The sequence below is a fragment of the Aquarana catesbeiana genome, linkage group LG01, assembly GCF_042186555.1.
Source record: "Aquarana catesbeiana isolate 2022-GZ linkage group LG01, ASM4218655v1, whole genome shotgun sequence".
Lineage (NCBI taxonomy): Eukaryota > Metazoa > Chordata > Amphibia > Anura > Ranidae > Aquarana > Aquarana catesbeiana.
In genome coordinates this window covers 547355878-547427966 of record NC_133324.1, presented here as the reverse complement: position 1 = coordinate 547427966, position 72089 = coordinate 547355878, and the positions used below count along the sequence as shown (strand labels likewise).

At 45.9% G+C, this 72089-nt stretch overlaps 1 protein-coding gene across 1 annotated transcript; it reads left to right on the top strand.

Annotated features, from left to right (window-relative positions):
• The first annotated feature begins 16854 nt into the window (after positions 1-16854).
• On the top strand, positions 16855-43236 carry LOC141105535 (RNA-binding protein MEX3B-like). Its single transcript, XM_073595424.1, has 2 exons — positions 16855-18481; positions 37280-43236. Exons 1-2 carry the CDS (start codon positions 17605-17607, stop codon positions 38545-38547), a joined length of 2145 nt encoding a protein of 714 aa, XP_073451525.1. The 5' UTR covers positions 16855-17604; the 3' UTR covers positions 38548-43236.
• Positions 43237-72089: the final 28853 nt, after the last annotated feature.

Sequence of the window (72089 nt, the reverse complement as noted above, 5' to 3'; positions counted from 1 at the left end):
TCTGACACAGATGCCCATTGAAGTGCTGAGATTGCAGCTTCATAAGTCAGTCAATCAACTTCTGTGTGTGTGTGGAGATCATCGGCGGAGAACATGTTCTCTCCTGATCATTTTTGATTCATAAACCGTTAATGGACTGAGATCAGCGGCGATCCATGATGTTCACAGTTTCATAAACGGAAACCTATATGAGCATTACTTGGGCTCCCGCTGGTGAGCTTCTTTTACACAGCGTCTGATCCTATTGGAGCCCTCCACATAGTCAATACACCGGAGTATGACACCAGTATACTGCATAACAACAGTTCAAAGCTTGTTACTACTTACAATCTGGTAAGTGTTTAGATTGATGGAGGTGTATCACTGTGGAAGAGCATCCTTTAGCACCGTGGTCGCCAACCCATCGACCGCGATCTACCCGTCAATCGTGGCCAGGTGACGGGTAGATCGCATCACATTGCCGACTCCGGGCTAAACTGCTCCTCTCCAGTGGCGTACTGGGCAGACCAGGGTGAGAAGTCCAGGTTTTAGAAGGGGAGACCCGGGCAGGCAGAGCAGTGAAGGAGAGAGCCGGGCGGGCAGAGCGGTGGAGGAAAGAGCCAGGCGGGCGGAGCGGTAAAGGAGAGAGTCGGGTGGGCGGAGCAGTGAAGGAGAGAGCCGGGTGGGCGGTGGAGGAGAGAGCCAGGTGGGCGGAGCAGTAGAAGAGACTTGCTCAGGCACTGAGCTACTAAAGCAGCAGATGTGGACTCACAGGAAGAAGAGAACCAGGCAGGTGAGGAGAGAGGCAGACGGGCGCAGCAGTGGAGGAGACTTGCTCTGGCACTGAGCTACCTCCCTCACTGAAGCAGCACAGCAGGTGTGGGCTCAGTGGGGCTGCTGAAGTTTCTTTAGCACTGTGTAACACAAAGAAAAAACTGTGAGGTGGCCGCAGCAGCCCCACTGAGCCCACACCAGCTGTGCTGCTTAAGTGAGAGAGGTAGCTCATTGCCAGAGCAAGTCTCCAACAAGCCATCCAGTGATGAAGTTATCCCCGGAACCTAGAGTACCAACCCAAGAGGTTCTTGGGCGATCGGAGTAAGTTCAGATCGTTTCGCAACGCATGTCAGCTCTACTTCACTCTTCAGCCACAAACTTTTTCACTGGAGATCACCAAAATGGGATTCATCATTTCCCTTCTTCAAGGAGAGCCACAATCCTGGGCTCACCGGTTACTGGAGGAGAATAACGCACAACTAAATACTATGCAATCATCCTTCGATGCCATGTCGCAACTATATGATGACCCGCAATGAACCACCACCGCTGAGGCAGCGTTACATGCACTCCGGCAAGGCCACAGAGCGCTGCCGAGGACTATGTCAATGATTTCAGACACTGGAGTGCAGACAACAGCTGAAATGATACAGCCCCACGTCACCAGTTTCGTTTGGGTCTTTCAGAGGGCTTGAAAGATGAACTTGCTTGAGTTGGCGTGCCAAGCTCTCTGGAAGCTTTAAACACGCTGCCTATCCAGATTGACCACCTCCTACGTGAACGCAGATCTGAAAGACCCCCACAACAGTTCCGTTTGGTATGGATGTTACCCAAGATTCCTGTTCCTTCTAATCCAGCTCCCGGGTATACTGCTCCTTCTGCTTCAGAGGCACCTGAACCCATGCAATTGGGCCTGATCCGTCCCTCACTGACTCTAGAGGAATGTCAATGCCGACACCTGAACAACCTCTGCCTGTACTGTGGAGAAGCTGGTCACTTCGTACGCAGCTGCCCAGCTAAGTTGCTTAAGTGTCTTTCCCTTTCTTCATTTAACCAGTCACCCTTGTCCGCCATTTCAGCTAACAAAGCTCTGCCTGTTTCCTTTCAGCTGCCAGGAAGAACTGTGTCAGTGACTGCAATTATTGATTCGGGAGCTTGTAGCTGTTTCATTGACCTGTTCTTCGCAGCTCAGCAACATATCCCACTACAAACCAAAAGACAAGGACTCACTATATGCCTGAATGATGGGTCTCGCATTAAGTCAGGACTTGTAACCAAAGAGAACCCACCAATCCTGACCATCACCTCCACCAATCATCAGGAGCTGCCGTGCTTAGACGCAATTTCTTTACCATTATTTCCCGTCATCTTGGGCCTACCATGGCTCCAGGCTCATAACCCACAGATTGACTGGAATTCCGGAAATATTAAGTTCCTGTCACTCTATGCCAGAAGCACTGTATTGTGGCTCCACCCCCGTCTTCCGCTGCCCTGCTGTGTACGGACTAAGACACCGAATTATGCCAAGTGGTTCCTAAGCCGTACCATGAGTACCTGGACGTGTTCAGCAAACGGGGAGCGGATACCCTTCCTCCACACAGATCTTATGATTGTCCCATCAAGCTTCTCCCATTCCCTTTGGACGCATCTTTCCTTTATCTGAACGGGATTTAGGGACCTTAAAGGACTAAATTGACGAAAATCTACAGAAAGGAATCATTCATCCTTCTACCCCTCCGGCCGGCGCAGGTATATTTTTTGTGGAGAAGAGGGATCATTCTATGAGACCATGTGTGGACTATCGTGATTTAAACAAGATCACAGTAAAGAACCGCCCGCTTTCCCCTTCCTTTGGTCCCTGAACTGTTTCAAATACTAAACTCAGCAAATGTCTTTACCAAGCTAGACTTAAGAGGGGCCTACAATTTGGTCTGTATTCGGGAAGGGGATGAATGGAAGACGGCGTTCCGTACCCGATTTGGACACTTTGAGTACCTAGTCATGCCCTTTTGGCCTATGCAACGCACCAGCCACCTTCCAACACCTCATCAATGACATTTTCAGAGACTTCCTAGATATCTTCGTTGTTGTCTACCTGAACAACACACTGATATTTTCTGTATCACTGGAGGTGCACCGAGGGTATGTTAAAAACGTACTCTGTCGGCTCTGCCAGCATGGACTTTATGCCAAACGGAGCATCCAGTTTTTGGAATAAATTATTTCCACTGATGGAACCAAGATGGGCCCACAGAAGGTCTCAGCAATCCTGGATCGGCCAGCTCCCACAGATAGGAAAGGGATTCAACGATTTGTTGGCTTCCTCAATTTCTACCGCAAATTCATCAGGAACTTCTCCGCTATCATCAACCCTGTCACGCAACTCACCAACCAAGGTACCCGTTTCTGCTGGTCTGCTGAAGCCCAAACCGCTTTTGAAACATTAAAGAAACGGTTTACTGTTGCCCCTGTTCTGAGTCACCCAGACTCTGACCTTACATTGTTGAAGTTAATGCATCGGAAAGCGCAGTCGGGGCTGTCCTGTCACAACATTAGGGCCTCAAAGATGTGATCCATCCGGTGGCATTCTTTTCACTTACGCCAGCAAAGAGGAACTATGATGTGGGAGATCGAGAACTCCTGGCAATTAAAGCCACTTTGGAAGAATGGAGGTATTTGCTGGAAGGAGTTACCCACCCGATACTAATCTACACCGACCATAAGAACCTTGAATATCTACGATCTGCAAAACCCCTCAAACCACAACAAGCTCACTGGGTCCTCTTTTTCTCACGATTTACCATATCACCTACAGACCAGGGTCAAAGAACACCAAGCCTGATGCCTTATCACGCATGTTTGAGGACCCTAAGGACATATCAGTACCGTATACCATCTTGGCAGCCAGGAACTTTCTACTATTACAGACTGATCTTCTGTCTCAGTTACAGCAAGCTTTGGCAGGAACGCTTAGTGCCCCAGGGGTCACATTACAGGTAAAGAATGAACTGTTATGGAGAGGTGAGAAGATTTTCGTACCAGAAAATCCCTAGGGCAATTGTCCAAGGGATTTGTCAATATCACCCTCTGGCAGGTCATTTTGGAATCCACAAGACTATTGAGCTGGTACAATGCACATTCTGGTGGCCCGGGCTGGAGAAAGATTGCAAAGCTTATGTAAACGCATGTACCACTTGCATCCGGAGTAAGAGCACCCGTAATAAGGCCTGGGGGCTGCTCAGACCATTGCCTATACCTGACAGACCTTGGAAGATCATTTCTATGGACTTTATAGTCGAACTTCCACAATCTGAAGGTTGCTCCGCTATTTTTGTGGTAGTGGATCACCTATCAAAGATGGCTCATTTCCCACTCCTGAAAAATACGTCATCTGCTGCGAAGACCACTTGGGTCTTTGTTAAAGAAATTGTTAGGCTCCATGGAGTTCCTGCATAGTATCAAACCGAGGTGTCCTGTCAGGAAAGACATCTGCGGAGTACAGCTGCTGTTTCCAGGCGCATACCTGTGTGCAGGCGCCAACCAAGAATGACCAGAACAACCACAGACGCTTCTGTAGACGTGCATGCGCATACGCGTCCGCGCGCGCACCTGTCACCAAAACTGGCACCAGTCGGCTTATTTAAACGGAGCTTCAACGCTGACTGGTTGCTGCTTGGTCTACAGCGTTTACCTGAATCCTGATTCCGGTGTGTGTTGACTTCTGCTACCGATCCGGCTTGTTCCTGACTACGATTCTGCCTGCTGTTTATGCCTGATCCGACCGTCTGTTTCCAAAAACCTGCCCGTGACCTGACTACACTTCTGCTTGCTGTTTATGCCTGATCTGCCCGTCTGTTGCCAGAAACATGCCTGTGACCTGACTACGCTTCTGCCTGCTGCTTATGCCTGATCTGCCTGTCTGTTGTCAACCCGGCTTGTCTGACCCTGCTTCTAGCCATCCAGCCTGCTACAGTTCCTGCTTCCTGTGGTGCACCTCTGCTTGCCTATTGCCAAGTCTGCCAGCCTATCTACCATCTTGCTTGCCTGCTACCTGCTGTTCGTGGGTTCCTGGCTACTACTTGCACAGACTTCTGGACTGATTATAGGCACTCTTATCTCGCCGTGCTCCTGAGTCCACTGTCCCACTATCTGCGGCTCACGAGCCGGAGCTGTGCGAGGGGCCTTCCTCTACACGTCAGGCTCACCACCAGGTACGTGACATGTCCAGTTTATGTCAAGATTTTGGAAAGCATTGTGCGGGACTTTGAAGTTCGAGCTCTCCTTATCATCAGCCTACCATTTGCAAACTAATGGGCAGACAGAGCGGACTAACCAAACCTTGGAGCAATACATCCAATGTTTCACTTCCTTTATCCAGGACGACTGGGTTACACTATTGCCACTAGCAGAGTTCGCCTACAATAATGCCTGTCATTCCGCCACCAAGCAGTCTCCATTCTAATTATGGATTTCACCCTACCTTCCTACCTGATCTTGTATCGGAATCTTCTGTTCCAGCTGTCAAGAGTACTCTGGATTTTTTCTCTCACAATAACATGTTGTTACAGGAAACCATCACAAAGGCTCAAGAGGACAACAAGAGGGTGTTTGACAGGAAGAGAAGGGGGGAGTTGGTCTTGCAGCCAGTGGACAAAGTATGGCTTTCTACAATAAATGTGAAGCTGGCACCGAAGCTTGTAGGACCATTTCCAGGTAAGGAAAAAGATTATTGATGTTTCTTATGAGTTAACCTTGCCAGAGTCCTTTAGAATCCACCCATTGTTTCACGTATCCCTTCTAAAGCCTGCAGTGCCAGATCTGTTTCCCGATCATAGATCGGGCCTTCCCCCACCTGTAGTTATCAGTGGGGATGAGGAATTTGAGATTGAGGCTATCTTAGACTGCAAGAGAATAAGGGGTCAGATACAGTATTTGATCAAGTGAAAAGGGTATGGTCCAGAAGAAAATTCCTGGGAACCTGCACATAATGTGCATGCCACAGACTTAATTTATGCCTTCTTTCTCAGAAACCCACAAAGAGGGAACCAGTTGGGCATCGGGAAGTTGCTGGTAAGGAGGAGGCAGTGTCAGGGAAGGCAGGTCCTTAGTGCAAACAGAGGTTCATAGCATACGCGAATGCACATGAGCCTATCAATGCGCACGCTCGCTACTATGCTGCCGATTATCCAGGCAGGTTATTTAAACAGGGCTTCTGCATAAACTCTTTGCTGTTTGGTCTGCAGCTTCTGTGTGACTTCCTGATTTCATGAGACCTCTGATTCAGCTTACCTCTAACCTGTGCTTGTCTGCTTCATACCCTGATCCTGGCTTGTCTTTTGGATTCCACTTCTGCCTCCTCATTCTGCCTGATTGATCTTGTGGTTCCGACCTGGCACGTGACCTGACTATCCTGTTGTTTACCGTCTGTGTCTGACCTGCCCGACTGTTACCAACCTGGCTTGCCTGACCCTGCATCTTGCTCATCCAGCCTACTACCAGCTCTCAGTCCAGCAAGTCCTCATCTGGCTTCCTGCTTTCAGCTGTCTAGTTCAGCCTACCAAGCTCCATGCCAGCTCTGTTACCATCAGCCTGCCTGCTGTGTCATCCACCTGCCCACTGCGGAAACACCGATTACTGGAGTGATTACAGGCACTCATACATCACCGTGCTCCTGTGACTGCTGTCTCACTATCAGTAGTCCTCGAGCCGGAGCTGTACGAGAGGTCTACCTCTGCATGTCAGGCTCACTAACCAGGTACGTGACAGTAGTGTTACAAAAGGCTTGGGAAGCAAGTGGTTAATCCTTATGATACAATCCTTAGTAAATAGACAGGAACAAGTATATCATATTTGCTTCTTTTAAACTTTTTTATTGATGCCAACATGGCAGTATAAATGTGATATAGCTCCGCCCCCCCAGGACCTGTTTATCCACTTACCGCAAACCGCCATATCTGTACGTCGGTACTTTGATGTAGAATACCGGGGTTATGACAGCAGATAGCTGCCATAACCCCAGTATTTTCTGCAACGGCAGGCGGTCCTCTTTAGGATAAAAGTGGTCTCGGATTCGCGGTGAGATCACTTTTATCGGCAGCAGGAGAGGTGCCCCTCCCGCCACGCTCCGGTCGTCTCTGCCGCTTACTGGAGCCGCCGGTAGCAGCGGAGACGTTCTGATACTGTCCCCTCAGTAGCATGGAGCCGAATGAGGGAAAGATGGCCTCCACTCTGCTCCATAACATTGGATGACGGAAGCAACGTCAAACATCACTTCCGTCCAATGGTTTCTATTGCATTTAAGTGTAATTGTGAGATCTGCGGTCTTTTTGACCCCAGATCTCACATTAAAGAGGTCCTGTCATGCTTTTTTTCTTTTACAAGGGATGTTTACATTCCTTGTAATAGGAATAAAAGTGACCCAAGTTTTTTTTTTTAAAGGACACTGTAAAAATAAAAAGTCAAATAAATAAGAAAAAATTAAATAAAAAAATTTAAAGCGCCCCATCCCATCGAACTTGCGCGCAGAAGCGAACGCATACAAAAGTCGCGCCCGCATATGAAAACGATGTTCAAACCACACATGTGAGGTATCGCCGCGATTGTTAGAGCAAGCAAAAGTTTTAGCACTAAACCTCCTCTGTAACTCAAAACTGGTAACCTGTAGAAATTTTTAAACATCAATGGAGATTTTTAAGTGCCAAAGTTTGTCACCATTGCACGAGCGGGCGCAATTTTGAAGCATGACATTATAGAATATAGAATATTCACAATATAGAAAAAAATTGGGCTAACTTTACTGTTGTCTTATTTTTTCATTCAAAAAAGTGTATTTTTTCCTAAAAAATTTCGCTTGTAAGACCGCTGCACAAATACGGTGTGACAAAGTATTGCAACAACCGCCATTTTATTCTCTGGGGTGTCTGAAAAAAATATATCATGTTTGGGGGGTTCTAAGTCATTTTCTAGCAAAAAAAATGATTTTCACTTGTAAACAAGTCTCAAAAAGAGGCTCTGTAATTAAGTGGTTAAAGGAGTTGTAAAGGCAGAAGGTTTTTTAACTTAATGCATTCTATGCATTAAGTTAAAAAACCTTTTGTGTGCAGCAGTCTCCCCAGCACCCCCTAATTACTTAGCAATGTCAACGAATAACTAAGCCGTCTGGGACACTCCTGATTGGCAGAGACACAACAGCGGCGCCATTGGCTCCCACACCTGTCAATCAAAGTCAGTCAGCCAATCAGTTAGAGAGAGGGGGTGGGGTCGGGTCTCCGTGTCTGAATGGACACACGGAGCTGTGACTCGGCTCCAGTGCCCCCATAGGAAGCTGCTAACTGTGGGGGCACTCGATAGGAGGGAGGGGCCAGGAGTAGCAAAGTGGGACCCGGGAAGAGGAGGATCCGGCCTGCTTTGTGCAAAACCAACTGCATAGAGGAGGTACAGTGCCTTGAAAAATTATTTATACCCCTTGAAATTTTCCACATTTTGTCATGTTGCAACCAAAAACGTAAATGTATTTTATTGGAATGTATGTGATAGACCAAAACAAAGTGGCACATAATTGTGAAGTGGAAGGAAAATGATAAATGGTTTTCCAAATTATTTACAAATGAATATGTGCAAAGTGTGGCGTGCATTTGTATTCAGCCCCCTGAGTCAATACTTTGTAGAACCATCTTTCCTCTGGTGATGGGTATGTCAGGGGACCCTCACCCAGATAGCAAGGATAACTTGCCACAAATTTGTGGCAGTGTTCAATTGTAAGTCTGTTAACTTGCTGCACATTGTCATTGGCAAATTGTACACTTGCAGAGCACCTGAAGCACAAGTTCTAGTTGACACTTTTCCAAATTGTAGCAAATTTGCGTGGCAAGTCTCTAGCAAGAGCAATGTTGCAGTGGTGAGTCTACAGCATGAAAATTCAGCCACAGTGACCCCTGTGGTGGGATGACTATTGCACAACATAACTGAACCAGAACTTGCAGCAGACTTGTAGAATGTTTGTAAAGACAGTTGATCTGGAGTCATGCAATGCGGACTTGCTGCCATCGTTCAACAAACTTGTAAAGCATGGCAAGTCTAGCAATAGCTTGGCAAGTTATTTTCAAACTTTCTTGCTATCTGGGCACTCGACCCTATCCAATAAGTTAATTATCCTGGACCATTGTCACCACTGATGCCCTTGCTACATAACTGATCACCACCTGCAGTCATCTCAGAATGCAAGACAGGTGCAGTTTCTTGTCAGACATTGTAGTCTTCAATGTGCAGAAAATCCAAGGAGTTGGGATAACACTATGTGCATTGCCACCTCACATTCGAGCCTGACTGGTTATTCTGCACGAGGTCAATACTGCAGCTGTGTCATTTGTTCAGAAAACAAGGGAGAAATGATGGCAGGTTCCAATAGAAGTGGAACTATCATGTCCCTGACCAAATGTACTCTTCAGGGGCTACAGGTGGTGTACCTTCTGGGTGCCCAGGATGCTGAAAGGGCCTGTTGCACCAGGTGTTTTTGGTTCCCAATGAATGGGTCTTTAATTGGAAGATCTTGCCCTTATCACTCAAGTATGGGGCCTCCCTCAGCTGAACCTGTTTACATCACCATCAATTTACAAGGTGCCTCTCTTGCTATCCTCACCCATTGGGGGAGGAAGTGGACACTCTCCATCACCCAGGAAATAGTCACCTAGCAGATGCCTCTCCTCTACTGCCTTTGGTCATGAAGTTCCAGGTGAGACTGTTGTCTGAGGGTCTCACAGGCCTTTGGTTTACCCTAGCAATGGAACTTAGTTTGGACCAAACACTTTAGCTACCAGTGTTTCCACACTTGTCCCAGGATGGACTGGAAATTGAGAGGGAAAGATTGGTAGACTTGAGCTATCCTCTGTAAGTGCTTAAATCCTGGCAAGGTTCCAGAAAGGACATCAACAAACACTATTTATTCTGAAGTCTGGAACAGGTTCACAGTCTTCTCAGCTAAGCAGAATTTTGATCCTTGCAACCCGGAGATTGCCCTGCCCGGTTGCTATCATTTCTTCACGTGGATCTGGGGCTCAGACTAGTTCTGTAAGGGTTAACATTTCAGCCATTTCAGCTTTCAAATGGAAAGTCGTCAGGAGAACTCTTCAGGAGGTCGGTCCTGAGACTTTGCCCAGGGAAGGAATAACGTTCCCCAGCGGGTTTTTATTCTGGTCCTGGATTTCCTTGCCAGGACTCTGCTTATATCATCAGAAAACAGTAATCAGTGGGACATCACTCGAGAGGCAGTGTCCCTCGATAACTTCAAGCGATAACTTTAAGGGGCAGAGTACAGAGTCCTACATCTTATTCCTTAAGGAAAAGTTGGTGCCTATGCCCCTTGAGCACCTTTGTTCCCAAAGTGGCTTCTGTTTTCATCTTGCAAAATACATCCTTTCCGGCAGAGACAGTATCTAACCTACAAAAGCTGGATGCACCAAGTGTCTAAAATGCCTACCTTCAAGCTGCTTCCTAGTTATAATCCTCCAGGAGGCTGTTTGTGTTTTCATGAGGCAAGTTTGGAGGAGGAAACTACAGCAAAGCATTTTCATCTTGGAATGTCAAGGTCATCCAGAAAACTTACAGTGCAGTCAGACAAGAACCTCCACAAATGGTAGAGGCATATCCAGCTTGGTCCATTTCTTTTAGTTCAGGGCAGCACATGCAAAATGTCTATGGAGAAATCTGCAAAGCAGCAGGCTGGTTGGGACAGTGCACCTGCCTCAGGCGCTACAGGGAAGATCTAGGGGCTCGTACGTCAATGGACTTTGACGGAATGATGGTCCAGGCTTTCATGTCCATTGTAATAAAGTTTGATTATACATTTTAGCCCTCCCTGTTTAGCTTGTTATTTATTACATGCACAGTATGCTACCATGTTGGTGCCAGGAAAATGGAAAGTTGTATCAAATACCTACTGTAGTTTTCCTTTGCTGCCAATCCATGGCAGCATACAAACCCTCCCTTTTTTGATCCTGTTATTTTTTATGGAGAATGGGGGATGTTGCCCTAGCTTTCCTTTTTATAGATTTAAACAGGTCCTGTGGGTGGATATAGGGGCAGAGCTATATCACATGTATGCTGCCATGAATTGGTGTCAGGAAAGGAAAATTACAGTATTTGATACAATTTTCTGTTTTTTTTGTTACCATTTTTTCAGTTACTTCCTAGTTTCTGGCCTAGGTCAAAATGATGATGGGGGGGGGGTCAGAGGGAAGGAAGTAAATGCATGAATCATCTGCCCTTTACTCAAGATGGTCATGGCCAGAAATGCTGAGGGGTGTTGAGGGTGAGAAACAGAAAGTGGCTATGTTCCTACATACAGTGTGACCATGGAGAATGAACGTAACCATCCTCTAACAGGAAGTCAGAACACAGCAGGAAAAATAGGAGGATATGGAGGAGGCTGAGAGCAATGGAAGGTACTTTTGGGTTAAGAAACAAATACTTGAATACAGTGGTGGCAGGTGATTTTTTTTTCGGGGGGAGGTGGGTCACGAATGGTACCCACCCCCCCCCCAAGTCGGTCGAGTCACGGGTGGCACCCCCCCTCAGGGTCAGTATCAAATACCTACTGTAGTTTTCCTTTGCTGCCAATCCATGGCAGCATACAAACCCTCCCTTTTTTGATCCTGTTATTTTTTATGGAGAATGGGGGATGTTGCCCTAGCTTTCCTTTTTATAGATTTAAACAGGTCCTGTGGGTGGATATAGGGGCAGAGCTATATCACATGTATGCTGCCATGAATTGGTGTCAGGAAAGGAAAATTACAGTATTTGATACAATTTTCTGTTTTTTTTTGTTACCATTTTTTCAGTTACTTCCTAGTTTCTGGCCTAGGTCAAAATGATGATGGGGGGGGGGTCAGAGGGAAGGAAGTAAATGCATGAATCATCTGCCCTTTACTCAAGATGGTCATGGCCAGAAATGCTGAGGGGTGTTGAGGGTGAGAAACAGAAAGTGGCTATGTTCCTACATACAGTGTGACCATGGAGAATGAACGTAACCATCCTCTAACAGGAAGTCAGAACACAGCAGGAAAAATAGGAGGATATGGAGGAGGCTGAGAGCAATGGAAGGTACTTTTGGGTTAAGAAACAAATACTTGAATACAGTGGTGGCAGGTGATTTTTTTTTCGGGGGGAGGTGGGTCACGAATGGTACCCACCCCCCCCCCCAAGTCGGTCGAGTCACGGGTGGCACCCCCCCTCAGGGTCAGTCAATCAGTAGTCGGGCTCCCGCACTTACCCCATCTCACGAGCAGCGCTCCAGTCAGCGAGTAGCGTCTCTCTGGGCTGTTCTCTCAGGCTGCTTCCCCTGCATCCCCCCCTCCTCCTCCTGGGGGCCAATCTGATCTCCTTTCAACCAATCGGGTGATGGGTCTCACGACCCGCTTCCTGATTGGCCGGGAGGAGAATCAGTGTTACAATAGCGAATATTCATTCACTTTTGTCACACAACTGGTTGGGCTTCGAGTGCAGTGCTCTGCGTCCTGAGCCCACACCTTTTTGAAGCCTATTAGAGCCGCTGACTCTAATCACGTTCTTCAACCACTTACTCACTGGGCACTTAAACCCCCTTCCTAACCAGACCAATTTTCAGCTTTTGGTACTCTCACATTTTGAATGACAATTACTCAGTCATGCAACACTGTACCTATATGAAATTTTTGTCCTTTTTTTCACACAAATAGAGCTTTCTTTTGGTGGTATTTAATCACCGCTGGGTTTTTTTTTTTTTTTTGTGCTATAAAAGAAAAAAGACCGAAAATTCTGTAAAAAAAAATTCATTTTTCTTCGTTTCTGTTATAAAATTTTGCAAATTAGTAATTTTTCTTCATATATTTTGGCCAAAATTTATACTGCTACATATCTTTGGTAAAAAAAAACCCAAATCGGTGTATATTATTTGGTCTTTGTGAAAGTTATAGAGTCCACAAGCTATGGTGCCAATCTCTGAAAATTGATCACACCTGATGCACTGACGGCCTTTCTTGAGACCCTAACAAGCCAGGAAAGTACAAATACCCCCAAAATGACCCCTTGTTGGAAAGTAGACATTGCAAGGTATTTAGTTAGAGGCATGGTGAGTTTTTTGAAGTTGTAATTTTTTCCCACAATTACTTGCAAAATAAAGATTTTTTTTCTTTTTTTTCCCACAAAATTGTTATAATTAGCAGGTTATTTCTCACACACAGCAAATGCATAGCACAAATTACACCCCAAAACACATTCTACTACTCCTCCTTAGTATGTGTGACCACATGTGTGAGACTTTTACACAGTGTGGCCACATACAGAGGCCCAACATGCAGGGAGCACCATCAGGCGTTCTTGGAGCATAAATTACACATATAATTTCTTGACTACCTCTTGCACTTTTGAAGGCCCTGGAGAACCAAGACAATGGAAACGCCCCAAAAATGACCCAATTTTGGAAAGAAAACACCCCAATGTATAATCTATGAGGCATAATGAGTCTTTTGAACATTTTTTTCTACAAGTTTTTGGAAAATGTGTAAAGAAAATGAAAACGCATTTTTTTACACAATGTTGTCCATTTACACAATGTTTACACATAGCATGTACACACCAAAAATTACACCCAAAAATAGATTCTCCTACTCCTCCTGAGTACGGCGATACCACATGTGTGAGACTTTTCCACAGCCTGGCCACATAGAGAGGCCCAACATGCAGGGAGCACCGTCAGGTGTTTTAGGGGCATCAGTTTCAAATCTAATTTGACTACCTATTACACTTTTGTGAGGCACTGTAGTGGCATGAATGAGAACTGATGTGGCATGGATGAGCATGAATGGGGATGGATGAGCCCTGGATGGGGATGGCTGAGTATGGATGGGATGACTGAGCATGAATGAGTATGGCCGGGTACGGCTGAGTACGGATGAGTATGGCTGAGTATGGCTGAGTATAGATGGGATGGCTGGGTACGGCTGAGAATGGCTGGGTATGGCTGAGTACGGCTGGGTATGGATGGGATGACTGGGTACGGCTGAGTAGGGCTGGGTACGACTGAGTATGGCTGGGTATGAGTGAGTATGGCTGGGTACTACTGAGTATGGCTGGGTATAGATGGGATGGCTGGGTATGACTGAGTATGGCTGGGTACAGTTGAGTATGGCTGGGTACGGCTGAGTATGGCTGAGTACGGCTGAGTATTGCTGGGTATGGCTGAGGATGTATGGGTATGGCTAATTATGGATGGGGGTGGATGGGATGGCTGAGCATGGATTTATTGGTCATGTACCACTGCTCACCTGTTACTCTTGGGTGAACAATTAATGTGACATACGATTTTATATATCGTCCTAGACTCACTTTGGCAGCCACCCTTGATATACCATCCAGTCTCATCACATTCACCAACTACTTGTTTGCCAAGTTCTGGGGAGGTCTTTCCACTCTGCACCTTGTTAGTGCGCTGCCTACTTGTACCTCAGCTCCCGGCAGAGACCATGTGGCCCTGGCTCCACACTCATCACATCTCAGCACAAATGACCTGTTGTAAGTATTCAGGGCAGGCTCATTTTGTCCTTCTCTGTCATGTTTTATTACATTCCCATTAATTATATCTCGTTACCCCTTGTAGATGTCCCAAAGCTTCCGCCCCTGATGAGTGTGTCATCACACGAAACGCGTCGGGCACTTTTGGGGATGCTGACACATGCCCCCATCAAACCACCTATCCTGGGTCTTTGGGAATTGTCATACACCCTGCTCTTACCATTTACTTCGAATACTATCCTTCAACTTATTATGATTTTATTGTTCTTTGTGACATGTATCCCGGTTAGTAGTGTTTTATGTTACATGTACATATATGAATTTACTTGGAATATGTGTTCACTTATCTAATCAGATCTCCTCGGGGCACGTGGCTACTATATATTATGTACCCTAGATGCTTGTATTGCACATGCACATACACATGTGAGTGTAAATATTGATGAATTGTTATTTATTACAATGCTTTTCATTTACGTGGTTCCTGGTATTGATCATGTTTGTACGCAATTGCATGAATAAAGTATATGTTTTTCCATTTTTACCTACCTCCACACTGTCTATGGCCTCACTCAAAGTCCCAAATTCTCCATTGGTATTTTTCGTATTAGGGATGGAGGCACACTATATATACATATGGGTGCCTCATTTAAAGTCCCAAACCCCTTCCTTTCTCGAGCATGGATGGATGAGTATTGCTGAGGATGGATAGACGGCTGAGCATGGATGGATGGATGAGTATGGCCGGGTACGGCTGAGTAAGGATGAGTATGTCTGAGTATGGCTGAGTATAGATGGGATGGCTGGGTACGGCTGAGAATGGCTGGGTATGGCTGAGTATTGCTGAGGATGGATAGATGACTGAGCATGAATGAGTATGGCTGAGTATGGCCGGGTACGGCTGAGTACGGATGAGTATAGATGGCTGAGCATGGATGGATGGATGAGTATGCTGAGTATGGATGGCTGAGCATGGATGGATGGATGCGTATGCTGAGTATGGATGGGTATGCTGAGTATGGATGGATGAGTATGCTGAGTATGGATGGGCTGAGCATGGATGGATGAGTATGCTGAATATGGATGGGTATTCTGAGTATGGATGGCTGAGTATGCTGAGTATGGATGGTTGAGCATGGATGGATGGATGAGTATGCTGAGTATGGATGGGTGAGCATGGATGGATGGATGAGTATGCTGAGTATGGATGGGTATGCTGAGCATGGATGGCTGAGTATAGATGGATGGATGGCTGGAATGGGCACATATCAGCGCTGTGGGCACTACACATCCAGCCCACAGCGCTGCTGCCACCGATCTCTCCCATCGCACTGTACCGATCGGTACAGAGAGGGGAGAGAGGAACTGGACGTGACGCCGGTTTGTTTACAAATGATCGCTCCATCATTTGACGGAGCGATCACATGGTAAACAGCCGCTATCAGCGGTTGTTTACCGTGATGCACCAGACCCGGCGGTCACTGATATTCCCGGGTGCTTGCCCCAGGGGCCGCGCGAGAGCGGCATTCTGGGAGGATGTCAATGTATGCCCTCCCAAAGTTATCGAGACGGGCTGTAGCCATAATTCGGCTATATCGCGGTCGGCAAGCGGTTAAAAAAAAACAAAAAAAAAACAGATTAGAATCCTTGCATCCAGTACCCTGCATGTAGATTAGGGGGCCCGGGCGAATGTATAGGGGGGGCGGCCCTAAGGGACGAGCCGCCACTGTTTGAATAGAATTTTTTTTTTAAACCAGTTTACTGTCACTTTAGAGTATAACTAAAGGCAAAACTTTTTTTTTTTTAGGTTTAGACAGAGTGGAGATGGATTACAACACCTGTCCGTTTTTATTGCTGTCTGTGCCCCTGTTAGGGAGATTCACCCTCTCTATTTGTCCTGTTTTACCATTATCACTGAAAGTAAAAGAAAATGCTGGTTTGCCACCAGAATAGGAACAGAGGGGAAATCTTCAAATTGAGACAATACTTCTGGTGACATCCCAGGAGGGATTTCCTCTCACTTCTTGTTTTGACTATGAGACAGGAAGTGAAGGAAAATCTTCCTAATCGGACACTGATGAAAAAAAAAATGACGGGGGTTGTAATCCTGATGAAAAAAAATGACAAGGGTTGTAATCTTTCTTTACTCTACATTATACCTTTAGTAATACTTTAACTCACCACAGATGAGTGAACCCAGAATAGTATGGTACATAATTTGCTAAGTGACAGTAACATGACTTTTTTTAGGTTTAAGTGCCAGTTCACACTGGTGCTCTGTGTGATATCGCAGTGCAAATTAAATGCAATGTCTGTGCAATGTGGTTTCAGCCATACAGATTGTACAGCTGAATATGCATCGCATTGGGACCAAAGTCGTGCAGGACCCTTTTTTTGGTCCGCAGCAGAATCGGATTGTATGGATGTTCACACACCCTGCAATATGCAAACCGATCTGGGGGTGTCATTAACTTTGTATTGACACTCCCAGCGGTTCACATATGGCAGAGTGAACCATTTGTGCGATTCAGGTGTGATGCGGGAACCGCACTTTATTTGCAGGGTTTACATCACATACAGTCTAGTGCGTTTTTTCTGCATCAAAAAGGCATGTTGAAAGTAGGTTATATGGTTTCCAATGGCAAAGTTCACATCAGCGCGTTCCAGTTCCAGCAAAAAAAAAAAATAGAACATGCTGCATTTTTCCTGCACTGGAACGCTGTAAAACGCATCAAAAGCACACCGGACTCCAGTACAGTGAAAAAATAAAAACGGAAAAAAAAAAAGCCTCTAGAACGTGACAAAAACGCACATGCAGAAAAGCATCCCGAACTGATCTGGAGTGTGTTTTTGTGGTGTGAACCAGCCCTAAAACCATTGATTTAGCATAGGGGACAACAACTATAGTATATTTATGTGCTTTTACTGAACGCTCCGTTTAAGAAGCTCCTCACTTGCCCTGTTGGCAAAACCCATCTATCCCTTGTTCTCTCCACTAATGTTGGCTGAGGTGACGTCACTTGCCGGCCGGCTTTGCTGGGCGCGGCTTTCCTCCCATCCTCGCCCGGCTCCCTCGTCTCACGTGATCGAAGAAAGGCGCGGCCTGGCGCAGAGTGGGCGGGGTGGATTTCCCACCCCTCCAACTAATTCCCGGTTAGAAAGTCAATTTGACTGACAGGGCCTTGCCAGCCCCCTTTATCCAATAGCCTCGCGGAGAGAAAGACTCTTTCCCGCCCACCCAACTAGCGGTCGCTTGGGAGTGGGAGGAGTTTGCGCGCGCGTTTGTTGTGGGCGTCACCTTACGGCATGAGCGCACACGGCATGCAGCAAACAAAAGGGGTGCCGGGCGGGAGCGCGCACGACTCGGGAACGAGCAGAGGTGGCAGTGGAAGCATGCAGGAGCTCCGGGGGGAGGAGGAGCCGGGAGGAGAGGGCCCCCGGGGGCCACATGAGGGAGACATCAAAGGAGAGTCGGGCCCCCGGGGGCCATACAGAGATCACTTGAATCACGAGACGCTGACGTCAACTGGACTTGATTTGTCCCAATTTCAACCTGACTCCGGCGATGTCCAGGAGTCTCCGCGGAGCCTGGGCCCTGTGGCTTTCCAGCATCCAGAGCAGTGTCCGATGGGCCCCCGGGATCCCCTGACGTGTGTCAGGCCGGTAGAGGTGGATCGAGTAGACGCCGAGCACAGGGATGCTGTAGAGGAGGAGGACAACGAGCATCAACAAGCAGAGCCTGGGGATCTGACCACCACATACACCTTCAAACCGAGGTTCCCAACGGATCCTCTTCTCAGACCTCTGCTCAGCGTCCAGGCCAGCCTCTACCCAGCACAGGCTCAGCCCTATGACCACAGTGCGCGGGAAGCCGCCTTTCTACCTCCAGGGATGACCCCCTCCTGTGTCCACCTCTTCCCCCCAGAGCCTGCAGATGATGAGTTCCCTCTCATGCTGGACCCCATCTCTTCCCTGGGACTCCATGACGACCAGGATGGAGAGGAGGCTGCCATGGAGCTGCCTGGCTCAGGCTCTCTTAGCCCAGAACCTGGGGGGGACCTCTTTGGAGGGATGGCAGCCGATCACTTGCTGGCCCATGAAGTCCGCAGAAGAGGCGTCAACATGACCGAGGGGGTCCCGGTACCCAGCTCCGAACATGTGGCTGAGATTGTGGGCAGGCAGGGTCAGTATGTGTACTTTACACTTTGTTATCTTTGTGCTCTTGTTTGTCAACTAGTGTGGTGGACTTCTAACCATGCCCATTGATTGGTAGGTTTGGGAAATGGGGTCCTCTCTGATATCATGTTCACAACTGTACTCATGTATGGGTTTAAAGCATCGTTACGTCGGTCCACCTTAGACCAATGCAAGTATGTCGTAGTTGTGGAAGTTGGAAATCTCTGTAGTAGTTGCCATTACTACAGTGATCACTGCCCTCCTCCAGGTACCATGCTAAGTTGCTGCCTAGTGGAACACAGGGGATCCCTTAAAGTGGAGTTTCACTCAAAAATGGAACCTCCGCTTATCTGTCCGCCCCTCCCCCCATTTGGCACCTCTTGGGGGAGGGGGGGAATGGCACGGTCTCCCGCAAGTTCAGCCCCCTCCACCGGACCAATTAGTGCAGAGTGCTTCGCGCATGCGCCAAAAGGCCTCACTGCCGGGTCCCCTTACAAGGAATAGCGGTGGCTACTCCCAACAGCCTTTCTGAAGATCGGCTGGGGTGCCGTCATCGTGGGCTCCCAGGACAGATAAGTGTCCATATATTAAAAGTCAGCATCTTCAGTATTTTGTAGCTGCTGACTTCATTTTTCATGGGGGGCTGGACCTCCTATTATTATTATTATTATTATTATTATTATTATACTACAGGATTTATATAGCACCGACAGTTTAGGCAGAGCTTTACAACGTTAGGGCAGATAGTACAATACAATTCAATACAGGAGGAATCAGAGGGCCCTGATTGTTAGAGCTTACAATCTAGGAGGGAGGGTCAAGTTATACAAAAGTGTAATATCTGTGGGGGATGAGCTAATGGAGAAAATAGTGCAGTTGTTAGATGGAGGCAGGATAGGCTTCTCTGAAGAGGAAAGTTTTCAGGGAACGCCTAAAAGTGGATACATTTGAAGACAGTCTGACGGATTGGGGTAGGGAATTCCAGAGGATGGGCGAGGCTCGGGAGAAGTCCTGGAGGCGGATATGGAAGGAAGTGATGAGGGAGCTAAAGAGCAGGGGGTCTTGGGAGGAACGGAGATGGCGATTAGGTATTTTGAGACTAGACTAGTGATGTAGCTGGGGGCAGAGTACTTATTGTTAGTATTTTTAATTTAATTTGTTGGGTGAGTGGCAGCCAATGGAGGGATTGGCAGAGAGGGGTAGCAGACACTGAGCGGTTTGTAAGGTGGATGAGTCTGGCAGCAGCATTCATGATGGACTGAAGGGGGGATAGTCTATTTAAAGGTAAGCCAATGAGGAGGGAGTTGCAAGGCGAGAGATAACCAGGGAGTGAATCAGGAGCTTTGTGGTTTAATTGGTTAGAAAGGGACGTAGTTTAGGGATGTTGCGGAGATTGAGGCGGCAAGCTTTGGAAAGTGATTGGATGTGGGGCTGAAAGGAGAGTTCAGAATCCAGGATAACACCTAGCACCCTGACATGTGGGGACGGGTGGATGGTTTAAAGGCTAAATTCACCTTTGGGAACGTGTTACACGGTCCACTCGTTTTTTGGGTGAAACATGTAACATGTTCTTGCTCTGCTGCCTCTAGCGATAGCAAGCTGGGGTTGTTCTCTCACTTACGGTCACTATATAAAATAAAAACCCGATCTTCACCCACCCGCTCATGTCATTCAGAGTACTGTGAATGGGGGAAACTACAAGTACCGACAGCCTTTGCGGCTGTCCGCTTGGAGTTCTCAAGGAACTATCGTGGTTAAGGTAAAAAAATCTTAATGATGTCTTTTCCTCCCCCAGCCCCCCTTCTACTTGAGGCTGATCTTGAACCAGTGATGTGCACACAAACACGCCCGGTGTCTCTCTCTCCTCATTGGCTCAGACACAGTAGCAGGATCCATTGGCTCATGCTGCTGTCCATTACAGCCAGTGAGGAAGGAGCATGGTTGAGCCCCCTTCTGTGTGTCAATGGTCACAGAGTGGGGCTTGCAGCAAGCACGCACAGTTGCCCCCATAGTAAGCCACTTGCTATTGAGGCACTTGGGGATCCAAGGAGGATTGGGGCAAAACCATTGCACAGCGCAGGTAAGTATGACATGTTTATTTTTATTTAAAAATGGAGCATTTACAGTCACTTTAAAGCAAAACTAAAGTTCTGTTTATTGCTGAAGACATGGCTTGTCTCTTCTGCAAGAAAATGTACCTACTTGCCTGCTCTGTGATTTCCCCCCCCCCCCCCCCCCCCCATCCCTGTGTGCTGAAATGTCCTCATGCGCAGCAGTGTCGTCATCCCACACTGGCCAATAAAGATGGGCGCAAATGGGCACGCAGAAGAATATGGCTGCATCGGTAGTTGGAGGAACGCTGCCTACTTGCTGTCTTCCGTTCTGCTTTAGGTTGGCTATGGATTGAAATGATGCTAGTTGAGCAGGGACCAACCAAATTTCAAACCAACTCTGGCCATTCCAGTTCAAGAGGTGTTGACCTGGTCCTCAACTCTTCTCAGACATGACTTTTGGAAAATTTGTGTGCGATCAGCAAGTGCAGCCAATTGGCTGCAGAACTGATCAGTGTATTCTAGCAGCCGAAGGGTCCCACTGTCAGAATACAATTAATATCTCATGTTCATTTTTCTTTCTTTTTTTTTTTTTTTTGATCAGCTGGCTGATTGTTCAAAAGAAAAATGGCAATCCATCTATGGACAGCCTGTCATGGCACAGGTGACATTTACTGAATGCCTTGAGTTTTTTCTGAATGAATAGATAGACCTCGTGACCCTTGTCTCTCCACGTCATTCGATTGAAAGAGCACCTCGTATTAACTGAGAGGAATATAAGGTGTTTGGCACCTGTGTCAAGCAAGCACCCCCCCCCCCCTGTGGTTACTATAGAGCAGAATAGCCACTTGGCATGGGATCTGAAAGAGCAGTAATGTCAATTTGGCTTTTTATAGGTATGGTATATGCATGCACGCATTGGTCCATGCTGAACCATTGTACCTATGCAGTAAAAGCTTACCTGGAATTCAGCTTTAAAGCGGAACTAAATGTTAATAAGACATTGAGAGCAGACAGGTTTTTTTTTTTAATGCAGAAGAGATGTGCAATGTCTCTTCTGGAACGAAGTACATTTTCCTGCCTGTTTGTGGTCGTCTCTGTAATTTATACTGAGCTGCGCATGCATAGCTCAGTTTACATTATGGCACACTGCCAGCATGCCGGGATGATTGCACTCCCATGCATGCACAGTAGTGACATCCTGCAGCAGCCAATCCAAATACTGGAACCCAGAGAGATGTCGGCGAGGACCTTGCAGGCATCAGACTGTTGGAACTGAGAAGTGTTTGTCTTTAGTTCTGCTTTTAAACCCAATTCTGTGTAATATCTATTTTGTTCCTTTCCACCCATGTTTTAAAGCAGAACTAAACGTATCATTTTTAAAGTGGTGTTCCAGCCGAAATCATACTTTTTTAAATAAAAATACCCCTGTAATACACAAGCTTAATGTATTCTAGTAAAGTTAGTCTGTAAACTAAGGTCTGTTTTGCTAGTTTATAGCAGTAGTTTGTTATTTTATAAACTTACAGCAGGCTGTGGCCATCTTAAGTGTTGGCATCTGAAGCCAGACTGTATTTCTTCCTGGATCTCATCCTTGCAAATCTCGCACATGCTCAGTGCAGCACAAGCAGTGTAATAGGTTTCAGGTCAGGTTTCCATAGCAACAGCAGTGTCAGAGGAAGTTGCCACCCCTTCCCAGAAGGCATTGCAAACAGGAAATGATGCGCTGGGCCACGGCAGGGAGGAGGAAGTGAAAAATGAATACAGCAGATATACAGTAGGTGCTGAGAAAAAAAAATAAAAAATCCAATTTGTTTACAGTGCACAGTTTAGTGAGGGATGCTGAAGAGTTGTAAAAGTGGGTGGAACTCCACTTTAAGTTTCCCAAAACAGTGGCATGCAATAAATGATAAATGTCAGTTGCCAGCATTCCTGTGTTAGCCCTCAACTGTTAAGCCATCCAATGGCAGGAGTCATAGCTGATCACATGTGCAGCACCATGGCATATGCAGCTCAAACAGTGGCCAAGATGGCAGTCTCCTTGCTGTAATGGATAGAGAGTTTTTAGTTAAGTTTTTTTCAGCACCTGATGAAGTAGTCCCCCTATTAAGGATGCCATTTCTGTCAGTGTTGACAGTCCAGTGCTGCACATTATCCCTCACCAGCTGCTCCCATTCACTCCTGTCAGCCCAAGACCAGTACTTTTCTGGATTCTGAGCTTACCCCACTGGCCAATAGAGCTGCACAACTAATCATTAGACAAAATTGCGATGTCGATTCAGCCACAGAAGATTTTACCCCCTCCCAGACCAGAGCACTTTTTACAATTTGGCACTGTTGCTTTAACTGACAATTGTGCGGTTGTGCGACGCTGTACCCAAACAAAATTTGGGTTTTTTTTTTTTTTTTTTTTTCCACCCACAAATAGAGCTTTTTTTTGTTGGTGTTTGATCACCTCTGCGGTTTTTATTTTTTTTGAGATATAAACAAAAAAAAATTCGACAATTTTGGAAAAAAAACTTTTTTTTTTTTTTTTTTTTTACTTTCTGCTATAATATCCCCAGAATATATAAAAAAAACAAATTTCTTCCTCAGTTTAGGCCGATATGTATTCTACATATTTTTGGTTAAAAAACAATCGCAATAAGGTGTATATTGATTAGTTTGTGCAAAAGTTATAGTGTCTACGAAGTAGGGGATAGATTTATGGCATTTTTATTATACTTTTTTTTTTTTTTTTTTTTTTCAGGACTGGGACATTGCGGCAGACCGGACACTTTTGACACTATTTTGGAACCATTGACATTTATACAGCAACTAGAGCTAAAAATATCCACTGATTACTGTACAAATGTCATTGGCAGGGAAGGGTTTAAACACTAGGGGACGATTAAGGGGTTAATTGTTCCCTCAGTGTATTCTAACTGTGGGGGGGATGGGCTGCCACTGACATGACAGATCGATATACCAATACCCAGGGAACAGTAGATCTGACATGTTACTAGGCAGAACAGGGAAATGCCTTGTGGCGTGCACACCCTCTATCCTACTTTTGTGGACTAACGTACAGGTATGTCAGTTTGCACAGGAACAAAATCCTGCAGGGAATTTGAATTTTTTTTAACCCAGCAATCTGAAAGAAGGGTTGATGGGGATGGATGAAAGTGGGTTTACTTTTATCCTAGGGTTGGACTTTAGGTTTTTTTTTTATTTATTTAACAAGGGGTAAACTGTGCAAGCACAAGTCTTGGGTTACTTTGCAAAACATCTCGATTGGTCAAGTGTCTTTTTTTTTTTTTTTTGTTTTTTTTGTTTTTTGTTTAACTGAACTACTATAACTCTGCAAATCTGAAATCTGAGGAAGAGAAGATTTAAAGAAGGTAATAGGATTAATATGCTAAGGTGGAAAGCTAAATACCAGCCTAATTCATGCATTTTTTTTGTTTCTTCCACCCCCCTTTTTATCCAGTATGTGACTGAGACTGCATGGCATCATTGGCTATCACTTGACAGAATGAATGCACTGGCATTGTCAAATTCAGCCAGATTTTGCATGCCATATTAATTTTGATAAGCTGCAATCATTTGTGGTACAGAATTTACTTGGAGGTTGACAGGAGAAACCACTAGGTGCTGCAGGAGAAGCTCAAGGCACTCCTTGGAAGTTTGTTTACCAGCAGACTGGTGGGATCTTGAATAGAGCAATGTTCAGTGCAGTGGAAAAGATCAAGAATTTACAGTCTTCATGTGCAGGATGTTTGTTTTGCCAGATAAAATTATTGTAAAAATAAATTGTGGGGGCTAGGTATCCTCTAAAAATGATTGGGATGTGATCTCTCTATATATGCAAAACTAAACTATAGCGCAACCTTATTAGAGTTGCATGATTCTGGATAAAATGAGAATCACAATTTCTTTGCTTAGAATAAAGATCACCATTCTCGCAGTGTAACATCTTTCACATTATACAAAAAAATTGGGCTAAGTTTATGGTTTGGTTTATTTAAAATTTCATTAAGTGTTTTTTGCCCAAAAATTTGTGTTTGAAAGACCGCTGCGCAAATACAGTGTGACAAAATATTGCGATGACTGCCATTTTATTCTAGGGTCTCTACTAAAAATTAGAGCGATATATATATCTCCAAAAGTGAGTACACCCCTCACATTTTTGTAAATGTTTTATTATATCTTTTCATGTGACAACACTAAAAAAATGACACAATGTAACGTAGTGAGAGTACAGCTTGTATAACAGTGTAAATTTGCTGTCCCCTCAAAATAAATCCACACAGCCATTAATGTCTAAACTGCTGGCACCAAAAGTGAGTACACCCCTAAGTAAAAATGTCCAAATTGGGCTCAATTAGCCATTTTCCCTCCCTGGTGTCGTGACTCGTAAGTGTTACAAGGGCTCAGGTGTGAATGGGGAGCAGGTGTGTTTAAATTTAGTGTTATTGCTCTCACTCTTACTGGTCACTGGAAGTTCAACATGGCACCCTTATGGCAAAGAACTCTCTGAGGATCTGAAAAAAAGAATTGTTGCTCTACATAAAGATGGCCTAGGCTATAAGAAGAACCTAAAGCTGAGCTGCAGCACGGTGGCCAAAACCATACAGTGATTTAACAGGACAGGTTCCACTCAGAACAGGCCTTACCATGGTCGACCAAAGAAGTTGAGTGAACGAGCTCAGCATCCTATCCAGAGGTTGTCGTTTGGAAATACATATGAGTGCTGCCAGCATTGCTGCAGAGGTTGAAGGGGTGGGGGGGGTCAGCCTGTCAGTGCTCAGAGCATACGCTGCACACTGCATGGAGTTAGTCTGCCTGGCTGTTGTCCCAGAAGGAAGCCTCTTCTAAAGATGATGCACGAGAGAGCCCGCAAACAGTTTTCTGGAGACAAGCAGACTAAGGACATGGGTTACTAGAACCATGTCCTGTGGTCTGATGAGACAAAGATAACCTTATTTGGTTCAAATGCTGTCAAGCGTGTTTAGCTGCAACCAAGTGAGGAGTACAAAGACAAGTGTGTCTTGCCTACAGTCAAATGTGGTGGGAGTGTCATGGTCTGGGGCTGCATGAGTGCTGCCGACATTGGGGAGATACAGTTCATTAAGGGAACCATGAATGCCAACGTACTGTGACATACTGAAGCAGAGCATGATCTCCTCCCTGCGGATACTGGGCTGCAGGGCAGTATTCCAACATAATGACCCCAAACACACCTCCAAGACAACCACTTCCTTGCTAAAGAAGCTGGGGGTAAAGGTGATGGACTGGGCAAGCATGTCTCCAGACCTAAACCCTATTGAGCATCTGTGGGGCATTCACAAATTGAAGGTGGAGGAGCACAAGGTCTTGAACATCCACCAGCTCCATGATGTCATCACGGAGGAGTGGAAGAGGACTCCAGTGGCAACCTGTGAAGCTCTGGTGAACTCCATGCCCAAGAGGGTTAAGGCAATGCTGGAAAATAATGGTGGCCACACAAAATATTGACACTGTGCCCAATTTGGACATTTTCACTTAGGGGTGTACTCACTTTTGTTGCCAGCAGTTTAAACATTAATGGCTGTGTGTTATTTTGAGGGGACAGCAAATTTACACTGTTATACAAGCTGTACACTCACTACTTTACATTGTAGCAAAGTGTAATTTCTCCAGTGTTGTCACATGAAAAGATATAATAAAATATTTACAAAAATGTGAGGGGTGTACTCACTTTTGTGAGATACTGTATAATGTTTGGGGGTTCTAAGTCATAATGTTTCTAGCAAAAAAATACTGATTTTAACTTGTAAGCAACAAGTGTCAGAAAAAGGCTTAGACTTTAAGTGGTTAAACTGCCGTCAATTACAGACAGAAGGCAGCTTTTTTTTTTTTTTTGACAGCTCTGAGCAGAGAACGGCTCTGCACTGTTTACATAGCATTGTGGAAATGCCGGATTAAGATGGGGGGTTGAAAAATATATATATATTGGCATGGTGACTGGTTTATTTAGGGTCCATTTAAAATTGCATGTCCAGCCAAGACTGCCATCTTGTGCTAAACTCCAGGCACAAGAAAAAATACTCTTGCAGTTTAAGTCTAGTGGTAGGGGAATAGGGTTGCCATATTCCTTGCTCTGGCAAGCAGTCCCTAACAGGAGCCTCTCTAAGGTACTTTCAGCCTTATGCCGCGTACACACGGTCGGACTTTCCGGCATACTTGGTCCGGCGGACCAGAGTGTGCCGGACAATCCGCCCGTGTGTGGGCGGCGGCGGACTTTTCCGGCGGACTTCTTCCCAAAAGCCCGCCGGACCTAGATTTTAAACATGTTTGAAATCTTTCCGTCGGACTCAGTTTCGGGCGGAAAGTCCGCTCGTGTGTGTGCTGGTCCGACGGAAAGCCCGCTCGTGTGTAGGCTGGTCCGACAGACCAAATACGACACGAGGGGATGGTATTGCATCTCGCGCTCGCTGCAATAGGAAAAACAAATCTTCCTATTGCGGCGAGCGCGGGGCATACCAGGCCCTTAGGTCTGGTATGGATTATAAAGGGGAACCCCGCTACGCCGAAAAAACGGCGTGGGGTCCCCCTAAAATCCATACCAGACCCCGATCCGAGCACGCAGCCTGGCCGGTCAGGAAAGGGGGTGGGGACGAGCGAGCGCCCCCCCCCCTCCTGAACCGTACCAGGCCGCATGCCCTCAACATGGGGGGTGGGTGCTTTGGGGGAGGGGGGCGCCCTGCGCCCCCCCCCCCCCAAAGCACCTTGTCCCCATGTTGATGAGGACAAGGGCCTCTTCCCGACAACCCTGGCCGTTGGTTGTCGGGGTCTGCGGGCGGGGGCTTAGCGGAATCTGGGAGCCCCCTTTAATAAGGGGGCCCCCAGATCCCGGCCCCCCACCCTATGTAAATGAGTATGGGGTACATGGTACCCCTACCCATTTACCTAGGAAAAAAGTGTAAGTAATAAAACACACTACACAGGTTTTTAAAATATTTTATTAAACAGCTCCGGGGGGGGGATCTTCCTCCGGCTTCGGGGGTCTTCTTCCGGCTTCGGGGGTCCCTCCGCTTCATCTTCTCCCGGCGTCCGGTTGGTTCTTCTCCGCTCTCCGGCCTCTTCTCCCGGTGTCGCAGGTCTTCGGCCGGCCCCTCCGCTCTCTTCATGTAGCTCTATTGCGAGCGGAGGTCCGGACTTCTGGGCTTCTGGGCTTCTTGGCTTCTTGGCTTCTCTTCTCTTCCCCCAGATGTTGACACGACGCTCTCTCCGGCTGGACTGGTCTCTGAGGGCTGCGTTGTGACTTATATAGGCGGAGACCCCGCCCCCATATGATGTCACAGTCCTTGGGCATGCTGGGACTGTGACGTTTTAGGGGGCGTGGTCGACCACGCCCCCTAAAACGTCACAGTCCCAGCATGCCCAGGGACTGTGACATCATATGGGGGCGGGGTCTCCGCCTATATAAGTCACAACGCAGCCCTCAGAGACCAGTCCAGCCGGAGAGAGCGTCGTGTCAACATCTGGGGGAAGAGAAGAGAAGCCAAGAAGCCAAGAAGCCCAGAAGCCCAGAAGTCCGGACCTCCGCTCGCAATAGAGCTACATGAAGAGAGCGGAGGGGCCGGCCGAAGACCTGCGACACCGGGAGAAGAGGCCGGAGAGCGGAGAAGAACCAACCGGACGCCGGGAGAAGATGAAGCGGAGGGACCCCCGAAGCCGGAAGAAGACCCCCGAAGCCGGAGGAAGATCCCCCCCCCGGAGCTGTTTAATAAAATATTTTAAAAACCTGTGTAGTGTGTTTTATTACTTACACTTTTTTCCTAGGTAAATGGGTAGGGGTACCATGTACCCCATACTCATTTACATAGGGTGGGGGGCCGGGATCTGGGGGCCCCCTTATTAAAGGGGGCTCCCAGATTCCGATAAGCCCCCGCCCGCAGACCCCGACAACCAACGGCCAGGGTTGTCGGGAAGAGGCCCTTGTCCTCATCAACATGGGGACAAGGTGCTTTGGGGGGGGGGGGGCGCAGGGCGCCCCCCTCCCCCAAAGCACCCACCCCCCATGTTGAGGGCATGCGGCCTGGTACGGTTCAGGAGGGGGGGGGGGGGCGCTCGCTCGTCCCCACCCCCTTTCCTGACCGGCCAGGCTGCGTGCTCGGATCGGGGTCTGGTATGGATTTTAGGGGGACCCCACGCCGTTTTTTCGGCGTAGCGGGGTTCCCCTTTATAATCCATACTAGACCTAAGGGCCTGGTATGCCCCGCGACGGGGCTAGCAAGGTGTCAATCTCGCCGATAAAAGCGGCAAGATTGACATCCTTTTCTAGTCCCGTCGCACCTGAGTCACGTTCAAAATGAACGGACTTGTCCGTGTGTGGGCAAGTCCGTTCATTCTGAAAGTCCGCCGGAACTCCGGCGAAAGTCCGTCGGAAAGACGGGCGGACTTAGCCCGCCGGAAAGTCCCGGCGTGTGTGGGCAAGTCCGTCCGTTTTAAAGTCCGGCGCACCTGGCGGACAAAGTCCGTCGGAAAGTGTGCCGGACCAAGTAGGATAGAAAGTCCGCTCGTGTGTACGCGGCATTAGTCACGCTTATCTGCTCACATACAGTGCTGGACTAATAGTTGTGCATTATCACGATGGTAGCGAGGGATCTCCTACAGTACATCCAAGGGTTGAAGCTTGCCAGAGCAAGGGGTTCCCATGCTTGTAAGAAGTCCCAAGCACTGCATCCTCCGTACCCAGTAATAGATTTTTTTTTTTTTTTTTGTGATAGGTGTGTGTACACATGCTGTGATGCTTTGCTTCATGGCTGTAGCAAGAATTATAGCCCCTGTTGCATTTGGCGGGCGCTACCACCCACTGAACGTGACTCATTCAGCTGAATGGTTGCACCGCATAACTGCACTGTACCACAGGAATGCTGATACGCACGCTTGTAATCCATTCACACTACCTACAGCTGACAGCCTGTACAAAGTTACAGGCAACAGGAATGCATGCAGTATGTGCAGGAGCACCTAGACCAGTGATTCTCAACCTGGGGGTCGGGACCGCCTTAGGGCTCGGATTTGCCAGGGGTCACCAAATCCAAAACCAAAGTCCCCACTACAGTTCTCAGATCAGCAGATAACCTTGATCAAGAGCACCTAAGTTGGCTGATCAGAACTCCCTCTGCCAGCACTGCCACTTATCCCATCCCCCCCCAAAAAACCAAAGAGTAAGAAGGAATAAAAATGAATACATGGAAGGGAGCGGAAAAGGGGGGGTGGGGGGACAAAGGGAAAGAGAACAATACAGAGGTATGGGGAAAAAACAAGAAATTAGGACAGAGAGATGAAAGAGAGAACAAAGAGTGGTACATCCTAAAATGTACCATAAGGGGTTTTAATACTATACGGGTGGAAGGCACTCAGGAAGCACTAAATGTCAATGGATTAGGGGTGCAAATTGCTTGTCTTGCCTGGGATGCTGACAACTCACGCTAGTAAAATTATTTATTATTTTCATGTTGGGGGCCCCCCACAACTTAGGAAATTTTAATCAAGGGGTCACGGCACTAGAAATGTTGAACCACTGACATAGGTGTGTTATTGTGGCGTTTTGTTTTTTTTCAAAAGTGAACTTATCCTTTTTAAAGGACACCAGAAGGCTACTAGACCCCCAATGTCACCTCTGCAGTGTGTTTAAGCTGATTGAGCATGTTCTCAGCAGTGTAGAAGTGATCGGGTGGCTTTACTACCGCCTGAACCACTTCTGATAGAAAGTCAACTGCTTACAGTGCCTTAAAGTATTCATACCCCTTGAAATTTTCCACATTTTTGTCATGTTACAACCAAAACGTAAATGTATTTTATGTGATAGACCAACACAAAGTGGCACGTAATTGTGAAGGGGAAGGAAAATGATAGATGGTTAAATATTTTTTTTTTTTTACAAATATCTGAAAAGTGTGGCGTGCATTTGTATTCAGCCCCCTTGAGTCAATACTTTGTAGAACCACCATTCACTGCAATTACAGCTGCAAGTCTTTTTGGGCATGTCTTTACCAGCTTTGCACGTCTAGAGTGAAATGTTTGCCCATTCTTTGCAAAATAGCTCAAGCTCTGTCAGATTGAATGGAGAGCATCTGTGGACAGCAATTTTCAAGTCTTGCCACAGATTCTCAATTTGGTATCAAGTCTGGATTTTGACTGGGGCATTCTAACACATTTAGTATGCTTTGATCTAAACCATTCCATTGTATCTCTGGCTGTATGTTTAGGGTTGTTGTCCTGCTGGAAGGATAACCTCCACCCCAAGTCAAGTCTTTGCAGACAGGTTTTTGGCCTGTATTTGGCTCCATTTATCTTTCCATCAACTCTGACCAGCTTCCCTGTCCCTGCTGAAGAAAAGTAAATCCACAGCATGATGCTGCCACCACCACCCTGTTTCACGGTGGGAATGGTGTGTTCAGGGTGATGTGCAATGTTAGTTTTCTGCCACGCATAGTGTTTTGCTTTTAGCTCAAAGTTACATTTTGGTCTCATCTGACGAGAGCACCACCTTCCACATGTTTGCTGTGTCCCCCATGTGGCTTATCGCAAACTGCAAACATGACTTCTTATGGCTTTCTTTCAACAATGGCTTTCTTCTTGCCACTCTTCCATAAAGGCCCGATTTTTTTTTTTTTTTTTTTTTTTTTTTTTCTCTTCTCCCACCTGAGCTGTGGATCTCTGCAGCTCCTCCAGAGTCACCATGGGCTTACTGACTGCTTCTCTGATTAAAGCGCTCCTTGCCCGGCCTGTCAGTTTAGGTGGATGGCTGTGTCTTGGTAGGTTTGCAGTTGTGCCATACTCTTTTCATTTTCAGATGATTGAACTGTGCTCAGTGAGATGTTTAAAGCTTGGGATATCTTTTTATAACCTAACTCTGCTTTAAACGTCTCCAACTTTATCTCTGACCTGTTTGGTGTGTTCCTTGGCTTTCATAATGCTGTTTGTTTACTAAGGTTCTGCAACAAACCTGAGGGGTTCACAGAACTGTATTTATACTGAGATTAAATTGCACACGGGTGGACTCTGTTTACTAATTAGGTGACTTCTGAAAGCAATTGGTTCCACTAAATTTTAGTTATGAGTATCAGAGTAAAAGGGATTAATACAAATGAATGCCACACTTTTCAGATTTATTTGTAAAAAAAAGTTAAACGATTTATCATTTTCCTTCCACTTCACAATTATATGCCACTTTGTGTTCATCTATCACTTAAAATCCCAATAAAATACGTTTACGTTTTTGGCTGTAATATGACAAAATGTGGTAAATGGGTGTAAATACTTTTTTCAAGGCATTGTATGAAAAGTTGACCACTTGACCTCTGAAAGATTTAGCCCCTTAATGACCAGGCCATTTTTTTGTGATATAGCATTGCGTTACTTTAACTGACAATTGCGTGGTCATGCAATGCTGTACCCATTTTGGACGTCCTACACGTTTTCGACCACCAGAGGGTGCGCGCTCGCTGCACGTAGGGGGGACTCGCTGTGCATAGCATGAGCGCCAGCACGAGGATTTGTGTGTGTAAACACACAAATCCCTGTGCTGTCAGAGGAGAGGAGCCATATTGTTTCTTCCTACGAAGTAGGAAACTATATGCCTCCTCTCCTAGTCACTTACATCCCCACAGTTAGAAAATGCTGAGGGAACACACATTTAACCCCTTGATCACCACCTAGTGTTAACCCCTTCCCTGCCAGTGACATTTACACAGTAATCTGTGCATTTTTATAGCACTGGTTGCTGTATAAATGCCAATGGTCCCAAAAGTGTCAAGTCTCTGCTCTGTCCGTCACAATGTCACAGTACCGCTAAAAATCGCGGGTCACCGCCATTACTATTAAAAAAAATAAATAAAAATGCCATAAATCTTTTCCATAGTTTGCAGACGCCATAACTTTTGCGCAAACCAATCAATATATGCTTATTGCGATTTTTGATTTTGTTTTTTTTTTTTTTTTACCAAAAATATGTAGAATATATATTGGCCTAAACTGATGAAGAAATTTTTGTTTTTCAAGAAAACTTTTGGGGATATTTATTATAGCAAAAAGTAGAAGATATTTTATTTTTTTTCAAAATTGCTTGTTTTTTGTTTATAGCGCAAAAATAAAAACCGCAGAGGTGATCAAATACCACCAAAAGAAAGCTCTATTTCTGGGGTAAAAAAATGATGCAAACTTTGTTCGGGTACAGCATCGAACGACCATGCAGTTGTCAGTTAAAGCGATACAGTGCCAAATTGTAAAGTGCTCTTGATCTTCCGGCAGGCTGAAGCTGTTAAAGACTATTTAAAAAATATATTTTTTACTTTCTGCTATTAAACTTATCCAATTAAACTCATTTCATCATAAATTTAGGCCAATATTTATTCTGTTTTTTTTTTTTTTTTTATGGTAATGGCGGCGATCAGTGACTTGGAGGGGCTGTGATGTTGTGGCAGACATTCTAACACTTGACACTGTTTGGGGACCAGTGACACGAATACAGTGATTAGTGCTAAAAATAATGCCCTGTTGCTGTACTGACACTGGCTGGGAAGGGGATAACATTAGGTGTGCTCAAAGGGTGAACTGTGTTCCTAGCCAGTGTTTTACTATACTGTGAGGCGCTTTTACTTGGGGAAAGGATGGCATTTATTTCCTGCTTTGCTGGGACACAAATTCCATCCCTTTCCTCCTGTCAGAACAGTGATCTGCCTTGTTTACATACTCTGCCGAATGATCGTGTGTGCCAGCGGTGTTCGGGTACCGTGCAGTCACAGCAGAAGAGTGCTGCGGGCACATGTGCGCTCCCTACCTAGAAGTATCAGATCATGTGTATGTGATCCAGCGCACAGGTGCCGCCTGTAGCAGTAAAACTGCTATAAGGCAGACCTTAAAGCAGAGTTCCACCCACTTTCGAGAGGTGGTCTTAAACGAAAGACCACCCCTCTCGTTTTTGGATATTTACATTTTTTTTTTCTTTATGTACTTCAAAAGAAAGGTACCAGTGTGCTTCCATTCCAGTCGGGCTGCAGCGCAGGATGTCATGGCCTCTTGTGTGGTGAGCCCCCCTGCTGACTTCTGGGACCTGTGTCCCAGAAAGCTGGCCATTCACAAAGCGTTGCGCGACTTGTGCAGTAGGAAACCGGCAGTGAAGCCACAAGGCTCCACTGCCAGTTTCCCTTAGTTACAATGGTGGGGCCTGAACCCGATCCGCTGGATAGACCGGCCTTGGGGAGGGGCTCGACATTGCGGGCTCTCTGGAGAGGGAAGTGTCCTTATTAAAAGTCAACAGCTACAGTGTTTGTAGCTGCTGACTTTAGAAAAAAAAAATTGTGGTTAAACAAAACCCAATTGCTTTAGTGGCCATGGATTTGTTTGCATGCAGCTAACAAATTAAAGGGATTGTAAAGCTTTAAGAAAAAAAATTCATACTTGCCTCCACTGCAGTTCGTTTTGCATAGAGTGGTCCCGAACATCCTCTTCTGGGGTACCTCAGTGGCGATCTTGGCTCCTACGGTGGACACCCGTGCGAGCGCGCTCCCGAGTCCTGCATCTGTGTCCAATCACAGAATGCAGGACTCGGCCCTACCCCCCCCCGGCGCCGTGTCATTGGATTTGATTGACAGCAATGGGAGCCAATGGCTGCGCTGCTATCATAGAATGCATTAAGGTGAAAAACCATGAGGGTTTACAACCCCTTTAATCAAGTACTGGGCTATATCCAAAAAAACCTTAACTGGAAAACTGTCAATTACTATGTTGGTTTCTATGGACATTTAGATTATTGCATGTATTTGCAACCTTTTTATTGACACACTAATTCATAAGACCAGGGCTGTCTTTAATATTGATTGGACCCTGGGCAAACATTTTTTCTTTGGGCCCCCCCTTGCAAATTTTCTCTCCACCCCAACATTACAAAAAACATAAACCTATGTATTGTATTGAAAGTGTACTGTCTGCCCTCATGTTGTAAAGTGCTGCACGTTCACCTCTGTATCTACCCCCCCCCCCCCCCCCCATCCACAGCTCACCTCTGTACCCCTCTATCCACAACTCACTTCTCTATCCCCCGTCCACCTCTGTATCCTTCCGTCCACCTCTGTACCCCTCCCCACCCAATCCATGTTCACCTCTATCTCCATCCACCTTTGTACCCCCCCCCATGTCCACCTTTGTACCCCCCCATCCATGTTCACCTCTGTATCCTTCCATCCACCTTTGTACTGCCCCCATGTCCACCTCTGTATCCCCCCATCTGCGTTCGCCTCTGTATCTTTCCGTCCACCTCTGTACCCCCCCCTCCTCCACCAGCTCTGTACTCCCCATCCACATTCACCTCTGTGCCCCACCTCTTCCACCACACTCTGTACCTCCATCCATGTTCACCTCTGTACCCCCAATTTTCTGCACGTGTGAATCTCCTTCCCCTTCTCTCCATGGTGAGCTTTCTCACTTGATGACATGGGGATGCAACAGTCTTCCACCTATTGGACCCGTAGCTTGTAGCCAGAACACTTCACTCGGCTGTGTGCTACACAGGTCTGTTAGGTGGGGGTGGGAGGAACACTGAGCGCCCCTCTGTCATTCCCTATCACCCTGGTCTGCAGCTCCTGACAGAGTGAGAAGCTGGATGAGTGGGCTCAAGCACACGAAGCCCGCAGCTGTCCCGCTCTTGTCATATGGCCGCCACTTGGGACGGGGGTGGGGGGTTGTGTTTCATCGGCTGCACCTGATACCCCGGGAAAACTGTAGGCAGCGCAGGGCTTAAGCGGTAGCTGCTTTGGGCCCTACAGTGATGACGGGGCCCAGGGCAGCTACCCTTTTTGCCCTACGTAAGACCTAAAGTAATCATTTAATACCAAATGTGAATTATGATCTGCCTAAAGAGCCTGACTTCTGCAGTGAATATGTAAGAAAAAAAGTGTCTCAATAATTAACTGATTATATAGGCTGGATGGCTTTTTTTGCTTTTGGAGATTTAACACGAATATGCCTTTTTGCCCCATCATACAGTGTTGGCTGTAAAGATTGTGCCATCAGACAGAGTAAAGCTGGGTACATACTAGATGTGCGGGCTGAATGGAAAAAAAAAAACTGAGATCGCCATACTAATACAAGCAATGTTAGTGCAGGGATCTCTCCTGCTGTGCTTTTGTGTTCTGACTGGGGGACTCCTGGTGAGACTGGCTTCGGTAGGACAAACAGCTGTACACATGGGCCTAAAGTCAATTTCGTCAGGAACCGGCTGTTTTTTGGCCCGTGTACAAGGCTTAAAGTGGTAAACCACTGGGTGATTTTTTATTTTTTTTTCCCCTTGAAGGTAATGGCATAATGTGCTATGCATTGCATACTAGCACATTATGTGAAACTTACCTGAAAATGAAGCATTCCAGCGATGCTCTGTCACTATTTGATGCCGCTTCCCTCTTCACCTGGTCTTCCTTTCCGGGTCCGCGGGCTCAGACTGTGACTGGATGGAGCTGTGACGACATCACTCCCACACATGCGTAAGGGAGCTGTAGTTTACGGCATAGGACTCTGAAGGAAAGGCCTGGGCAGCCGTTTCAAAGCGCATGTGCCGGTGACTTCATCAGCTGCATATACAGTAAATATCTCCTAAACAGTGCATGTTTAGGAGATATTTACAGTACTTATAGGCTTACCCATAGGTACAAGTCAGAGATGGGAGTTTACTCCCACTTTAAGGTGATTGCAGGGGATGGGGTTTTAGAGTGCAGTAGCCAGTTATTGACCTCGAGGGAAGAAAAAAAAAGTTGGAAGTCAGAATGGCAGCTGAATAAAGTTGATTGGTAAAGTAATAAATTGGCAGCAGGTTGTGGATCGGGCACAAAGGTGGTAGAATGAAAGCTGCTCATGGCTGGATTTGGAGAGGAGTTCCAGCTGACCATGGAACTTTGGGAGAAGTAAACAGAAGACAGAGGGTTGGCTCATTGCATATTAGGAATGAGAATACAAAAAGTAGTAAGTTGGGGAAGGAGAGAAGTCAGAACAACAACTGATTGTTGGAAGAGAGCAAGGAGAGGCAGCTGATCATGTTAAACTGAGGATGCAAAGGAGAAACCTGTGGTGGACTGGAATACAAAGAAGGGAAAGCACCAGATAGGCACACTGAACCATGAGTAAATCTAAATGAGAGTGGAGTAAAAAAATGGATCTAGACAGCAAGCTCTGTCTGGTATCTCTAATATGGGTATGGTTCTCAAATATATAACCCTGCTTTGAACCAGTACAAGAATGGATAATTTTTGGTTCTCATTGTGTCAAATGTTTAGCAGAACTAATCGGTCATTGTGGGTTATTTACTAAGGGAAATCCACTTTGCACTTGGAGGTGCAGTCACTTTAGATCTGAGGGGGACACGCAAGGAAAATAAAATGGCACTTTAGCTTGCACATAATTTGATAAAATCCCCTCATTTCAGAGCTTCCCCTCATTTCAGAGCTTCCCCTCATTTCAGAGCTTCCCCTCATTTCAGAGCTTCCCCTGATCTACAGCAACTGCACTTCCAAGTGCACTTGTAGTGCAGATTGGATTTGCCTTTAGTAAATCAACCCCATTGTGATGTTTGTCATAGTGTTACTATAGTTGCAGTGAACTTCACCTAGAGAATTGCATCTCCATGAACAGCTCCTCACGTTGATATTTCTTTTCAAATTTGATAAAGCTGTTACCATATTGTCTTTTATTTGTTTCTAATTGAGTATCTGACATACACTCAATTTTTACAGGATGCAAAATTAAAGCCCTGAGAGCCAAAACAAATACTTATATCAAGACCCCTGTACGAGGAGAGGAACCCATCTTTATTGTAACTGGTCGTAAAGAAGATGTGGAAATGGCAAAAAGAGAGATCCTGGCAGCAGCAGAACATTTTTCAATCATAAGGGCCACCAGAAATAAGATGAATGGAATTGCTGGAGCTGCACAGGGGCCTCCAAATTTACCAGGTCAAACTACTATTCAGGTCCGTGTACCTTATCGTGTTGTCGGCCTTGTTGTAGGACCCAAAGGTGCTACAATCAAGAGAATTCAACAGAACACTCATACTTACATTGTGACACCCAGTCGAGACAAGGAACCCATTTTTGAGGTTACAGGAATGCCAGAGAATGTAGACCGTGCTCGAGAAGAAATTGAAGCCCACATTACTATGCGGACAGGCTCCATAGTAGATAATCATCCAGACAGTGATTTTCACTCTAATGGAACTGATGTTTGCATGGATATGCTTGTTGGAGGTGCAGGTAACATATGGTCCAAGCAGCAAATTACTTGCCATGGCTCTGGTGGATCACGCACTGAAACTCTTGGCTCGTCTGTTGAGAGCCCTTACTATGGGTCATCTTGCAGAGAACAAAGTCCAGCAAGCCCATGCAGGTCTGTTGTAGGTAGAAGCTTTGCACTAGGTGGAAAAACCCTTGGTAGTCAACATACTGTGGGCTTAGAGGATTGTGAGTTTGGTTTGGAATATCTTGCACTAGATTCAAATACATCTACAGCTGTTTGGTCATCCTTTGAAACATCCAACGGACATCTTCAAACTTTCAGTGGTTGCCACACTCAAAGGAGAAATAGTGTGTTTAGTGGAAGTTCTACACCACTGCTCTCACCTTCTTTACCTGATCATGGCATTGGACTGGAACATCCTCTTGCTCGTCGGATACATAGTGATCCAGTTGGTAGTATTTCCTGGCTGCCAAGCAAAGAATCCTTGTCATCCTTCTCAAACAGTGCTGGCTATTCATCATCATCTTCTCTTCCTGGCAGTTCTTCAGTGGCATCTGGCTCTCCCACTGAATCAAACAGCTCAGATGGCCAGCGCAAGAGTGGACGAGACTGCGTTGTTTGCTTTGAGAGTGAAGTAATAGCAGCCTTGGTTCCCTGTGGGCACAATCTCTTCTGCATGGAATGTGCCATCCGAATCTGTGAGCGGCAGTTACCAGAGTGTCCTGCCTGCCATGCCCCTGCCACCCAAGCTATCCGCATATTTTCCTAATTGCATGCTTATCCAGTGACAACAGCCCATTTGGCATGCATTAAAATCTGCAACACTTCATGGGTTCCATATTTTTATCATTTGATTTTAACTCAATAGGTGGATGCTAGACATTACCTTAAAAATGATTTAAGAGTATTGTCATGGTGGTAACTGGTTTCCCACCCCAGAAAAATAAAGCTAAATTTTACAGAACATTCAGTCACTACTTAAACATCATTCTTATTAGCCAATATGTGGGAATCCTTGTTGATGGCCTTTCTTTTTTTTTTTTTTTTTTTTTTTTTTTTAAATCCCAGTGTTCAGTATATACAAAATAGATATGGTAGAGCTGCACTTTTTTATATCTAGTAAATTATAACTTGGAGAAAAATAGACAAACGAGGAAAGAAAACTTCTCGCTGTTCAAATGTTGAACTATTCCTATTGCAGTTCCTGAATGTTCATTAGATGCAGGTTCAGTGTCATTCAGATTCTTAAAACAGCTGATCAGCAGAGGAGACCCAAACGCATAACCACCTAAGATATTTTGTTGCATCTCCTTAATCAGTATTACAAATATCTTGTAGATAATATAGCACTATTGTGTTTTAAGTTTTGCATAGGATAGTCTTTTTTTTTTTTTTTTTTTTCTTCTGCCTGTGTGTGAAATTTTACTTCACCTCCTGTCCCTTAGATGCAACAGGAAGTGAGGTGGAAATATCCAAAGTGAAGGGAATTCCCTATTGGACAGTTGTCCCTGGAACATGTGCCCACTTTAGACTGAGGGGAAAGCCAACATTTTTGGTCTGGACCCCACAACACTGGGTGAATCTTCTGTTTAGGCGAGAATGGGGACACGGCAATAAAACTCAACAGGTCTAACTTCCCTACTCTGTCCAAATAAACAAAATCCTAATGATACGCTTTTTGGGGTCTTTTAAGTAAAATATGTGACTTTCACAAACCTTTTACTTGTGAAGAATCAATCATTCCCATTGTAAACGCATGCATCTAGATGGTTCTCCACCAGAGAATGTAAAAGTCCCATACCCGGTGTTAAAAATAGACCCCTTTTTAAAGTGGTTCTAAAGGCATACAGTGTTTTTGCCTTAATGCATTCCCTGCATTAAGGTAAAAAAAACCTGTGATCCGGGCCCCCCAAAACACCTACCTGAGCCTGATCTTGAACCAGCGCTGTGCACAAAAGTGGCAACAGCTCTCACCACAAGATGGAGAGGCAGCTGCAGGAGCCATTGGCCTGCACCAGTGCCCACTTTGAAAGCAGCTTCCTATGGGGGCACTTTCCAAAGAGTAGGAGCCAGAAGCAGCTGTGAGGTGGGGGGCACAGAAGAGGTTTGGGGCTGCTCTGTGCAAAACCTTTGCACAGAGCAGGCAAGTATGACTTGTTTATGGTAAGAAAAAAATTAGAACCGCTAAGTTATTAGGGACATTAAAAGGAGTTTGCCATTTTTAAAACTTGAACTTTCAATGGTGACCCTTTTTAATGTGTGTACACTCAAGGGCTGTCATCCTCACTACTTTTTTTATTTTTTTTTTCCTGCAAGTATGATCCATATTAGTTGTCAATTTTAATATGCACACGTGTTCCACCATAACTTTCTATGTAGAAAATTTAAGGATGTTAGCCCTGTAGTAAGCACCTTTTTAAAAGATGGGTCAGCAATGGAAGATTTCTTTATTTCTAGCTTGATGATATTGTGAATCATTTATATTTACACAGTATTTTTCCCCAATCCAGAGATGTTTTAATACTTTGGCAAAAACTGGCAAGAATATTCACAAACTGTGATGCTCAAAATTACCAGACTACCAAAGTTGGCCTTTTAAGTAGATGTTCTAGTTTTCTGTGATATTTTACATGATTATAACCTATTGAGTTGCACCGTGTTGCTCTAATATTTTGAAACAAGCAACCATATATATGTATGACAGTTCTTGTTGGCAAAAACTGCCAGTGAGATTATCCCTTCCATGTTTGCAGTGCAGCCTTTAATACTGAAAGGAAGAATCTGGTTTCTACGGGCAACAGTATTTTTTTGTTAAAACGGTTACACAAATTCTCAGGTTCTTGGAGCCAAATGTTTGTCCTCTTATTACATGACAAAACATATAGCATTTTTTTGTTAGGACGCTAGTTCCAATCAAGACAAAAATATACAGTTCTATTGCCATTTAAAAACCTATTATGTATCCTGTGCTTTAATTATTACACATTACTTGGTGTACTTATTTTTATGATGTAAAGTCACTGTTTTGTTATGGGGGATTCTTGCTTTTGTAGGCAAGCTGGAATCTGCACAACAGATATTTTCTATCCTGTGGTATATCAAGTGTGTGGACATTGGCTGTCAAGTGTCATATGGGGATTCAGGTATAAACTGCCTAAAAGCTACTAGATTCTCACTCTTGCATTACAGTATATAGTGATAACAAATAAAAGACCTTCCAACTTGTAGTTCTGCAGCTAAAAATATAAATGCTCTTAACATTTACACACTCCTAAATCTGTATATTGACAGGATTGTCCAACTACAAAAGCAGCCACCTTAGAATAACACTGGGGTACTGTGAATGATAGATTAGGAAACTTAGATGCCATTAATAGAAAATACTTGCTGGTACTAACTGTGTTAATGTCAACAAATTTATATGGAATGTTAATATTTTTTTTTTTTTTTTTTTTTTTTTTTTTTTTTTTTTTTTTTAGTACAGTGCACGTTTTAAAACTGCCATTCTGCTACCAAAGTGTGCTCAACCTTTAAAGTGGCTGGAATACCACTGAAATATTCATGGGCAGTGGATATAGGTTCCTTGAGTGAGGAGTTGTTCCAAGAGTCCAACACAAAGTTAATCCACCACCAGTCTGTCTAGCCATTTTTGAATGACTGCATTGGTTCCTTGCAGGCCACTGGATTAAGAAAAAAATCATTAATGCCAAATGCAAAAAAAAAAATGAAAAGAATGTACCATATGGAGCATTAAAATTCCAGACTCTAGTGGCTGATTAAATAGCACCCATGACACTTCATATGTGTCTTCAATCCCAAACCCTTATAGAAAAACCTCACTGTTTAAAAATGTTTTAGTAAAGCAAGAACTCAAATGACAGCAGTAGATTTTGCACCATTAAAACAAATTGCCATTGGCAGCTATCCTCTTGACCAGAAATAACCCCTATAATGTATATTCACTTTTACTTTCTCTGTAACACATTTTATTGTATGTGCTAGTGACTAAACTAATTTTTTTTCTTGTTCCCTTTAATGTCATTGGATGTCTGTTGAACTTGTCACAAGTTTTGTATGGTAATAAGGAATCCAATCCTATTGCTTGAAGCAAATTTGTCACTTTACTTATTCAGCGTAAAGTAACAAGTTCTGGTTATAGTCTACCTGCTCTGCTTCTAACATGTGCCCTCCCCTTGCAGCCTGATTTACCCCCCACAGCCCCAAAAGGAATACCCTTTAAGATTACACAGGGTGAAGGACCCCACCCCCTGTCTCCATGTGACGATACTTTGGTCTAGTGAGGAAAAGGTCTGTGGGAGGTACGAGAGAATGTTACATTCTACCCCATAATTAAAAGTACACAAAATTTCTAAGAGCCCTACATACTAAAATGTGGCTGCTAAACATGGTTAAGTAATGGCAGAGAAAGTAGGCTATAATGAAAACCTTTTTTTTTTTTTTTTGTTTTTTTGTTTTTGCACTGAAAAATGTCAAGTTTAATTTTAAGGACCATGAAGCTTAAAGTAGAATTCAGGGCTAATCTTAACTAATCTTAAAACCGTATCCTCCCCCTTCCTACCACCTATACTGACTAACCTGTGTCTGTGTAAGACTATGCATATACTTGCCTATTTTTAGGCTGCTCCAGTCCTCTTGTCACCCAGCGCCAGCTGCAGGGGAGAGGGAGCACTGACAACAGATGGGCCATAGTAAGCCCATGGGTGATGTCACCGCACAGGCGTTACCAGCTGTTCAGCACACTCAATTCCCCTGCGGCCAGGGGGGGGGGGGCGTTCACGTAACCAGACTGAAAATAAGTAAATATATGCATCTTCTACGTGGTAGTTGGTATAATTGTTAGGATGGGGGAGGGGACAACTTTAAGATTAGCACAGAATTTTATTTTAAAATTGCTTTATAAAACGGTTTACTATGACAATGTATGGGACATACCTATTTCTGAGAAGTAGATGTATTTTATCTAGCAGTACCATTTCCTGTTAAATAACTACAATTTTAGTTTTGCATATTTATCCATACAAAAAAAAAAAAATTAAGCGCCACATGTAATATGTTTGCTGGTCCCCTTTAGTGATCATCAAACATTAGCACAGCTTAAGTTTTACGGGATCATAATATTCTTTTTAACTTGGGATATCATAAAAAAAAAAGTTAATGTTTTTGCTGCACTAGTAATGCATGGAAAGGGTTTTTGCTATTTATTTTTTGGTCAGTACCTCCCTTGGCAGTTTTTACTGCTAGTGGGGTCTGCAGGTTCCTCAGGTGGCCCAAAAGATAATGCCTGCCATTGGTGAACTTATAATTATGATGACTGTGTTCATTCCTTTTTTCTTTTTTTGTTTTTTTCTTTTTTTCTTTTTTTGTATTTGGAGCTATTTTTTTATTCCACCTTTTCTGTTATAGAAATCTGTATGTTTTTGTTTTCTTTGGGGGGGGGGGGGGGGGAGAGGGGTTATATTGATCTTAAAAAAATATTTTATTTTGAGGTATTAAGCAATGTTTTAACATTGAATTTATTTACATCTACAGAGCCCAAATGGGTAAAACTGTTTAAAGAGTTTTTATTTTTTGTAACGTATAACTTTCTTTAATAAAACATTTTTTAAAATAAAGCTTCACCTCATCTTTATGAATAACGTGCTTTCAGATGTGAGACCTAAAAATAATCTCCATTTCATATGCCTTTTTCACCATCATGATCAATTGAATTTTCAGTTTTCAGATATGCTTTGGCCGTTTTTTTCTTTTGAAATGATTTTATGACTTTTTGATTAAAAAAAAAAAAAAAAAGATTTTATTGAAGTAACAGTAAACATACAATCCAACAAATCAGGTTCCATGCCAATTATTGGCATATAAGATTCAATACATCATCACAGATCTCTGCTTCCCACCCCCTTTTAACTAACTTCCAACTCTGTTAGATATAAGTAGTAGTGTACGCAGAGAGCAAAAGCAACATTCGTACATTAGAAGTAGGGGTTACCCTCCGTATCATGTAAACAATCTGTCTAGGACTAACTCCACTGGGCTAAGGCCAGGAGTATCCAGCCATGGGGACCATAGAGTGTTGAATTTTTCAGGGCGACCCCGGTGCTGGAAGATATACTTCTCCAACCGCAGTGTGTTCCCCATTTGAGTTATCCATTCTTTCAGAGTGGGAGGCTCCGTTCCCTTGCTTGAAACAGTGCTCTGGCTATGGTTTGCTTGGGAATGTGCTCAATTGAGAGATCGCCTAATATTCCCGAGATGCAAAGCTTGGGGTCCTTCGGCACCGTGACCTGAAATGCTTTATTGATGGTAGCAACAACCCCTGCCCAATAAAGATGTAGCTTGGCGCAGCGCCACAGTAGGTGGATAAGGTTGCCATGGTCTCTGGAGCCACCTAGTGCATTCTGCGTTTTTCTCTGCACAGGATGGGTCTCAGTCTTGCAGGAGTAAAATGTACAGTTGGGATAGGCATTGCGCCACATTTAGAGAGCACTTCTGAACTGCCTGCAGGGCCTCTTCCCACTAATCTTCCTCAAATGCGCCCACATCACTTTCCCATAGGGGCATTACCTTGGCACGGAAGCCCTCCAGGTGTATGGATGAAAGCATGGCATAGCACTGATATGAATCCCTTAAGATGAGACCTCCGTCATGTAATGGAAAATGGGGTCAGGAGATTGTATCCACAGATTTCTCTGACTGGGCCCTAACCGCATGGTGTAATTGCATATATGGGAAAACACAGACTGAGCAAGGTTGAATTTAGCCTGTAAGGATGCAAAGGAGTTCAATTTGCCGCTTGAAAAGATGTTAACCATAAATGTAATGCCACGCTGCTTCCATCTTGGTCCACAGGCAATGATCACAGTTCCTCATAATGGCTATTGTCCCATATAGGGCTAAAACCTGTAAATCCATTGATGGTTTGCAGCTGTCTGGCATAGGTGGGAAAGAGATTATTAGACTTGGCATAGGACAACACCTCTAGCCCCATAGCCACACTGTCTTTTCCTGTGACGTAGCAGTCAAGGTCGGGTCCGCCCTTCCTGCCAGATTTGCCGACTCCATGGGCAAAGCCCGAGCAATGTGTTGCAGTTGAGCTGCCAGGTAATATAGCCAGGGGTTGGGCATAGCCAATCCCCCACTCTCTTTAGGTGTTTGCAGTTGCTCAAGCTTGACCCGTGGAGACTTATTGAGCCAGATGAAAGATCTGAACAGTGAGTTTGATTCGGAAAGTTTTTTTTTTTTAAGTGGGACTACCATGGGTGTATTATGCAGGATATAGAGGAGCTTTGGCATGAAAAACATTTTTGAGGTTCACTCTTCCCACTAATGACCTCTTTAGTTTAGACCAAATTTTGTTTTTATCCCTTATTCTGCCTAGTAATGGTGATAAATTTAAGTGAGATGTAGTCCCAAAGTTGTTGGGTAACCATCACGCCTAGATATTTAAAGGAGGTGGCTGCTGGGATGTTTTGGAGTGTGCTCCCCTGATTGTCTGTTGGGGAGTCCAAGAACATTGTTGATTTATTCCAATTAATCACCAGCCTCGAATATGCTCCAAATTTTGTGATGACCGCCACGGCCTCCCATAGAGATGCCCCTGTGTCCCCCAGAAGTAACATGGTGTTATCGGCATAGAGCATGAGTTTCTCATGAATCTTGCCGTATTTGAAGCTGTCGATGGAGGGGTTGGTCCGAATCATGGCAGCTAGTGGCTCTATGGCAATGGCGAACAGGAGAGGGGACAATGGGCTGCCCTGTCTTGTACCTCTTTATAACGGGAAGGGCATGAAAACATGCCCAGCCTGCGGGGAGTTGTATAATAATTGCACCCAAGATAGGAAGACATGGGCCACCTTGCAGTTAGGGTTTGGCCCAAAGTATTGCCATTCCACACTGTCAAAAGCTTTATGGGCATCCGATGACAGCAAGGCCCCATCTGCCTGGGACTGTGTTAATGAATAATCTACGCAAGTTACTCGCAGTGGACCTCTCGGGTATGTAGCCCGATTGGTCTGGATGGATAATTGACAAAATGATCTTGTTTAGTCTCATGGCCAGGACTTTGGCGAGGATTTTAATATCTGCCTGTAAAAGGGATAGGGGTCTATACGAGTTCGGATCCAACCGATACTTGCCTGGTTTGAGTAGTAAGACTATGTTAGCTTTAGTCATGGAATCGGGGAAGAGTCTTACTTTCCCTGGCCGCATTGAATACCCTAAGAAACTGGGGCAATATAACCTCTCCATATTGCTTAAATACCTCCACTGGCAGCCCGTCTGCCCTGGGGGCCTTCAAGTTTGGGAAAGAGTTGACCGCATTCAGTAATTCTTCCTCTGCGTTATGGGGGAGTCTAGTAACTGCCTCTGAGAGACTGACAGACATGGCAGCTCAATCCCTTGGAGGGAAGAAATCCTGCAATTCTAACAATGTGCATCCCTGCCTAGACTGATACAAATTCAAGTAGAACCCCACCAGCTCCTGCATAATAGTATTAGGGTCTTTCACCACCTTCTCCTTACCATTACGTAGGGCCCCAATAGAAGGGGAAGTCTGGTTCGACTGTACAATCTTGGCCAGCAGCCTGCCCGTCTGCTCCCCCCTCCTCATAGAAGGCCTGTCTATTGAAAAAGCATTTCTTATCCGCCGATGTTGCCAGGCGGTCCACCGCCGCCTGTGCAGCCATCCAGGCTTCTCTAGTATCAGAGTTAGCAATGAACTCTGCCTCCAGTCGATGGACCAGCTGTGCAGCCTGTTCCTTCTGTAGCATAGAATTGTTTGATCACATTTACCTCGGTGATGAATAAGCCTCTCGGGTATGCCTTGAAGGCATCCCATGCAACTAGGGGGTCAGGGTGTTCCCTATTGTCTCGCCAGTATGTAGAGATCTCGTCAGTGATCCTGTCATGTGAGGTGAAGAGGTTTAGCCAAAAGGCATTAAGCTTCCAGGAAGCCCTTGGAAGGGTCGATGCAGGTCCTACATTGAGGCTTACCACCAGGGGGGAGTGATCAGAAATTCCTCTCACCAAATATTGTATGTCTTGAACCAAGAATGCGGCAGCCTGGGTACAGAGGCATAGGTGGGACTTGGAGAAACAGGAAAACTGTTTCTGTAATGGGTTACGGAACCGCCATGAATCCATGCATCCTACTTACTTACTTACATTTTTGAAGTGTAGTGCGGGGGCATTTGGACCCCGCTATATGTGGGGGTGTTTGTCTAGTTCGGGATCTAACTATCCATTGAGTTCTCCGACTATTAGGGGAATGTCAGGGTTACCCAGCTGGTACATCAAAAGTAGTCTTGGCATTACAGCGCTAAAGGGAGGCGGTATATACACCGCTGCCAGAATACATTTAACCTGAAATAGTCTACGTAACAGAAACACAAACCTCCCCTTGGGGTCTATAATTTTGTCAAACTGAAAATCTAACGACTGGTGTATCAGCACACTCACCCCCCCCTGGAGTAGGAGGTATGGGTAGAGTGATACGCCGAGCCCACCCAGGAGAATTGCAGACGTGAGTCTCTGGTATCAGATGTGTCTCTTGTAGGGCAGATAGTGTAGGTAGGTGTTTTCAAAGAGCAGTGGAAACCATTGTGCCTTTTAAGGGGGTCTTGGAGGCCCCTAATATTCCAAGATACTGCCGGGATAGCCATCTGTCCAGATTGGTAGAGAGGTACCCGAACACTGGTTATAGAGCGGGCGTCTGTGTTTCCCCCTGCCCAGCCGAGTTAGAGAGAAAAGCGGGGCCCACGAAGGCCTCGGAGAAGAGGCCACACCTGTGGGGCAAAATGTCTCCATATGGCGAGGGCGCTGTGGTGCGATGACTGTAAAAGATTGCTGAAACCACAATTGTAATGAACCTGAACAAAAGGCAAGAAAAATATAGAAATAACTGTGGCTCTGACATCACCTCGATGGAATAGAGTAATCCCCCTGAATAGGATGTCCTTTAGCGGAATGCTAGCAGGTGATGCGTCATTCCTGTAGGAAGCAATAGGCTTCACTAGAACTAACAGCCTGTGGTCAGTAGAAGTTCCCCGTTTGACGAATGGTAAGAACTGTCTAGGAGCTATCATACATGCTCCCAATATGTAATCCACAGATAAATCTCTGTGTTGTGTGCTTGCTCATGGGAAAACGGTATCAAGGCCTTCCAGCTGGATCCACAACATTCTTAATGGACAGGTATTTTGGTCTACCATGTTATGTCCTTTGTGCAGCCGTGTACATCTAAGTGCGTCGGTCCTCTTCCGCTGCGTTTCTTCTGGCTTGGAGAACCACTTGCTCATTGGCGTCCAGCCAATCAGAGGCCTCTGTAGCTGAATCAAAGAAGTGGGCTTGTCCCCTAGCCAGGTTTCGGAGCCTGGCGGGAGACATGGCATAGGTGGCCCTGTATACACTGTTGTCCCTCCTGAGTGTGATGGAAGATAGCAGGGATGGTGTCTAAGCTCTCCTCCAGGGGCTGCTCGGCTCAGTTTTTTAGTGTTATAGAGCATGTCTCATGGCGGATCTTTCCCCACAGCTTTAGGGGTTTTGGGTGGCTTACCAGCTCCTTTCTGTCTCTCCACAAGTGGGCGCTGGGAGGAGGCGGCTGCCGCGATGCCATGCTGGTCTGATTGCATGCCGTCCTTCTCCTGCTTGCGGGTTACCATACTGCTGGATCGATTGCCAGTGGTTTCCGCTGTAGCTGTGGCAGATGTGCGGGGAGGATTCAGGCGTTTTTACCAGCTGGGAGCAGGGTAAATGACGGATCTGTCTCGGGAGCTCTGAAAAACTCCCATTCACGTGCCCCTTTTGGCCACGTCCCCCTTGATGACTATGTATTTTTAAGGAAAGATTGATGGGGGCTTGATATCCACAGAATAAGTCTGTGAAGATGGGAAACTTGAGCATTTTTAATAGAAAATATATTTTAAGAAACCCATTATGTCTCTTCAGGACACAAAACAAGGAAGGTCTACTATGGTGACCTTGTTACCCACTAATCATAAATTACATTGCTAACCACTGATCTTAGTACTGGAGATATATGTATACCAGGGGCTACTTATTAGGTCAGAGGGGAACCTCCAGGGGTTGCTTCTAGTATAATGGATCATTTATCTAAACCCCAGGCTGCAATATCAGAACCAGTGCAAGGATCATAATATGAAGGGTGAACAATGCCAACTATAGTACAAACATGGGCAAATTTTGTTGGTACTTTTACAGCTCACTAAAACAATACTTTTATTCTTCCTCAAAGGTGATGACATTAAAAGCAATTGTCTTTTATGTGTGTATACCTTCGGTGTTTCATAGAGTGAATCAATGACAGTGTAAATATAATTTTTGTACAAAAATTCTAAAATTAACCTGGACACATTTTTTGGTACACCTAGAAAAGATAACTGGATCATATAGATGTTTCAGACTAACTTATGTAATTTCAATCACAGATATCTTTAAAGCAAACAGCCAATCAGCCTATTTAAATGGAGAAAAGTAGTCATTCTGCCTTGAGTATCATGTGAATAATGCTCAATGTGTCCTGGAAAAGAATTTTTTTTTTTTTTTGAGGAGTTGAGAAAGAAAATTCTAGCCTGCATATCAAAAGTAAAGGTAAAGATTCTCCAGGCAGTGTGATGTTTCTGTAACTACAGTTGCAAATATTTCTACAATTTTAAATGCAAGGTGAGCAGGAAGTCCCCCATCCCCTGTGTCTGAACTCAAGAAGATGCACCGATTACCTCTGTGTGAGAGATGCCTAAAATTCAGGACTCTCCTGGGGCAGCTGCCGACATGCCTGTCCCCTTTGCTACGCCAGCTAGGTCCATTTAAGGCTTTTCCTTACCCTGCATACTTTGGATCCCAATCTTTGTAAATAAACTTAGCAAAGTGTCCTTGTGTGGCCCCCAAGTTCTTTGTGCTACGTTAGACCTTTTGAGGTGGTCCTTCTGAAAATGCGGGCCTCGCCTCCTGTGGTGGATCCCTCTATTTCAAGGTTAAATAAAGCAGATGTGATACCGGTGGAGTCTCCTTTGTTTAAGGATTCTGCAGACCACTGGGCATAATCAGTTGCCAGCTTTGTTTATTATTGTGCCCATAAACCTCCCTCATTCCAGGCAAGTGGATCTGCAAACTGGTTGTGCCCGGCTACCAGAATTAATTTCCTATCCATGGACTTGTGCATTTGTATTCAGCCCCCTTTCCTCTGATAGGTAAGAAGGATGCAAAGCTGGCCTCCCCAAACCCAACAAGCGTTGCAGACACCAACTTTAAAGGCAGATTTCATTCCTAAAGAGGAAAGACTTTCAGCTCCATCAAGACCCACAGAAGGAGCTCCCAAGCTACTCTGGCGATTTTAGCAGCCTGATACTGGGACTTCGCACTGGGAGAGACTTAACCCACCTGGCAGCTGCCTGGAGGCAGAGGGGGGAACATAGTACTGCTTACTCTTCACTGGTGTGTGGAGGTATGAGGACAAAAAGAAGAATGGGGCGGGGCCTAACTGGCCTTTAATTTATGCTATTTCATTGGTCCCTGAGGGAGGGGAGAAAGGCGGAGCCTATCACTAGTATGCTGCCATGGTGGCGTCAGGAAAAATGATTTTAACTTGAAACCAACAAATGTCAGAAAAAAGTTTAGTGTTTAAGTGGTTAAACTTTTTTCACTTACACATGAAGTCTATTCCATTGAAAAATTGTTACAATGTTTATACTTAAGTTCAACTGATAAAGAATGTTTTGATTCTTGGCAGACTGCCCAGTTTTTCTCTTCCTTTCTTTTTAGGTCTGTGGCTTCAGAAGAGCAGAGAGAATTCTTTGCATAGAAAGAATTGTGAAACACTTTAGTCAAGATTGCGATAACGATTCTTGACAATTAATTGTGGAGCTCTACTAGAGAGCTGGGGAAGTTGGGAAGCTGCAACATACTCGTCCATTGTCAATCTTGAGGTTGATCTATTTTTTTTTTTAGGTTATATAGAAAGGCATAGTAGTCTCTCTGAATTCCTGTGCTATTTTAGAGGGTAGAGCTATCTTTTGACCCGAAGGCGATTATAATTTGAGATATATATGTGGTGACCTTATCTTCTCTGACCGTTTTTGCTAATAGCTTCCCACATGTATTACTCGATTCGTAACTAATTTTGCGGCAGTGTTGAAGTGTTGCTTTGGCTTTGTAATGTAGTAGGTTTACCGTCTGTCTTCTAAGCGATAGTAGTTCATTTTCTAGAGAAGGGGTGGGGTTTTTTTTGTGTTGGGATTTTACCTCCTGTATTTTGTGAATGATGAAGTTGTTTTTCTCTCTCTTTTGATACGTGCACCGTGCTTAATCAAGGTTCCCCTTATAACTGTCTTGTGGGCTTCCCAAAGGATACCTGGGTCACAGTCTGACTGGTCGTTCGTACGGTAGTAACGTGTCAACTCATTGGACACATCCGCCAAAACTTCTGCATTTTGTAACAGGCTTTCATTCAGTCTCCAGAATTGCATTCTGGTGGCCGCTACCATCGAGAGCATGTAGTGTATCGTGATGGGGGGCGTGGTCGGACCACGTAAGGTTCCCTATAGCAGAGTCGCTTACCACTTCTAATTTATTGTGGGGATGAGGAAAAAATCTGTTCTGGAGTATATTTTGTGTGGTGTGGAGTAAAAGGTATAATCCCTCTCTCCGGAGTGGTGTAATCTCCAGACGTCTACTAATTGGGCCCCATGTAGTTCTTGAGTTACTTGTTGGTGGATGGACACTCCTGAAGATGTATCGGTCAAGGGTAACAGGGGCTTATTAAAATCTCCCCCCAGTATCATTTGGCCTTCTGCAAAGTCCCTAAGCTGATTAAGTATGCAGTGGATGAACACATCCTGATTCTCATTGGGGCTATAGACATTGGCAAATGTCACTGTTGTCTCGTCTATGGATCCCTTCATGAACACATAGCGTCCATCTTTATCAGTTAAGGTATCACAAAATTTCCAAGGTAGCCTGCTAGAGAGAAGGATGGACACCCCTCTAGACTTGGCAATGGCATTAGTAGCATGATAAGACGTGGGGTAGAAGCAGTTTCTGAGACATGGAGGCCTGTCAGCTTTGAAATTAGTTTCTTGTATAAATGCCACATCTATGTAGTTTAAGATCATTTAGAAGCATTCGTCTTTTTTCGGGTATGTTCAGACCCTTTTCATTTAGCGAGAAGAGTTTTTGATAGAGTCCATTGTTGCCGGAGTTAAGGGTAGGGTGGTGTATAATCAGGTAGATCAGATAACTGGGGCCGTGAGAGGAAGGGGAGGAGGGAAGGGAGTTGGAGGGGTGGGGGGGAAGTGGGGAGGAGGGTGGGAGGGTATGAAGGTATGAAGGGGGATGGGTGAGGGAAAGGAGGGAGTGGGTGGTGGAAGGAGGGGGTGGAGGGAGCGGGGAGGGTGTTAGGTACCTGATAGTTGAGCCCGACTGGTAGGAGAAGACCCCTCTTACAACGCTGGTTCAGGAGCCACTGGAGTGGGACCAGTGGTCTCGTGAGCACAGTGGGTAGGAGTGCCTGGTGAAGGTTTTGCAGAGGCCTGCACAGAAGCTGAGTAGAGATCCCTCAGGGATGGCTGAGCTGCAGATGCTGGCAGGCAGAAGAGGATCAGCAGACTGGCAGGTAGGAGGTAATGGAGCAGCAACAAATGGAACTGGATGAGAAGGCTGGGATGCAGCAATACAAGGCACAGGCAAAGGCGGAGTCAGACAGTCCGGTTTGGCAGGAGATCAGGCAGATGAAACAAATGGGTAATAACAGAGTAGTCAGGCAAGCAGGAGTTCGGCAACGGGTCACAAGAAGATAGCAGAGTCAGGCAGGCCGGGTCGGATTGGAGATAGCAGAAGAATCAGACGTAGCCGGGTCAATAACAGTAATAATAATCAGCAGGCAGATACAGGAACACTGGTACAGAGCTGCAGACGAACAGCACCGCATGAGTGCAGCTGTCACACTTTTAAAGGCACCTTGGCGCCAAACAGCGCTAACGCGCATGGGCGTGCACACGCCGGTGCACACCAGTGGGAGAACTCTGTTGTATGACTCTGGACAGACCCCGCGTGCGCATGCACGCACGCATATTCCCCCGAAAGGCACCGGCACGTCCCTGACATTGCCCCCTCCCAACAGGCAGCCTCCGGATGCCCAGGTAACCTTTCTTTTCAGGGTGAGCAGAAAAGTAAGCACGGATTAAGCGTTTAGCATGGATATTGCTGTCAGGTTCCCATGAATTGTTTTCTGGACCATACCCTTTCCATTTTATTAAAAATTGTACTTGCCCCAGTCTTTTCCTGCAATCGAGGATGGCTTCCACCCCATACTCCTCACTTCCATGCATCAGGACAGGTTCGGGGGCCCTGGTACCCATATCAGGGAAAGGATCAGGCACGGCAGGATTCAACAGTGATATATGAAACACTGGGTGAATTTTAAGAGAATCAGGTAGACATAGTTCATAGGACACTTCATTGATTTTCCTTTTGACCGAAAAAGGAACAATAAACTTGGGTGCAAACTTCTTGGAAGGACAAGTCAACTTAATGTTAATCGTAGACAACCATACCTTATCGCCAGGCTGAAGGTTCAGATCCCCTCTTCTCTTCTGATCAAAGGTCCTCTTACTGTCTGCCTGTGCCTTGGATACCGCCTCCTGTAATACCCGGTTATTGTGACTGAAAAACTGCAATGTGTCCTGGACTGCTGGAACTGAGGATTCTGGAATAAAATCAGGTAAAAAGGATACATGAAAACCATAATTGGCAAAGAAGGGGGACTGACCGGTGGCAGAGTGGCTAGCATTATTATACGCAAATTCTGCTAGGGGCAGCAGGGACACGCAATCATCCTGTACAAAAGATGTAAAGCATCTAATGTATTGCTCTAGAGTCTGATTTGTACTTTCAGTTTGGATATATACAAACGTGTAGCGCTACTTATAAAGAGAAAATACAATCGTAATATTGCATGCAGTATAACATTAAAGACACATAGATGAATATGTCACACACTTTATGTGACCGTAATAAAAAATGCTCCAGCAGATATCATGTGACCCATAGTATAAAATGCTCCAGCAAATATCTGTTGGGTATAGAAAAGTTGCAAAGAAAAAAGTCCCTTGTTGTAAATAAAATAATTCCGTTTCCCGTGTGAGTGGTTACTAAGACCGCAGACAGATATAGTGTGCCCCCCACATGGAAGCAGTGCAGGCTTACCGGATAAGTTGGACTCATACAAACATACGCTTAATGAGTCAATAAGGCTTATATTGACAACCGGCAATGGAATAGGTGGTTCAGCCAAATAATGATGTAATCCGGATAGCATCAAGGGTTTTCACTAGGGGCTCCCCAACTTTTAACTTGGTCTCGATGAAAGTGACCCATAAAAAAGAAAAGGGGGACCATATAGTGTAATAACGTTTGGTATAACCAATTTATTTAAAAAGTAGAACACTTACGTTTTCCAAGATAAAAAAGCACTTTCAGTTTGCCCATTAGTTTGGGGATGATATGCTGAGGACAGAGCTAGTTCGATTTTCAAGATTTCACATAGGGCTTTCCAGAAACATGAGGTGAACTGCACCCCCCTGTCAGACACTATATTTGCAGGGACTCCGTGCAGCCTGACGATCTCTTTAATGAACACACGGGCCGTTTCCACAGCAGAAGGTGTTCCCTTCAAAGGTACAAAATGGGCCATTTTAGACAGGCGGTCGACGACCACAAAGATCGCTGAACACCCTTCTGAGCATGGTAGTTCGACTATGAAGTCCATTGCTATCATCCTCCAGGGTCTGTCAGGTACTGGTAGAGGTCTTAGCATTCCCCAGGCTTGGTTCCTTGTGGTCTTACACTGGATGCAGACAGGGCAAGAGCTAACATACTTCCTGCAGAACTCCTTCAAATTAGACCACCAGAATGTGCGTTGCACGAGTTCAAGAGTTTTACGGACCCCAAAATATCCTGCAAGTGGGTGGTCGTGAAGTAGGTTAGCACCTTGACTCGAACGTTCTCCGGAACAAAGATTTGGCTTCCTCTCCACAATAACCCATCTCGAGGCGTTAAGGTGATTCCCTGGAGGCTTGAAGAATCTGGAGATGCTTCCCTGATCAGGGACAGAAGATCCGTCTGAAGGAATAAAAAGCTGTTTGCAGGCAGAATGGTATCAGGTACAGATAAGTCCTTAGGATTGTCGAAGTGGGTTTGGTTAAACACACACACCAATAACCACCACGCTCCAGCCTTTTGTTCAAAACCTTCAATTGAAGAAAGGCTCTATTGTGGACCTGGCGGGGTTGTCCTACTTCTGGGGCCTTTGCGCCCACCATTGGTTAATTGGCGGTTACATATTTATTTTATTTAAATTATCCTTCTCTCTCGATATGAGAGTTTGCTTTTTTGCATATTCTTTGTACAGCGTTTTTTCTTAAAAGATTGGATACTGAATACATCTATATATATTTTCTCTCCTCAATACGCCTCTGAAGAAGGGACACCGTCCTGAAACATGTCAGGCTTCTAGAGAAATATGTATTCACAATTGAAAGTGTAAAGAAATTATCATGAAAAAAAACCTTGTTGCATTTTGCATAAGCACCTTTGTATAGATCTACGTTTAGTTTGTCTTGCTTTTATGCTTCTTTAAGCAATCTCTAATAAATAAATATTTTTTATCATAACTTAATTGTTTTGTTCGCCTGTAAAGTCCCGTTGTACCGGGGGGTACAAAGGTTTCCCTCTTTAGGGTCCTTATCTTTTTGCATTAGGATTCTCGAACATGTGTGACAACGTGTCTGGTTTGATATTCTTTGTTCCTGGCCGGTATGTAATATGGAAACAAAAACGTGTAAAGAATAAGGCCCAGCGGGCTTGTCGAGGTTTCAATCATTTGGCAGATCTCAAATATTCTAAATTTTTGTGATCGGTATATATTAATACCGGATGGACAGCGCCCTCTAACAGATACCTCCACTCCTCTAATGCTGTTTTGATAGCGAGTAGTTCCCGATCACCTACGTCGTAATTCCTTTTAAGCTTTTCAAAGGCGTCCTGGGCCTCCGGGCTCCAGTGAAAGCGACAGTTCTGTTTGGTTAATTGAGTAATTGGTGAGATGATGGCGGAAAACCCCTTGATGAAATTCCTGTAAAAATTTGCAAACCCTATGAAGCGTTGCACTCCCTTCTTATCCAGGGGAACTGGCCAGTCTAGCACGGCGAATACCTTCTGAGGATCCATTTTGATACCGGTTGGGGAGATCACTAATCCCAAAAACTGAACGTCCTTCTGTTCAAATTCGCATTTCTCTGCCTTTGCGTATAATCCGTGCAGACGAAGACGGCCCAAGACTCTGCGAACATGTTCCCGGTGTTGATTGAGTGACCCAGAGAAAATCAAAATATCGTCTAGATGATTACAAAGATGTCTAAGAAGTATCTGAATACGTCATTGATTTCGGCCCCAGGAAGAAGCTCAATCGGGCAATCGTAAGGTGCGATGGGGTGGCAAGGAGTCTGCTCCCTTTTTGATGAACACATCAGCAAACTCCTGATAGGGCTCTGGTATGGTCTGAAGTAAGTCCTGATCTATACATAATAAGGTGGCTGAAGATCTGGAAAGCTTATGTAAACAATGTTCTTGACAATAGGATGACAAAAACTTCACCTCACTGGTAGTCCAATTGACGTGAGGGTTATAGGCCTGGAGCCAGGGCATGCCCAGAATAATTGGGAATAGCGGGGAAGAGATGATGTCCAAGGTTAGAATTTCTTTATGCTGAGAAGAACTGGTGACAGGCAGAGGAAGGGTTTCCTGAGAGACTTGCCCAGATTTAACGTGGGACCCATCAGCCAAGAAAACTGAAAGTTTATGCGTTTTGTCCTGGAGGGGAATATCTTGTTGGGTGGCAAAGACAGAGTCTATAAAGCAACTGCACGCCCCGGAGTCAATGATAGCGTTGACTTGAATTGTCCTTTCCTGGAGCTGTAATGAGAGAGGGAGAGCAAGTTGGGTTGTATTAGCGGTCAAAGCAGATAAACTGGCAGGAACAGAAAGTGGACACTTACGGGTCTTAGCCGGGCAGCTGTGCACATAGTGGCCTGCTCCACCACAGTAAAGGCAAAGATTCAGCTGGCGTCGGTGTGCTCGTTCTTCTGGAGACAAGGTAGATCGCATCAGCCCTAACTGCATGGGTTCGGGAGCATCAGATGTTGAAGTGGCCGTGTTTAAGCAGGTTGGAGGTGAGTAACGGGAAGCAGGAGTTGGAACTCTTGTGGTCATCCACGCTGGGTGGGTTTGCTGGGAAGAACGTTCAGACCGACATTCACGGAGGCGATGATCAATCTGAATCGTCAGTGCGATAAGATCCTCAAGGGTATCAGGCATACCAACCCGAGCAAGCTCATCCTTCAGGCCCTCGGACAAGCCCATGCGGAATTGGTGGCGTAAGGCTGCGTTGTTCCATTGAGTGTCCGCGCTCCAGCATCTGAAGTCCATGACATAGTCCTCGGCCGGTCTGCGGCCTTGCTGGAGCGCGAACAGAGCTGACTCAGCTGTAGTAGTCCGCTGAGGATCTTCATAAAGCTGAGCCATAGCCTCGAAGAAGGAAGGCAAGGACTGGATCTGTACAGAGTCTGTTTCAAGTAGGCGGTGAGCCCAGGTCTGGGGTTCTCCTTGTAAGAGAGATAACACAAACCCCACCTTAGTGGCCTCCAGAGAAAAGGTCCGGGGTTGCAGGGCAAAATAAAGCTGAGAAGCGCTGCAAAAAGCCCGGAACTTGGTTCGGTCTCCAGAAAACCTTTCAGGAATGGGGACCCTTGGCTCAGGTGGAAGCATTACCACAGAGGGAGATGAGACAGTCTGTGTTGGGGTGGCCGCTGAGGCAGAGGCCATATTACCAGGACCAGTAAGGTTCAGAACTTTTCCCTCTAATCTGGTGTAGCTATCCTGCAGAGTCTTCACGGCCTGAGTGAGAGCCGCAAGATGCGTGCAGGTCTCTCCTGCAGGCTCAGTCATGGCTGTTCGTACTGTTAGGTACCTGGTAGTTGAGCCCGACTGGTAGGAGAAGACCCCTCTTACAACGCTGGTTCAGGAGCAACTCGAGTGGGAACAGTGGTCTCGTGAGCACAGTGGGTAGGAGTGCCTGGTGAAGGTTTTGCACAGGCCGGCACAGAAGCTGAGTAGAGATCCCTTAGGGATGGCTGAGGAGCAGATGCTGGCAGGCAGAAGAGGATCAGCAGACTGGCAGGTAGGAGGTAATGGAGCAGCAACACCTGGAGCTGGATGAGAAGGCCAGGATGCAGCAATACAAGGCACAGGCAAAGGCAGAGTCAGACAGTCCGGTTTGGCAGGAGATCAGGCAGATGAAGCAAATGGGTAATAACAGAGTAGTCAGGCAAGCAGGAGTTCGGCAACGGGTCACAAGAAGATAGCAGAGTCAGGCAGGCCGGGTCAGATTGGAGATAGCAGAAGAGTCAGACGTAGTCGGGTCGATAACAGTAATAATAATCAGCAGGCAGATACAGGAACACAGGTACGGAGCTGCAGACGAACAGCACCGCATGAAAGCACCTTAGCGCCAAACAGCGCTAACGCGCACGGGTGCGCGCGCCGGTGCACACCAGTGGGAGAACTCTGTTGTGTGACTCACGCATGTTGTGTGACGCACGCATATTCCCCCGAAAGGCACCGACACGTTCCTGACAGAGGGGGTGGAGGGAAAGGAAGGGAAGTGAGGAGGGAGAAGAGGCGGTGGGAAAGGGAGGGCAAGAGGGGAGGGAAGGAGATCTAAGTGGAGAGAAGAAGAGGAGTAGACGAGCAGAGAGGAGAGGAGATTAGTGCAAAGAGGGAGATAGAGTACTGCCTCTGTACTTAACTAAATTAACGACAATATGTCCTAAAGCACTCCTTGGCTATTTGCCAGGGTGTAGTGCTTCAACCTATGTGGGGGAGGGGATGGACCGAGCCAAGGGGAGCATCCTCAGTTCCGTCCAGTCCCCCCGGCAGAAAAAACACATCATACAACATGTATAAAAGAGAAAAAAGGTTTAGCAAGCTAACATTAACCTTTAACTGTGAAACATCTGTGCAGTGTGGGGGTGTATAGAGACCCAGCATGGTATACCCGTGCTTTGTATTGCGAGGTTTCCCTTAAATATTGAATTCCCAACGGGAATGCTGGGTATCCCCTCCTACTTCATGTGCCCCTATGTATCTAATGAAATGAAAGTTCCCCAAACAACCCAGGACAAGGGTAAATCACCTTCCCCTCACCCCTCAGTCATGCATTGTATTTCCAGTTCTGAGCCACCGAAGTGGTCGCCAACCAGCTACGGAGATCTTGGGCTTATCTTTGAGGTTCTACGATCATTCAGTGCGGTCTCCTCCATCCTCCATATACAACTCATGGGGGGTGGGGAGACGGGCAGAAGATCCCCGTCACGTCTGCAGCTTCCCATCCGCTGCCTCCTCTCGTTTCCTAGGTGGCCATAGTGTATACTGTGCAGTGGTAGCTACAGTATATTGCCGGGGGGAGTAAATATGTGCTCCCCGTTACCTGCAGATAACTCTGCCATTTCACCAGTTCCATTGCCCTCCCAGCTGAATCCAAAGCCAGGGGGGCAGGGTTCAACCCATTACCTCCTGTGTGCACAACGGTAGGCTCTCCCTCCCAGCAGTAGACCTCTGGTCTCACAGGCAGGTACATTACAGTAGTCCCTATAATCCCCTTCCACTGCAGCAGGATGTCATCGTTTGTCTGGATTACACTTGTGGTCCCTTTTGGACCATCTGCATGTCTGGGGCCTCCATGCCTGTGTAAACCAGTGTATGGCTGAACAAATTAAGGTCCACTGACCCGTGTCTTGACCAGGAGTGTGCTGTATTGTCTCCTAGCCCCCGTAATGTCTAGGTGTAACACTCTGAGGTGTGTTCTCTGTTTCTCAGTCACTGTACAGTCAAGCAGAGTGCATCGGGTTGGTGTGTCTCTTCCGTTCAACCCCCCTACACCGTGCTGTCTTGGGGGAAAGGATCTGGATCCTCCTTGAGCCTAACCACACGGGCTCCGCTCTCAGCGCCTTATGGCTAAAGTGCCTGGCGTGTCTGTGGGAAGCGTGCACAGAGCAGTGTGTGCCGGGCTCAGTGAAGACTTCTTACTGCCCTGGCTGGACCCCTTGGATTTGGAAACTTGCTACTGTTTGGGAACCACTGACGGAATCGTCCCGTCCCTTGAACTTCCTAGGATGTTCTACCACATGTGATTTTTCCACAACTTTACTAGTATTTCCAGCCAGCAGGTGAGGTAAGCTCATCTCCATTACGTACTAACGGATCTCTGCACAGTGGAGCGAAGGTACTTGTCTACTTCAGCTATAGCGCTATATTTGATGTTATTAATATTGGTGCCTTTGAGCGACTCTCTTGATCTCCTTTACGGCTGCAACTAAGAGGTTGTTCAACCTAATTCCCAAGGACTCATTCTGAATATACTTTCAGCTGTTCCTTCCTTTAGTGAATCCCCCTTTTTTTCACCGTATACTGGCAGGATAGACACTTACTATTTTTTAATAGTGACCGCCTACTCAAGCTGAAGATTTTTTCATAAACCTTTTGTGGCTTTTTATGTTTTTTAGTGGTAAAACAGATTTTGTGATTTCTACTGGTAGCCGGCTACCTTAGGGAGTCTGTACGTATGAGGGGTGTGTGTCTGCTATTTGTATAATCTGCAACTAATTTTATCCATTGGTGGAGGTTTTTGATGCATTACCTATACTGTGGGTGGAATTGTTTATCAATAAAGAATTCTATTTATACTTTTTCACTACCTGTGTGTTCGTTGATGAATCCTTTTTCCAGACCGTGTGGTCTCTTTCTATTGTCTGGTTTATCTCTGATTCTGGTTATCTCTACAAAGGTTGCTCTTGGGAGCAGTTGTAACCCATCTGGCACTGTGATGAGGGTGATCTCCATAAAGGCAAAAGTGCCGGCAGGTCCGCTTTCGTGCGGAGGGTGAAAAAGTTCTGTGCCTTCCTGAAGGTTTCTGAGAGCGGGAAGCCCCATCGATACATTACTCTGGACTGTCTGGTGGCTTCCAGGATCGGTCTAAGCATTGCCCTCTGTTGTAGCTTCGCTCTCGAGAGGTCTGGCAGAACTTTTATCCAGGCACCATCAATTTCCACGTCTCCCCTCTCCCAAGCCTTCCGCAGGACAATTTCTTTGTGGGCATAGTGGTGGATCCGGCACGCCACGTCTCTGTTTCTTTCTAGGTCTTGGGAGCGGGGACCTAATGCCCGATGGATCAAAAGTCAGCGTATGGGGGTATGTGTCTCCCGTTAAATCACAGAAGATGGCCAGGGTTGATGCTGCCAGGTCTTCACTCCCCGTTGCTTCTGGAAGGCCTCGGATTTGTAAGTTGTTGCGCCTTCCCCGATCTTCTAGTTCTTCCATTCGGAACTGTAGATCAGTCACCTGTGATTCCTGCTGTGCTTCAACTGCTCCCAGTCGTCTCTCCAGGTCAGCTACCGAGGATTCACCTACTGCCATCCTGCCTGTGAGTTCTTGTACGTCCACTTTGATCGCTTGGAGTTCTTTCTGGTGAGTGGCTTCCAGCTTACCGTAAAGTGCCTCAATGTCCATCTTTGTAGGGAGAGCCTGTAGCAACGCTCGTAACTCAGCATCCGCTCTCAAAGTGAGGGGTTGGTGTTGTGATTGCTGCCTTTCAGAGTGGAATACTGCTGGGGTCTCCAAGTATGCCTTCGAGGTGTCAGATGCCGCTGATAAGGCAAAGGGTTCTTGCAGTTATTTTACCTCCATGGTGGGATGTAGTGGGGTCCACCATCTTGGCTGGTGTGGAGGCCTCCTGTGCCTGGGCGAAGAATCGCTGGATTTCTCCCTCAGGTCTTGGGTTTTCTTGCTGCCCCTGCTGCCTTTACCCGTCCTCTTCTTTGCAGAGTACATTCCGGGTACAAGTTTGTGCTATCTGCCGGGGTAGCCAGACGAAGGCCGGGAGCTCAAAGTGTCTGCTTCTTCACTCGGCCATGTCCAGGCCATGCCCCCGTTAGCAACTTGGAATGCAAAAAAAGTGGATTGCAATGAGACATTTTTGAGAACTGATCAACCACTATAAAGAAAACTGTGTTTCCCTGAGAGTTGGGTAACTCCACAATGAAATCAATGGAAAGGTGGGTCCAAGGCCTCTCTCCATTGGGTATGGGTTGTAGGAGACCCACTGAAAGATGTCATGGTGTCTTACTCTGAGCACACACGGAACAAACAGCTACGAAGGCGGCTATATCAGCACGTAGACTAGGCCACCAGAATTATTGAGAAATGGCCCAAAAGAGTTGATTCTTACCTGGGTGACCAGCAGCCTTGGTAGAACGGTAAGTCTGGAGCACGGCAGTATGGAGACTTGGGGACAAAGCAGTGGTCACAAGGTTTCTCAGGAGGAAAATGGATCTGAGCGACAAGAATCTTGTCACCCAAAGGAGAAGTGAGACTGGTGCGACCCGTAGCCAAAATACGATCAGGAGGAATCACCGATTCCAACTTGAAGGTGGAGGAAAATTGTTGTGACAAAGCATCAGCCCTTACATTCTTAGTTTCATTCTTATCCGGTACTCTGTATTTGAAGCTTGACAAGAAAAGAGCCCATTGCGCCCTTCTGGGAGAGAGGCGTTTAGCCTCAGACAAGAATGTGAGATTCTTATGGTCAGTAAGAATGAGAACCGGCACAGTGGTACCTTTGAGGAGATGCCTCCATTCCTTAAGGGCTAAAATGATCGCCATCAACTCTGTCCCCAATCTCGTAATTGCATTCCACGGGTGACAATTTCTTAAAAAAGTAGCCACAAGGATGCATAGCGCTCTCAGAGGTAGGACGTTGAGACAGAAGGGCGCCAACTCCAGTCTCAGAAACATCAACCTCAAGGATAAAGAGTAACATAGGATCAGGATGTGCCAACACAGGAGCAGAAACAAAGGCAGCCTTGAGGCTCTCAAAGGCCTTAATGGACTCCGGAGACCAACTCTGTGGGTTACCGTTCTTTCTGGTCATATCAGTCAGGGGTTTGACCAGGGACGAGAAGTTATGAATAAACTTCTGATAATTGGCAAAGCCAAGGAAACGTTGCAGAGGACATATACTCATGGGTCGGGGCCACTGTAGGACTGCAGAAAGTTTCTCTGGGTCCATCGAAAAACCAGCAGTGGAAATGACATAACCCAGGAATTTAACCTGTTCACAATGGAACTCGCACTTCTCTAATTTACAATAGAGATTGCTTTCTCTCAGCTTCTGAAGCACACGACAGACATTTGTGTGGTGGCTCTCTAGGGACTTGGAAAATATGAGGATATTGTCGAAGTAAACCACCGCACAAATCGTCAACAAATCTCGGAGGACATCGTTGATAAATTCCTGGAAAACTGCCGGGGCGTTGCAAAGGCCAAATGGCATTACGTGATACTCATAATGGCCTTTTCTGGTATTAAATGCAGTTTTCCATTCATCGCCCTCCTTGATCCTCATGAGATGGTATGCCCCTCTCAAATCAAGCTTCTTGAAAACCGTTGCTCCCTTGAGGCGGTCAAATAACTCCGTAATCAACGGAATTGGATATGCATTCTTGATCGACACCCCTATATCAATAATAATCAGTACAAGGTCTCAGTGCACCACTCTTCTTCTTCACAAAGAAGAATCCAGCACCAGCAGGAGACGCGGATTTGCGGATGAATCCGAGAGTGCGTCTGCAACATACTCCTCTATGGCCTTATCCTCCGAGACCGAGAAAGGGTAAACCTGGCCCCGAGGGGGTATGGCACCAGGTTGGCCTTAGCCACGTTCTGAAAACATGTCTTGCTGCATTGTGGCGACCAGGAAAGAACCTCAGCATGAAGCCAATCAAGAGGGGTTGTGCCTCTGTAACCAAGGATAACCAATGACCACCGGAAACTTAGGTGAAGAAATTACCTGAGAGCCCCTACAGTCAAGGACAACGGAACAGTCTCATGAGTCACATGGGCAGGCTGTAGAGTTTTCCCATCAAGAGCCTCAATGGCAAGTGGAGTAGCACGAAGCTGCAGCGGAATTGAGTGCTTAGATACAAAGGCAGCATCAATGAACAGGCCTGCAGTCGATTAGACTAAGAAAGGATAACTGGGACCAGGGGCTTATCAACACCACCAGAGGAGGCCCGTTCATAGGGGGCACATGGGTGCCGCCCCTCCCAAGCTAAAAAAAAAAAAAAAAAAAAAAAAAAAAGGCCCTTTAAACGATTCAGCCCCTTCCTGACCCGACGTCCTTTTTTTTCCCCACAAATAGAGATTTCTTTTGGTGGTATTTGATCACCTTATTTTTTGCGCTATAAACAAAAAAAAAGAGCGTCAATTTTGAAAAAAAACGCAATATTGCTATAATAAATATCCCCCAAAAATATATAAAAAACAATTTTTTTCCTCAGTTTAGGCCGATATGTATTCTTCTACATATTTTTGGTAAAAAAAAACACAATGAGCGTATATTGATTGGTTTGCGCAAAAGTTATAGCGTCAACATACAAAATATGGGATAGTTTTATGGACTTTTTATTATTATTTTTTTTTGCTAGTAACGGCGGCGATCTGCAATTTTTTTCTGGACTGCGACATTATGGCGGACACGTCGGACAATTTTGACACATTTTTGGGACCATTGGCTTTTTTACAGCGCTATAAAAATGCATTGATTGCTGTAAAAATGTCACTGGCAGGGAAGGGGTTAACACTAGGGGGCGATCAAGGGGTTAATGTGTTCCCTAGTGTGTGTTCTAACTGAAGGGGGGAGGGGACTGTGTAGGGAAAGAGATAGATCGCTGTTCATACTCTGTATGAACAGGCGATCTGTCACTTCTCCTCTCAGAGAACTGGAAACTGTGTGTTTACACACGCAGATGCCGGTTCTCCGTGTGCCTCGAGCGATCGCGGGAGCCCAGCGGTGATCGCGACCGCCGGCCACTCGCATCGGCACCGTGGGGCGAGCAGGGGGCACGCGTGCGCTCCAGTGGCCACAGGGCGAAGCGACGTTACATAACTTCATTTCACCCAGCCAAGCCATTCTGCCACAGTACAACTGCGGCGGCTGGTCGGCAAGTGGTTAAGAATGTCCGGGCGCCGGACACACGGCAGTCTATGGGAAGCTTCCCAGCTTGCAGTCACCTATTTGCAAGCTGGGAAGCTGATTTGCCCGTGTTAAGGGAGGGTTCAGGGTGCAATCACTGCGCCCACAAACACTCCCACTCCTCACTGATTGATACGTGGCCTCCTTTCCGATTTTTCATTGACGGGGACGGAGGAAGACTGTGCAGTGCTTTTTGCAGCCACTGCCATGTCACTTCCTGTTTCCTGGCTTACTGGTGTGTGGAGAGCAATGGGTCACTCGCTATGGCTGTACGGAGCAGCTCTTCCTCCACCTGGCTTACCTCCTCCCTGTCCTCCAGCTCCTACAGGCATGCTCCAGGTGGATGTCTCTCATGCTGTGATTGCCCCCAGGTAAGAAACAGACCTCTCTCTGGGAAGCCTGCAGTACTCTGGCATCAGTGACTTTTCTCAGCTCTGCCGTCCTTGCTGTCTGTGTACACTGGGGAACTGACAGGTCGGCAGATTACGAATCTCAAGAATGTGAGGAGAGAATGTGAGTCAGCGACAGCATCAGCTTTTACCCCTGGCAGGCCGAGCAGTAATTACTGCAACATCTCAGCCATATGTGGACAAGTGCAAGAAGGCAATGTGTGGGAGGATGGGGGCCAATGTGTACATGGAGGATGCAAAACATGGGGGGATGTGTAAAAGGAAGGGGGGTAAATGTGGGCAAGAGGGGGTATTGTGTACAGGGGGGTTATACTACATACAGAGAGAGGGGGGTTAATATGTACAGGGGAGGGGGGTTAATATGTACAGGAGGGGGTAATGTGTAAAGGGGGGTAATTTTGTATAGGGGGTAATTTGTACAGGAGGGGGTAATATTCACAGGTGGGTGTAATATGTACAGGGAGGGGGGTAATATGTACAGACGGGGGTTAATATGTACAGGAGGGTGTAATATGTACAGGAGGGTGTAATATGTACAGGGAGGGGGGTTAATATGTACAGGGAGGGGGGTTAATATGTACAGGGGGGGTAATATGTACAGGGAGGAGGGTTAATATGTACAGGTGGGTGTAATATGTGCAGGAGGGGTTAATATATACAGCAGGGTAATATGTACAGGAGGGGTTAATGTGTACAAGGAGGGGGGTAATATTTACAGGGAGGGTAATATGTACAGGTGGGTGTAATATGTACAAGGAGGGTGGTAATATGTACAAGGGGGGTAATATGTACAGGAGGGTGTAATATATCGGCTGCACTATATACCCTGATCTGTGATGCTGCGGCTGTATACTCCTGACACTATGGGTGGAAGCAAGTGGAATACAGGAAACGGAGTGAGTAGATTCTATAAGGGGTGGGGCTTACGAGAAGTGGGAAGGGTAAAAAGGGAAGGGCGGGGTCTGAAGCCCCCCCATCCTAAAACTTCACCAGCCGCCACTGAACGCCACCTAAGGTCTGTCTGCTACAGGACCCCAAGGTTCGGGCGTTCTCAGGGCGGCTAGACAAGACTTCAAAAAGTGGCCAGCCTGGCCACAAAGACACAAATACTCCCTCCTCCTAAACTTTTTTTCATCCGCAGAGAGACGTGTGAAGCCCAAGTGCATGGGTTCACTGTCAATGACCGACTCAGTACCAGTAACAATTGGAGGAGAGGGAGGCAAGGGTGGGACTGCAAGGCTCAGGGACAAATGTACAGGAGGCTTTCGCAAGCGCTCCTTAAAAGAGTCTTTCTCTGAGGATGGCAAACGTGATCAACTTCTCCAACTCAGTGGGTATATCTCAGGCTGCTATCTCATCTTTGATGGTATCCGAGAGAAAGCAGCCACGAGAGCCTCATTGTTCCAAGCAACCTCTGCTGCAAGAGTACAGAATTCAATGGCATAATCGGCAACAGTTCTCGTACTCTGATGAACATTTGGCACTTGGCAGCAGAAGTGGAGTGTGCGGGAACGTCAAATACCCTTTTAAAGGAAGCCAGAAACTCTGGGTAACTTAGGACCACGGGTTTTTGCGTCTCCCATAGAGGATTTGCCCACGCCAAGGCTCTCTCAGAAAGCAAAGATATCACAAAACCTACTTTGCTTCTGTCCGTGGAAAACGCCTGGGACAGCATTTCAAATTATATCTCAACCTGGTTGAGAAACCCTCTGCATTGGACTGGATTGCCCCCCAAATCGCTGTGGAAGCGAAGCGGAACCAGACATACCTGCCTGCACAGAGACTGGAGCAGCAGCAGGGATGGCCTGCAACACAGGTTGTACCAGAGAAGCCACAGTGGGAGATTCCAGGTGAGCCTTGTGATTCAGGAGTGTCTGTAACGCCATGGCAAACTGATCCATGTGGTGATCCTGCTCACCCAAGCTGGAAAAAATATTACCAACAAGCAGATTGACTGCAACCTCTGAATTCATGGCCTTCACCTACTGTCAGAAACCAGTTCTGGGCACCAGTCCTCAGGAGGGACGTACTGGAAATGGAGCGAGTACAAAGAAGGGCAACAAAGCTAATAAAGGGTCTGGAGAATCTTAGTTATGAGGAAAGGTTGCGAGCACTGAACTTATTCTCTCTGGAGAAGAGACGCTTGAGAGGGGATATGATTTCAATTTACAAATACTGTACTGGTGACCCCACAATAGGGATAAAACTTTTTCGCAGAAGAGAGTTTAATAAGACTCGTGGCCACTCATTACAATTAGAAGAAAAGAGGTTTAACCTTAAACTACGTAGAGGGTTCTTAACTGTAAGAGCGGCAAGGATGTGGAATTCCCTTCCACAGGCGGTGGTCTCAGAAACTATTAGATAATCACCTGAATGACCGCAATATACAGGGATATGTAATGTAATACTGACACATAATCACACACATAGGTTGGACTTGATGGACTTGTGTCTTTTTTCAACCTCACCTACTATGTAACTATGAATCAGACCGAGACAGAAGTGCAGTAAAAATCACACTAGTTTAATAATAATAGTAAGAGAGCAAACGTAGTCAAACAGCCAGAGTTCGGTAACCGTAATGGAGAGTCAGACAAGCCAGGACGTCAGGGAGCCAGGGATCAGCGTACTTCAGGACAAGCCATGAAAGCTTAAGTAGCCAGCAGGACTGAGGAGCAGGATATCATCACCAGGTGAGTCACTGTGGAAAGATTAGAGCTGGCAATTAACCAACATCTGAGTGGCCTGCTCTGAGAAGGAAGGGCTGAGCCCAGCCCTGACAATCTCATGGAGCACTCTTCAATCCACCTGAAAATGGAAAGTATGGCACAACTGCAAACCTACCAAGAGATGGCTGTCCACCTAAACTGACAGGCGGGGCAAAGATAGTAATAATCAAGGAAGCAGCCAAGGGGCCCATGGTAACTCAGGATGAGCTGCAGAGATCCACAGCTCAGGTGGGAGTAAAATCCCAATAAAATACATTTTATGTTTTTGGTTGTAACACAACAAGGGGTATGTAAGGGGTAAAAATACTTTTTTAAGGCACTGTATTCAAGATGAGGCTGGACCAGAGTCTTGTAAAGTGGAAGAATTATGGTCTTGTCCCTTGAGTAAATACCCCTTTTAACTCCTTCAGATCCGCACTATAGCCGAATGATGGCTACAGCCCGGATCTACTTTGCCGGGAGGCCGTCAATAGATGTCCTCCCCGCGTGCCCCCTGCAGTGAGACTCAGGAGATCACAGATCGGAGTAAGGGGCTGATCCTGGCCCCTTACCACGTGATCAGCTGTCAGCTAATAACAACTGATCAGGTGGCTGAGCTGGCAGCCTGAACAGACGTGTGTGAGAGGAGCTCCGCTCCCACCTGCCTAAAATATCCGTAAACAAATCGTTCATTTGACCAACAGACACCGGAGGATACTAGGGCATAAGAAGAAGCAAATCGGGCCCGGGTAGGAAGGCTAAACAAGCTCCTATAACATCCCAGCAGCAGAAACTACTGCCCACCATAGACTGCGTACACACGGCATCTCAAACCAACATGGCGGATCCAGCGACGGCAGAAGAGGATCGCTTCCAGGCCTTAATGCAGGCGATCGCTGGATGCCAGACGACCTTAACAGCTAAAATCGATACCCCCCAGACAGAGTTCGGGCTGTTGCGGAGAGACATGGATAAGATGAGGGGACGAATGGGAGAAGCTGAACGTAGGGTTGGCGAGAAGGAAGATTCCATCCGGGATCAGAGGGCCTCCATTCATACCCTGCAGGTTAAAGTAAAGGCCTTGGAATCTAGGGCGGAAGATGCAGAGAATAGGAGCCGCCGGAACAATTTGAGAATCATTGGGCTAACAGAAGGAGCTGAGGGTCAAGACCCCACGACCTTCACAGAGCATCTGCTCCGCACCCTCCTTCTGCAGGCCCAATTCTCCCCGCACTTCGTTATAGAGAGAGCTCATAGAATGCCTCCTGTGCGAGGCCCTCTGGGATCCCCTCCACTTACCTTCATATTTAGACTCTTGAATTTCCGGGACCGGGACCTGGCCCGCAAAGTAGCCGAATTGCGCTTTGACAACACGAAGCTAATGCTATTCCCGGACTATTCTATTGACACGCAAAGGCTCAGAAGAACTTTTGACTATGTGAAAGCACAGCTCCGTACAAAAGGGCTCAAATATAGCATGCTTTTTCCAGCCCGCCTTCGGGTTGACGGCGAATCTACCCGCTACTTCACCTCCCCAGAAGATGCCTCTCAGTGGCTGGACGGCCTCCCTCGGGCCCGGTAACGTATATACGCTTTATTACCAATCCAGTATAGATGGGCCTTTTCTGTCCTCCCTCCTCAGCTATTCCATTTCCCCTTGTTTTATTGCATGGGAGGGAGAAGGAATATTTTGATCACAGTCTTTGCCTGCTGCGGCCTTTCCTTCTACCTGCCGACCGACCTTCCCCTTTTATGTCGGGTCAGATGACAATAACCCGAGTTTATCAGCATGCTGAGGGATTGTGACTCTTTATATCCTATTCCCTGCTCTTATAATTATGAGGAGACATTCATACGCAGGAAAGTACTTTGCTGCAGTTAACCCCCTCCGTACAACATTATGCAAGGCAGCCATGTGGAAAACTTCTACCTGTGGTAGTGCTGTGAGGAAACACTGCTCTTCTCATATCTAAAACAGATAAGCTGATTAATAACAGAATGAGCGACTTTGGATCACACTAGATGCTCTTTTACCTGTTTTCCTCTTTTATTATAATTTTTTTTTTTCTTTCTCAATTTTTACTTAAACGTCTGTCTTACCTAAACCTCAACAATGCTGGGGGAATGAGACTGACATTGACTTCCTATCCCTAGTTGATATCTCCAGCATGAGGGGTGAAAATCCATGAACAGGTCAGGAACGTACTTTGCTGCGATGCTGCAGCTAACCCACTCCGTATTACATTATTGCATGGCAGTTGTGTGGAAATCCATACCTGCGGTAGTGCTGTGTGGAAACACAGCTCTTCTCATATCTGGAACAGATAAGCTGTTTAATACCAAAGCGAGCGGTTCTGGATCACACTGGATGCTCTTTTCCCTGTTTTCCTCTTTTTATTATAATTTTTTTCTTTTTCAATTTTTGCTTGAACGTCTACGTCTTACCCAAAGCTCAATGCTGCTGGAAGAACATGACTGACATTGACTTCCTATTCCTGGCTGATATCTCCAGCATGAGGGGGAAAACCCATGAACAAGATCAGAATTGCTGAGACATTACAAGGCTGCTCTGAGGGAATCTCATGCCCGTGACACTGTTAGGAGGATAAACTGTTCTCCTCGTATCTGAGAAGGTTAAACTGGTTAAATAACTAAGTGTGTGCCCCTAGTTCATACTAGGTGTTTTTTTATTTTCGCTTCTAACTTTGCCTTGCAGAATATGCATTAGACAAATCTAAATGTCGCTATAATACTTTGCAAGAGTTTGTTTTCTTTTCTTTTCTTTTTAATTTTTTCGTTTCTATGCTGCGATGCTGTAGGCGTGGGAGCGGAGATCTCCAGTCTCGTAGGAAGTAGTGACGTCTGTGTAAGGGAAGGCCACCTGCCTCTCCATTGCTCTCACAGGAGACTTTCCTACAACATAATGGGATCAGTTTTGGGTACAAGCACTCCGAGTTCCCCGGCGGATGTGCGGGGAGGGGGGGGTTGGGCTTTTAGGTTATGGTTGCTCCCTTTTGTTTTTTTCCTTTGTTTTCCTTTTTGTTCTGGTTCTATTCAGTTTAATATGAGCTTAAGCAGTGGTCTACATAGGTCATCTTTTTTGGCCCTTGGCTTAACCTGGGGCCTGCTGACCAAGATGGTACAGATGCATTCCTGTATATTGGGGGGTGAGTGTCCTATTCCGGATCAGTCCTTTCGATATTCCCATTCTAAAGTATTGCTATTTCTACAGTTATGGCGCCTCTGAGACTTATATCGTGGAACGTTAGGGAATTAAATGACACAATAAAGAGAACCCTGGTTATGACGTATCTGAAAAAATATAGCCCGCACATTTGTATACTTCAAGAGACCCACCTGGTGGGCAGAAAAGTCCTAGGTCTTAAAAAACCATGGATAGGGCACTATTACCACTCATCATATTCAGGTTATGCTAGGGGGGTTAGTGTGTTAATACACAAATCCCTGTCTTTTACCCTACTCGCCGTTAGGACTGATCCGGAGGGCAGATTTGTCTTATTGCATGCTGTGATAGATACTGTCGAGATGTTAATTGTGGGCCTGTACGTGCCTCCTCCGGCTACCATATCTCTCCTTAAATATCTGACTCCTATACTTGCTTCCTATGCCACGGATAACCTTATTATAGCTGGGGATTTCAATATGGCTCCGAACCCATCCATGGATAGATTGGATTCAGGGGTGGGCTCTGACTCTCCCCTCAATAAATGGGCTACTCTATATGGTTTAATTGATGTATGGAGGTGGAAATTTCCACATGATAGGGCATTTACTTGCCAATCTGCTTCATACCGTACATTATCTAGGATAGACTTGATCTACACCAGTGGGGGGCTGCTCTCTCATGTAATAGAGGTGAAAATGCTCCCTAGGGGCATATCAGACCACGCCCCCATGCTCCTCACTTTGCAAACACAGACCCCTCCTTCAGAGAGACTATGGAGGCTGTCCTGTTATTGGGTTTCAGAGGAAAGTATTGCGACAAGAATAGATACAT

Coding starts and splice junctions, on each gene's coding strand:
- LOC141105535 (XM_073595424.1), top strand. CDS start 17,605: ATGAGCGCACACGGCATGCAGCAAACAAAAGGGGTGCCGGGCGGGAGC. Junction 18,482..37,279: donor TGAGATTGTGGGCAGGCAGG/GTCAGTATGTGT, acceptor CAATTTTTACAG/GATGCAAAATTAAAGCCCTG.